The 72,089-nt window shown below is 37.5% G+C and overlaps 1 protein-coding gene across 1 annotated transcript; it reads left to right on the top strand.

Moving 5' to 3' along the window:
* Positions 1–48,980: 48,980 nt before the first annotated feature.
* Positions 48,981–71,489, top strand: nr2e1 (nuclear receptor subfamily 2 group E member 1). The gene is made up of 9 exons (XM_002937163.5): positions 48,981–49,806; positions 59,999–60,144; positions 62,626–62,713; positions 63,145–63,380; positions 64,927–65,073; positions 66,596–66,692; positions 67,094–67,246; positions 68,095–68,200; positions 69,953–71,489. The coding sequence occupies exons 1-9, from the start codon at positions 49,782–49,784 to the stop codon at positions 70,113–70,115; spliced, it is 1,161 nt and encodes a 386-aa protein (XP_002937209.2). The 5' UTR covers positions 48,981–49,781; the 3' UTR covers positions 70,116–71,489.
* Positions 71,490–72,089: the final 600 nt, after the last annotated feature.

Genomic DNA, 72,089 nt, shown 5'->3' with positions numbered 1-72,089 from the left:
AGGCCCAGAGTTTTATATTGCCCCTCGAGAGATATTATATTACAGTTTTTAATATACAGTATATTTTGCACTTATCGCAATGTGATGTAAACGATAAATATTTAATGTAATGTGGTGATGGGATTATTTTATGTTACTTGTAGACATGAAAGCTTTCTATGTTTTTGGGTGCAACATCCTTTGGTTTGTGCATGCACACTTCTTAGAGGGAACATTTGTATCAAATCAGTAGGATAGGGTTTGGTTCTATTGTGACTAGGATCCAAGAATTTTTTTTATCTTATGCGTGTGAGAATATAGTATATTTTTTATGTGCATCCCCTGAGAATTGGGAATTGTGCATCCCCTGAGAATGTTTTGACCCGTTAATGGCTATATGTATGTTTATTGGCCACCCACACATACAGATCAGAATTGCTCATCCACTTACTTGTATTACTGTGCAAATAAACAGAAATCGTAGTCACATGGACAAGTCAGAGTAATTTTTTTATAAATGGCTCACCACAGTAAAAATTCTCCCACTCTCTAATTATTCCTATGGGATTTTTAGAAGTGTGTTTATCAATGGGTAAAAGTTAGAGGTCACCATTTCATAAATACGCTTCTAAAAATCTTATAGGAAGGAATAGAAACTGGGTGAATTTTTATGTGGTGAGCTCTAATCTCAAATTTTTAAATAGTTGATACTTTGGGAGAGTGTAGATCAGGGATCCCCAACCTGTGAGCCACATTCAAATGTAAAAAGACTGGGGAGCAACACAAGCATAAAACTTGTTCCTGGGGTGCCAAATAAGGGCTGTGATTGGCTATTTGGTAGCCCCTATATGGACTGAAAGCCTACAGGATGTTCTGTTTGGCAGTTCATCTGGTTTTTATGCAACAAAAACTTGCCTCCAAGCCAAGAATTCAAGGCCACTGGGAGCAACATTCAAGGTTGGAGAGCAACATGTTGCTCACAAGCCACTGGTAGGGGATCACTGGTGTAGATTAAGGGGCAGGTTTAAAGCCTAATACATAAAACTCCCCCACATTCTATTAATTCATGTGGGATTAAGTCAGAGTATACCAATTGAGAAATACACTTCTAAAAATCCCATAGAACGTGGGTACATTTTTATGTATTAAGCTCTAAATTCACATTTTGATCATTCTGCCCCTAAATGTAGGCTAGAGTATGAAAAAGGAAAGTATACCATAATTTATCTACCCACCTACCACATCCTGTACATAAATCAAACAATTTCTTTCATTAGGAAAGGAATGAAGCTATTTACCAGCATTTTAATAATCTCTGCTTCATCTGTACATTGTAATACTATTTTTTTAATCACAGTCAAAAGATTGACATTGATAGTCTAAAAAAAAGTTATTATTTAAACATATATCCCATCTAGGTCTATTTAAATATCAGAGCTATTATACAAATGCATATAATTTCCATTTTGGACCCCTCTCACCCCAATCTGCAATCAGACACTGATAAAAGACAGCTTCAGTTTGCATCTGATTTTGTTAGAAAGCAATGTTTTCATGTGATTGGCATTCTCTAAGGAGACTAGTTTTTAAATCCCCCCTCCTCCTTAGCGTTCTGTAAAGAGAAATGTTTATGAGTCAATCTTGTATACCTTAAGATACCTAATACCACCGCTGACACCTTTAGCTTCCTATTATTTTCCCAGCAAAAAAAGATATTAATTAAAAGAAATACATGATTAAAAAGTAATGAGTTGAATAAAAAATTAGCTCGGCTTATTTTCTGATTATGTTAATTGTTAAAAACCCTTCAATCACGCAGTTGCAGTCAATGGGATTTAATGTGAAATTAGTGGGCCCTTGATAACTTACAGACCAGAATAATTCTGGTGCTTTAGCCATCAATCCTAATAACAAGTGTGCTAGTGAGAGCTATGATTTGCCTGCGAAGCGCTCTCAGATAAAATACTTTGCCTGCATCTATATTTTCACATAATGGATGCCCTTCTGTGAACTTTACAAAATGCCATATATTTATGCCTTCACAAAAGCGATTTTGGTCATCATTATCGTGTATTAATAGCCTAAAACGTTTATTTTTCTACTTTGGTTTGTTTTCTCCCTTTTTTTTTTCCGTGCAGCAACCTTAACCACAAAGGCAATGGAATGATGCCTTTTATCAGTATTGAAAAGGAATCTTTCTTGCCCCATAAAATGGTTTGCAGGTGCAGTAAAAGAAATAGAATACCATTGTGCAATCTGGTGGATTGTCTTTCCTTTTGACTTGCTGTGGTGTAAGCAAAGACGTTGAAACCTCTCTAATCCTCTTTTGACACTCATCCATAGTGCAAGTGAAGTGATTTTTTTTTTCTAGGAAGAGGTGGTGAGGAATGGGTGGATGGCACAATGTAAAACACTAATTGCCAGCAATGAATACATCTCAGTAACATACAGGTAGAATTATTTCTCTCTGTGGCTGGAATGGAAATATATAAAAAATGTATTTCAAATGAATTTTGATTTTGCATTGTGAAATGATTTAGTCTAAAGAAGTCTGTGTAGTTCAGATTCACATAGTATCTTCATTTGAGTGCATATTTTATCACATAATTGCTCCTGCGAGCCCCTGCCTACTTGAACTACAGGCCAAGTAATACAAGTTGTATTAGAGTTATGCAAAGGTGGTATTTAACTGAATTCATATAATTTAATGTACATATGTCAAGAGAATGTAACATATCTACTTTCTTTATCTCTTTTTTTTTTCTTTCTATCATCCGACTCTTATCTAGCTGTTCTTTCTATCAACTATCAAATGCTTTTTAAATCTGAGCTATTTCTTTTATATCTATTTATCTCTATCTATCTATCTATCTATCTATCTATCTATCATCTATCTATCTATCTATCTTTCATCTGTCTGTCTTTCTGGCTGGCTGTCAATCTGTCTTTCAGTTTGTCTGACTACCTAGCTAGCTACCACAGATACAATGAAGTCAAGATATTTAATTAGTAGGTTTCGTTCAGAACCGACTAAAACACAAACAAAAAATTTTCCATATTATTTTCCACACCCCTCCAAGTCATTGGCAATTATTTTAGGGCACAATGCACTTACTACACCTTTGTGAGTTTATGGATATTCCGGTCTTATTTGCCACACTTTTTTTTTAAAACTTTGCCTGACCACACCACTTAAGCTGTATTTGATTGTCAGCAAAGTAGCAAAGTTGCAGTCAGTCTGTTTTTATTATCTTACGTTGCACTTTTCTGGAGAAAAATACGTTTTTTTACAATTTTCAAACTATACCCACCAATAAATATGTAATTTACTTAGATCACCAATAAAACACACATTGCTGTGCCTAAAATTAATTCCACGGGTTTTGTCTTCTATTTCCATGGACGTCTGGCTGAAGATCAATCTGATAAATAGCAGTGAATAGGGGCTTGCATTTAGAGGGCTTGTCAGTAACATTTAAAAGCCAATAGAGTTTATAATTCTACTCTATCATTTCTTATTGATTAAAGTAATCAAGATAAAAAGCTAGCCGGGCTGAGAGAAGCTCAGCGTATGATTAAACATAAGAGTCAGTTAATTCTGGAGCAGGGGGAATGGTGGCTGCCCTGAAGGGTTCATTTGCATGAGATGTTGAGCCTTGTAACAAGAGGACAAAAATCACTAATTAGGACTGCAGAGTGTCTCGATCTCTTCAAGCGGCATTTCAAGAATAAGGATGATAGAAAAAAAGTGATGGTCTGGCATTTAGTTTAGTTCATTTCAGCTGTTACAGAGTGACTGCATGGCAATAGCATTTAGGAAGCCAAGTGAACATATTATATTTATGTCTTACAAGCATCTCAGGCACAGCTTTGGAAGAAAGTCTCAGGTACATGAAAACTTTTAATGCATAAAGCTTTGGCTGCATACTAACTTAATGAAAAAGATATATAAATTATTATTATCTATTTACCTTATGGACTTAGAGTCTAAGATCCCTGTCACATTTACACACACTAGTCACATTTAACAGGAGCCATTTAACCTGCCTGTATGTTTTGGAACGTGGGAAGGAACCCCCCCACCCTACTAATATGCTAGCATTTATTACCTTGTGCATAAAACATGACCTCTGCCCACTGTCTATTTGGTAACATTTAAAAATAAATGTTGAATACCACATAAATGCATCCACTGTATAAATGTATCTGTTTCATTTTAGTTTAAGCATAGTGAATATAGGCTGAAAAAAGGGCTAATTTGCACCCAGTACCATTAGTAACCACTGTGTTACTGCACTAAGGTACAGTGGTGCTGGAAAGTTTGTGAATCCCTTAAAATTTTCTATATTTTTATATGAGACCTAAAACATCATCTGATAGATGAAGAAACCTTAGTTAAACAAATGAAACAAAAATTATTATATTTGCCCATATATTTATTGAAAAAAATGGTCCAATTTGCGTGTGGCAAAAGTAAGTGAATAGTGCTCTCAGTATTTGGTGTCACCCCCTTGTGCAGCAATAACAGCAACTATTGATCAGTTCTTTACATTGACTCATGGAAGTTGGTGGGTTTCCTCCCATGAACCGCTCACTTTAGGTCTTTCCACAAAATTTCATTTGGATTAGGGTCAGGACTTCAACTTGGCCATTACAGAACATTCACTTTATTCTTCTTTAACTATTCTTTGGTAGAACTACTTGTGTGTTTAGGATTGGTGTCCTGATGCATGACCCGCTGTCTCTTGAGATTCAGTTCACAGACAGATGTCTTGACATTTTCCTTTAGAATTCTCTGGTATAGTTCAGAATTCATTGTTCCATCAATGATGGCAAGCCGTACAGGCCAGATGCAGCAATACAGGCCCAAACCACAACACTCCCACTACCATGTTTCACACAAGGTTCTTATGCTGGAATGCAGTGTTTTTCTTTCTCCAAATATAATGCTCCTCATTTAAGCCAAAAAGTTCTATTTGTCATATGTGCCTAAAGGTGGCCATACATGCACACATATGATTTTGTTAAGTACGAATATCTGCGCGCAAATGGGGTCCTGTTGATTGGGGGTTTGGGGATTAAGCAGGTTCGAAATTTTTACACCAAAATACAATCCTTTCTGCTCACATACAGAGCAGTGGGGACAGGACGCGCAGAAAACTTCTGAGCGCCCTGTCCCCAGTGGTCCATATGGGAGCAAATACTATGTGCAGCTGGGTGTCATTTTCTCAGTTTCTCACTTGCATATGTGTAAAAAACCTTCAGTGGCGTCATCAGGGCCATCTGCGCATGCACAGCAAACAATCATTGGCTTCTGAGCACCAAATGCAAATGTGAGATGACATCACTTCCGGGCCTAAGTGCCCATGATGACGCCATTTCTGGTGATGTCACTGGTCTTAAGGAAAATTTTTCAACAGTATGTTGCGCACACTGCAGCTGTTCCCGAATCACCAGTGTTCTAGGTTGACAGCTCTGCAATTGTATCTAATGCAATTGTGGCCAATATGTCAAAATTAACGCAGTTGCATTTGAACTTTGATACATGACATACATGTGCACCACCTTCAGACTAGGCAGTAGCTACGCAGTTCCCTCAGCACCCTGCTCTATAGGCATATCATCATTCAATTCAGAACAGGAGGCAGAAGGAATGCAGCAGCTGCAAATGCATTTTGACACAATCGCTTGCGTACTTATATGACCTTTAGGGGCCTATTTATTATTCCATGTAAAATGACATTTGCCGAAAAAATAGTGTTAAAAACTTTGTGTAAAATAAATGGAGATGTTTGCTGTCGAACGCCAGATTTTATACTGTTACTTTACATAAGTTCCAGCGGAAGTAAAAAATTACTTTGTTTTTTATGTGGTGAAGCCTGGCGATGTGTCGCGAATTTTGTTGCCGTTTTTTACACTGAATAATAAATCTGCCCCTTAATGTATAAAAGGCCTGCATAAATGTGTTGCTATATAAGGACAAGAAATAATGTTGGTACTTGTGTGAACCATAAAGTAATGTACAAACATGGATAGAGTGTTAGGTACTGTTCAGAGATATTGTCAAGTATCGACAAGTGAACTGGAGATCTAGATTAGCGGCTCATTTAGCACATAGTTGTGGATTGCAACAAATACATATTTAATGCAGTCATATAATTTAAAAGGTACATGTACTGTGGAATTTTCAGGAATGGCATTCATTACTTGATTTATTTTTGTACTTTGATTGCAATACACTCATGACAAATAACCAAAGCATTCCTTCATGAGAAGGCACTGATTTAATGTGGGTTTTGATAGCGGGGGGGGGGGGGGGGTACTCAATGTGTCTTATGGTTTGAATAATCAGCTTTTACAAGTCAGTAGCTAAGGAATATAGATGTAAGGTGCAGATTAGGTAACATGCATAAGAGGTGAAGAGGTTAAGTAGAAGCCCTGGCTGTGATGTGCAATGCAGAGCAACTATCTGCTTTCTAACCCCTACATCTGGCAATCCCTGAGCTGTTAAGCTATGCCCAGCTAGGAACAAGCTGCCCTGCCCTTTTTACGGGTCACACAGCATCACCATTTAGAAAGATCCAGATGGAACTCACAGGAGCTGTGTAGATCCCTTTCTACTTAAGGCATGCCTGTAAAAAAAGTTTGTATTTAGACAAATAATAAAGCAGATGATCATGAGTACAAACTGTGCAGAGCAAATTAAAACTCACAGAAGTTCAAGTACTATCACGTGGCGCAATTCTGTTTTTATTACATATATGTAATATATATATATATATATATGGAATCACCTAACAGAATCCATAATATTTATATATAATATACAGAAAGTGATTAATGCAAAAGAGCAGGTAGAGAATGTGTGCAAAATGATATGTACAAGGCTGCAATTCTTCTGTATGCACCAGACATGCATAGACTCCTCTTAGACCCTCCACAGAAATTTACAGCATCTGTTAGAACTCTGGGTACAACTGGGGAAATACAGTATGAGCAACATAATATGGTGGTTGGAGACACAGGGATATATAGAGATAAATTATTCCGTAAATTATTAAACAAGCCCCACTATGTATCCAAATTCCATTAATAAACTATTAAGAGTCTACTAACTTTCTAGAAACTCTATTTAGTACACAAAAATGTGAATGGAAACTATATAAATTTTAAGTTAAAGAGAATGCATTTAGGTCACTTGTGTCTAATAGAGGCATCATTTTTAGGCAGCCATTTGATGACTTTTTTGTTGGGAAACACAGTCTCCATTTGAACGGTTATAATTTGGCACCATAAAATGTACGCTGCTTTCGTTGTAGGTGCAAACTAAAAAGTTTGAAATAAAATTTAAAATAGGAAAAAAAAACACATATTTTTTGCTAAGAATGAAGTTGTTTCGGTTCCTTAAACCAATCAGCCCAAAGAACACTTGACATCCCCATTGTTTGCTGGGAATCCTTTTCCACGTTGGGCTGGCTTGGCTCAGAAGCGCAGGGATCAGAGCCTTATTTGGGATAATTGTAGGTGTCAGCGTGTAAATGCTTGCAGACTCTTAAAAAGTCTTGCTGTTTCTTCTTTCTATACCCTGCGGCTATTAAACTGGCTGATCCCTGCACATATAAACAGGAAGGTTTGCTGGGAAATCCTTGCACTTGGATAATGTGCATGTGTAAAATTAAGCAAAGTAATGGGGCGGAATAAGGAGTTTATATTCAGGAGGGTAGCGGCGCTGCCAACTGTGTGTTGCATTGGTCTTCTGTGACGTGCATGTAAAAATCTGAAACTTTAATGTTTATTTTTCACATAGCAATATATTGAACATGTGTTTGTAACTATATTAGTTGGAATGTATATGCAAGCAGCACTGTATATATCTATCTATCTATCTATATATATATATATATATATATATACACATACATACATATACATACAAGATTCCAAAATTCCAAAATCTCCTTGTCTCTCTCTCTTTACCTTATCTGCTATATTCAACAGGAATGTCATACTTATAGCACAAGAACTGTTCTTCTATATATATATATATATTTATATATATACAGTATATATATATATATATCTTTCTGCATCTATCTATCTGAGAGCCAAACTGATTAAAACTGCCCGAATTCTTTTACTCAGCAGTATATCTCTAAGCCTTTGGCACATTTCTCTAAAGCTCAGTGAGTGAGATCTTTTTCTCCATTCGCGATCCATACAGAATAAAGTCAGTCTGTATTTAATGGTTATGGTGGATGTAAGGGAGGATTTGGTAAATGAAGAGGCCTTTTGCTCTATGATAGTGCTCCTTACATCGTGTGAGTCTACCAACCCAGCACGACCTCAGATTCCTCTCTGGGAGTCTGACTCGAATCATCAACTAGCTGATTTTCTCAGTACATCGCTGGGAAATGTAGTGAGTGATAATAGAGATTTCTCTTTCATTTTTTACGCTTGACTTGGTTATTGTTGCCTTTCTTTTCCCGTGGTTCCTCCAAAGGATTAGCTCTGACTTCCCTACTATTTGCGGTCAAAGTGGCCCAAGCTCTGGGTGACAATTGATGGGGATGAAGGGATTGCCCATTCTGTGCCTAGAAGCCCTGATTTGTGCCAGAAAAACCCATGAAGACCAAGAAAAGAATAAAAAGCAACTGAGGCTAAATGCATTCATGGGGGAAGGATTCTCCCAAATTGTTTCTAAGTTTTACTTTAATGGAAAGTAACCCTTGCAGATTGCACAGGCTTTGTATTACGGTGCTCTTAGGAAATGATGTTTGCTATGGAGGTAGCTTGGATTACTTATTAGTATGTAGACAGGCACATACAGAATAATTCAACCTTCGACTTGCTCTAATGCAGCAAACACGGTGAACATCAGTTTTGAATCAAAATTCAATACAATAAAATGTACATCAGATTTGCCTTAATATTGTGCAAATAACAGATGCCTAGATCTACTAAAGGCCAAATTGTCAAATATCCTTCCAGTTGCATGTTTTTTTTGTTCTTCTATCCCAAGATAATATTTTGCTGCCCGGTAAACTGACCAAAATATTTTGCATTGCTTGCATATCTCCCAATAGAATAAGCTTAAAGTGGATCTTCAACTAAAAACTGATTAATGCATAATGAAGGAAATATTTTTTTAAACAGCTTTCCAATATACATTTAAAATTTCCTTAATAATCTTAAACTTATTTGCAAATGTAATCACCATAAAAAATCTATAAGCTTTATTTACGACTGCAGGTGCAAGTGAGGGGCACTAAAATGAGCCCAAGTTTGCATACTGACATTATTGCTCGAAGGCAAGTGCAGTGTACGAAGTGTAATTTTGGACAAAATGTGCAGTGTTTTTTTTAGCAATAATGCAGTGGTTATGCCCACAATTCCTGTGTAACTGTACCCATACTTAGATTTGCTTGTGTCCATTTGTGATGCATGTATTGATGGTACCCACAGGGCACCTTCAGGGTGGCGGTAGCTCTGGAGTTCCCCTGCATCGGCAGGTTTGCTCACTAAGGATTGTGTTGGATGTAAGATACAGGCGCAAGAAGCATGATTAGACTGAAGTACCAATGGATGCCATCAGCATTCGGCCGAATAACTGAGGGTGGATTCGGGGATTCGTCCGAACCCAAAAAACTGGATTTGGTGCATGATGCAAGTATGAGCAACAATTGTTTATGATTTTGCAGCTATGTTTGCAAATTGGCCCTTCTGCTTTTATAGTAATCAAACCACTGAACATTTTAATAATTGTACTGTATGTTGGAAAGTTAATTAAATGTTGGAAAGCTAATTGTTTTTTTTTTTATGCAAAAATATTATTTTTAGGTGGAAGACCCCCTTAAAACATATAGGAATCAATTTATTTAATTATTTTGGCATCTTTAGGTTTATTTCAGACATGTCTGTGTTGTCTGGGGATCACCACCAGAAAGAGCAAATCTTAAATATTGCATACCTCCTGCCCACCCCCAAAGACCTATGTAGGTCATGTCTATAAACCCTTCCTTTACCATATGTGCTGAGTGGTGGGGTGGTAATAAATCATTTTTGTTGGACCCCAAAGAACCTGTTACCAAGAAATCCATATGCAAAGCAGTTATTGGCATTAAATGAATAGAGTCCAGTGAGCCTCCCTTGTTCTTATTTTCATGGGGAAGGGTGAATATTATAATAAAGCTGGGGATTTGTTTTGACCACTGACTACCTATGTTCCCTCTAAGTGTGTGCAAAATACAATTTCTTTGCCCACATTGCTGAGAAGGAATTAGAGGGAACATTGCTGACTCCTACCCCTTATCATTGACTCCATCTGCCCCCACTACTAGCTCTAGAGGGTGGGAATAAAAATTATTTTGCATCCCCCAATTCCTGACTACAAACCACCTTTACCTGGTTTAAATTCAAAAAGAAAAGAGTAGACTAGACTGTTAAAGAGGCCCCCAACCATGCACAGGGAGGGCAGTAAGCACACGATCCTGAGCACACGAAGAAGGTATTATCAAAAGTTCTGACAGAAATCCTTACTTTTGAGTAACTATCACTGGGCATCACTAGTTCTTTTCTTTGCATCAAAGTACAAAAAATGTATGCAGATTCAAAACTTTCAAATTCAACCTTCAAAGCTATTTATTCCTCTGCACCTTACTACATTTTTTCTCTTGTGCTGTCATACGTTCCTGGCCAACTCCTTCGCTCCTCTCAGAGCAACAGTTTGGCTGCATCACTCATTAACACTGCTGTTTCCCGCCTTAGGTCTTTCTGCCTTGCTGCTCCTTATATTTGGAACGCCATCCCTGAATTGGTACCCATACTTTCTTGATAGCCTTCCAACAGATTTTCTCCTGCTTGGTTTCCCTCCTAGATAATTAAAATAGTGTTACCTTCTTGTCATGTACAATACCTGCTTTCCTACACTATTAATAACATCCATACTTACTTATGTGCGATTCCACACAAATAAAACAGAGTCAAAACCTACATGGAGCGATTTGAAAAAAAACTTCTATATATGGAGCATAAACATTTGAATTTTAAATATCTAAATCAATATTTTACTAATTCATCTCCAATGTGACCCAGATGTTGAACAAAATAGTCTCATGCTGGTGAAAGCTGGCTGCAGATGGGTTGATTGCTTACATACAATTTAGTCATTTTTGTATGATATCTATGTGGGGTCCCAATGAGTGATATAGCCAATAATACATTGGTTTGATTATTAATAAAGAAATACCTATCCATGCCTCTTAACTCTCAAATGCTACTTTTTCTTACTTGCCTTTCTATTTAGTCCCACTACTACTTATATTCCAGTCACTCATTAAAGGGGACCTGTCACCCTAAGAAATAACTCCAAATTATTTTCGATATTGTTAGTTGAGCAAAATAAACTTTACTTACTCTATATAAATAATATAAATCTTGTTTCTTTCCGTCTTGGAATTACTCAATCAAAGCAAGCAGGCAGGCACCATTTTGTGGACACTGTTATTAAGGCGAGCTTTGTATAATGCCAAAATCTTGTTTATGTGCCAGAATGGGGGACCAGATGCCAAGGCCCTTGCACTGGCTACATAATTAGATGAGGAGGAGGGAGGGGAGAAGTGAGATGTGCAGTGACATCTACGTAGTGCTGATTGGAAAGCTAAAGTTATTGTCTGTCCCGCCTCTATGCCTAAGGCATAGAGGCGGGTCAAGCAATCTATGATTGACAGCTGGGATTTTTAAATGCCTTTATAATGGGTTTGGATGTGTTAATATAAAAATGAATTTGGGTTTCATGTTTAATTTGAAAAGGACTTTTATTATACAGCTTTTTATGTCTGGGTGACAGGTCCACTTTAAAGACTCTGCATGCTGCTGAAATTCCAAACTGGGGAGCTGCTGAACAAAAAGCTAAATAATTCAAAAACCACAAAAAATAAAAAATGAAAATCAATTGAAAATTACAATATCACTGTCTACATCATACTAAAAGTTAAGTTAAAGGTGAACAACTCTTTAATTGTTGTAAGAGATTATTTCCCAACCTAACCAGTGGTGCCAGATCTAGTGGCAGATGAGCTATCTATGTAATCATATAGCTACTGTATCTATGTAATCATCTCATGCAATAATTAAACAAATTTCAATATTGGATAAAATATATTATGAGTTTGCTGACCCTGAGCTGACCCTTGTATCCAGGCCCGGATTTGTGGTGATGCCACAAAGGCGTGCCATGCTGCCCAAGCTGCAATGAAAATTTGCTCCCATATGAAGCAATGGGGACTGGACACGCAGAAACTTTAGCGCATCCTCTCCCCACTGCTCCGTATGTGAATTAAGTTGGTGCTCATGTGCAGGGTGGGGGGGGAAGATGGGCGGGTGGAGAAAGAGGGCGGGCTCGGGGGCCCCTTGTAATCAAATTCTGCCCTGCTTGTATCTACCCAGAAAATACAGGATGACAAACTCCATGGGTGTCCGCTAATAGGGGCAAGGTGAGGCACGTCTTATTAATTTTTGTTTTTGCTTGATGACTTTACCCCCATCCCCCCAAAAAAACTTTCTGCGAATGCCCATGACAATCTCATTTGTGTTTGGAGCAATTGGGTCATAGTCAGGATAGCCGGAAAAAGAAAGATCCCCTAGTTTTAGATAACTGGTAGATCCCCAACCCGTTACTGCTCAGGAAAGCTGAGGTTTTGTTCCCATACACAGACCAATAAGATGCCCACTCAGTACTTATTGAACCTGACAATGCTAAGGTATTGCTACATGGTTGCAGGCAAGGTCAGGAGGCTTGTACTGTCCAAGTCAGCAGTGTTGTCACTAATGGTGTGATAAATGAACAATAAGGTGGCAAAATAGGTGTTAGAAAAGTTGCAAAAATATAAATAAATAAAAAGCTAATTGAATATTATTAATACATGATAGGATCTAAATATCAGTGGTTCTGTTTTATTATTACAGAGAAAAAGGAAATCATTTTAAAGATTAGAATTATTTGCTTAAAAATGGCATCCATGGGACATGGCCTTCCTGTAATTTGGAGCTTTCTGGATACTGGGTTTCCAGATAAAGGATCCCATATACTTTGAAAATTCATTAGTAATATTCTTGCAATATAATTGTAAATAAGATCCCTCCATCATCCTTGATTTATAATATGTGTAAAACTAATCTAACCAGCAGGGTGTATTAAACTTCTTTTTTTATGGTTTTTAGCATAATGAGGGAGTTGCAGTTTATATACTGTATATATATATATATATATACTTTTTAAGCAGTATTAAAGGGATTGTCATGATTTTTATGGTATACTTTTTATTTCTAAATTACACTGTTTACATACCAAATAATTCACGCTTCCATTTAAAATGTTATTCTTGAACCAATGAATGTATATATTTTAGTTGTAATATTGGTGTGTAGGCAGCAATCTCAGTGCACTGTGCCTGAACTGCTACCAATTGTTTCTCCTACTCCCATGTAACTGGAGGAGTCCCAATCTGGACTTGGATTTCTTACTATTAAGTGCTATTCTGATATCTACTGGGAGCTACTATCTTGCTACCTTTCCATTGTTCTGCTGATCGGCTGCTGGGAGTGGGGTGATATCACTCCAATTTGCAGTTTAGCAGTAAAGTGTGAAGTTTATCAGCGCACAAGTCACATGACTCACCCTGGGAAATGAAGAATATGGCTAGCCCCATGTGAAATTTCGAAATTAAATATAAAAAAATCTGTTTGCCCTTTTGAATGTTACTAGATCCCTGTCTCCTGCACACAAGGAGTAGGGGCTTCTTCTTGTGGCTGGTGGGGGCCCAGAAAATGTATCTGAAACATTATGCCACTGGCCCCTGCATTCCAATTTCTGCTAATGTAGTCTGGTATGTTTATGATCAACTTCATTGCTTCTTGAGTAATCACAACATTATATTATATATTATATTTCGTATATTTAGGAATTATTTTGGTTGAAACTTTTGGTGTAACCGAAGTTCTCTTGATAATGTTCTCTTAATTCAATTAGTTGCCTATTTAGGCGGCTGATCAAAAAAATAATATAGGCATGTAGAATTCTAAAGCTTGATTATTTTTAACTTGATTAATTTTCCCTTGGGTAAGTACTGTGCAAATGTTAAATGCATTGTGATCGTGGGATCTGTGATTGCCTGCTGTTATTTCTTGGTATGCATCACGTCCTGAAGCTGTGCACCCATATCCTACATTTTTATTGATGAGCTTTCATGCCTTATAACTATTATATGCTGCCTGCGCCTGGGTACAGACCACATTAACATACCTGCTTACAGGAAAAGTGACATTTGTGTCCCTCAACAACGCATGCATGTTTTGTTTATAGAACAGTTATTTACATGTATTTATGGTGCCCCCTCTATTGCTTTTCAGTGTTTTATGTTAAGTAAATAGTGATGATTGAATCTGCCCAGTTTCACTTTGCAGAAAAAGTTGCAAAACTGCTGAAAAGTTTGCAAACACATTAGCTTGCTACCATGTCACAACTCTATAATTATCACATTTTAATTACCAGATGAATCTTTTAGCATACAACTCTCATTTACACCAAGCCATCTATTTTGGAAGGAGAGGAAAGATAAGTTTTCAAATCCCCAGTTGAAGCATGTTGGAGCTGTCTAATCACCTTCCTGTCCCAAAGCCAATTTAGAAAAAAAAAAAAAAATTAAAAAAATCTGGGAAGTCCTTATACCTTTCATTATTACCAAAAGAGCGTGTATAAAGCTGGCCATAGATTTGAAGGTCCAGTTATTTAGAAAGGTTGCAGTTCCAGATTGTTCAAATGTCGTAAGCAGTCCACAGGGGGGTCTGTGCAGATTAATTAACCATAGACCATATCATCTGCCTAATATAGTCCTCTGACCAATGGAGTTTTCTACCAAGCACTGGTCAATGTCAAGAGTCAAGATGGCAGCCATTATCTTTCCTTGTAAAGGCACCTTAATTGCTAAAATTCATAAAAATTCTACATAAACATTCTATAAATATTGCGATATTATTTCTATTTTATTCATTATCATAGTGTTAAAAATTAATCAATCTGATAAATTACTTTATTTATTCTTCTTATTCTTCTTATTTATTCTTCTATTCTTCTTATAATCATATGGATGATTGAGAGTACCAGCACTACATGCCCAGAGGCATACCATGGTGGGTGAAGGAATGGCTTATTGGCTAAGTGACTGGATTATGATTTAAGACCCAGATCTGATTCCTGGTGTTGACACCTGTGTCAACTGTTTGTGGCCTTGGGCATGTCACTTAACACCTCTGTGCCTTAGATTGTAAATTACACAGGCAGAATATCTTCATGCCTGAATATCTTTGTTTAAAGTGTTGTTGTGTATAATTAGAATCACTATCAAAGGTATAATGAAAAAAAGGAAAAAGAGACATCTGATTATGATGTATTAATATTGTAAAGAGAGGATTTTTAGAAAGTAAAATTTAAAACGGAAATAGATTTTTTGTCATTGTTTGAACAAATTTAACTCAATAAAAAAAATAAATGAGGGGAAAAACTAAGACTTAGACGGGCCGAAAAACGTTTAAATGTACATTATTCTTTCCCCACAGAATAAAATGCAAGAAACATGATCGCCTACTACAAATTCAAAATGCAGGAATTTGACTTTTTCAGCTCTAGTGAATTAAAGGCTGAACAAAAACCCATGTGACAGAGTCTAACCCAAACCGACTGGCTAAGTGTGTGGTTGTAGAAAGAAATGCAGGTCGTTCCCCGGAACTTTGTGACACTAGATTTCTTTTTAATTATTCCCTGTAGATCACACTAATCAGTGCTGTCAGGGCAAAGGCTCCACTTCAACTCTTACTTATTCTGATGCTTCAAATCTCATTACTTTAGCTTTGTGACCAGTAATGTTTCTATGCCCCAGATACAATGGCAGACGCTATATAAAAATATGTGTTTTTTAATATATTTTAAAATTATAATCAGCAATCTTTCATGAATGTGTAAATAATCTGCAATAAGGAAAATGATTGTGAAGAGGTGATTACATAACAATTCCTAGATTTCAATCTCTCGTGGTAATGTTATCAAATGAACCTTCTGGGAAATACATTTAAAGGGGAAAAAAGCAATTTCTGGCTACAAATTTGAATCGATACATAGCAGTATTTATTGTGTGCTGTGGAATATGTCAGGGCTATAGCTATAAAAAATAATAACATTAATAATTGTTGTTTGTAACTACACAGAGAATAATAGCAAAATGCACGGTCTAAGATGGGCAGCTGTTCTTAAAAGTGTATTTAATAATATTAAGATTGGCTTGAACAATATCAAAACGTACAGAAACATTTTAAGATAAATGTCTTTTTTCACTCGGTCAAAGTCTTCTCCTATTTACTTACAAATATCATGAAGCCTCATCTTCCTTGAGCAAGGCAATTTTTCAGAAGTCGCCAATGCTATCATTGCTTTGCACTGAGGGGTCGTCAAGGTAGCCCATTGCTGAACTTAACCTCTTTTCAGTCTAACTCTATACATCCTTGTTAGGGTCCAGCTCTGAACTTCTGAAGAGTATTTTTGTGTGAGTCAGGGTTCATTCACTCAGGCTCTTTTGTAGGACTTTCTTCTTTTCAGCAACCAGTGTGTTACACCAATTAAAGAGCGACGTGCTGCAAATGTAATGGGCCGAGCACTGATTGTTTTTGACAAGCAACAAAACACATAGATCCTCCCCTTTGATTAGGCCGTTGAAGGGGAGGCTCAGGCCGGTCAGTTTACTGAATAGTTCATGAACTGTAATTCTGAAGGGCTCGTGTGAAAGAAAATGTCTCTTTTTTTTTTCCTCTGTCTTCTCTGAAAGAGAGAAGCAAGTAGAGTCCACGAAGAAGGAGGGTACCCATTGACTGGCTTGTCACTTTTGGATCAGCTAGCAGCTAATCATGATATCAAATGTAGGAGATCACTTTTTAGGGACTTCAAATTTAGCATTTTTAAAATGGAAGATTGAAGCTTGAACATGCAATATATGAATACAATATAGCACAGGTATGGGATCTATTGTTAGTATTATCCTTCATTTATACAGTATGGGTACATACACCCAACAGAAATTATACATCATTCATTATACATCAGTCCCTGCCCCATTTAAGATTACAGTTTTTAGGATTTCAAAGATCACATGCACACAACACATTCCATAACAAAATACAGTCCAAAATGCCCCGCAACTGAAATTGCATAGTGTGCTGCAGGTTATCAGTATTGGGTTTTTTAGTATTGACATGGTATGGCAAGCATTAGTGATGTGTGGGTCGAAAAATACTTGACTTGCACCCAACCCTAACCCCCATTTTCTCCAACCCACTCCCATTCTCTGATGTCATTAGAGGGGGCACGGTGAGCATGACTATATAAACCAGCGGTTGTGGAGCAGGTGGCATATGCAGCCTGGCAGCTGCTGCTACCCACACCTGGGGACATTTAAGGTGTTCAGGCTGACCCACACTGCAATAATAAACATAATCCTCCTCATCCTTTTCTGGTTAAAATCCAACATGTGTATGCAGTGACAGGTGAATGCTGTCAATGTCAGTAGCAGGCTGTATTGGTGCTTTCAACCAGCATTTTCCTGCTGGCAGAAAAAAAACACACCATGTGCCACTAAGAAAAATGTAAATCTCTGTTTTTTGCATTTTTCTGTACATATTTGAAATATTTCAGCAAAAATTTAAAATATAGCAATTGCTTCCTTTTAGCCTTAAATAACAAAGGCCACAGAGCTGCAAGATTATCAATATTGCTTTTTAGTATTAGCAAAAATAGGTTACATTCTCCAAAGTTATGACTGGCAAATACTGGCATTAATCATGACCCGAGGAGTCAGTGTTGTAGCTATTCATCATCTTATTTGCTCAGTCAATATTATCAATAAGAAGTAACTTCTTTTCAATCTTTACAGCAAAAAAGTGCCCAAAGGACTATTGTGTATACAGACAGTTATGAGACACTGAACTCATTTACCAGAGAGCTCACAGTGAATACCTTTTCATTTAGCCAGTAAAGATTATGACAACTGTGATTTTCTTTGTGGAAGCCACTGCAATCAAACCTGTGAGAAGACATGAAAAGTTTATCAACAGGAAAAAAAATCCCAATCTGTTGATTGTTGAACTATTGATAAATCTACCCTTAACTTTTGGAGGTACTAGGTGCAACGAGATGAAGCTTATTGGAAAAATACAACGTATTCATATTAGTCTGGAAAACATTGAACCACTAAACAAAACTGTTTTTTTTCTACTTCTGTCCAATCTAATCATTTTAGTTATCTGTACAGGTATGGTGAGTATTTCTTATCTAAATCACCAATAATTTCATTCTCCCACTCCCCCATATTACTTTTGCCAACAAATCATGCTGCAGGGTTGGGATAATGAGAACAAAAACATATTTCCGTCGTATGTGTATAGGATCTATTGATTATACTAAATGCTGGGGGCCTGGGGATAAAGAAAATACATCTGCCATTGACTTCTACATGATCTTGACAAGTTTTAGCTAGCGAATTGTTGAATTCACATTTTTAGCAGTTTTGACACATAGTAAATCTCAAAAAAGATGCGAATTTTAGCTCTAAAAAATCCAAATCAGAAAGAAAATCTGACCGTTAGTAAATGGCCCCTTATAGAACACATTCTTTCCGAAATTTCAAACTTTATGAATAATGGGTTTGTGAATAAAATATCCAATACCTGTATGGGGAAAAATCATGGCAAGTATTCAGAAATGTGCAAGCAGAAAAGAAGTAGTTCTGGCAGATCGCTCCTTAGGACAACACCTGTTAAAAATAATCTATAAAATACCCAGGCTGCTAATTCACTGGAAACTTCATGTATCCTGCATTGTTAAGCCCTCTAAACCTAGGGTCTGAGGAACAAAAGCCACTAGACCCTTCAGTATCTAGGCTACACTATTAGGGGCCCATTTACTTACTCACGAACTGGCCGAATGCGTCCGATTGCGTTTTTTTCGTAATGATCGGTATTTGGCGATTTTTTCGGAAAATTATCGCAACTTTTTCGTTGCCATCCGAATGTTGCGTAAAATCTGGCGATTTTTTCGTAGCGTTAAAACTTGCGCGAAAAGCCGCGCCTTTTTCGTAGCCATTCCGAAAGTTGCACAAAATGTTGCGATTTTTTTGTAGCGTTCGGATTCATTCAAGCTTCAGTATGGTGACTTTTCTTGGGCCAGGTTGGAGCTGCAGGGTGCCATTGAGTCCTATGGGAGGCTTACAAAATCATGCTAAGTCTGAAAGTTTCGCCCGCCGCTTACGAGTGCTCAATACGAAAAAGTCGCGACAAGATACGAGCGAATCGTAATGGCTACGAAAAACTCGCGTTTTTTCGCGAAAATCGTATTGGTAACGAAAAAGTCGCAACAATTTCCGAAAAGTCATAAAGGTGCCGAAAAAATCGCAAAAAATACGAAAAAGACGCAAAATGTTCGTTTTCCAATCGGAATTTTTCCAATTCGGATTCGAATTCGTGTCTTAGTAAATCAGCCCCTTAGGGTAGGGTGCAGATATCACTGAGATTTCGGTGCAACTGATTTTGACGCTTAATTTTTCCATTGTGTAACAATTTCAGACACCAGTGTGGGCAGCTTTGTCGAAGAGTAATCACAAATGGCCAACATACATTCCACTACATACATTATAGCCTGTGTTATTAGTGCTTAATCCCCTTCTTTACTTACATTCTTTACCCCTTTATTCATTAATATAATTGTACATTAATTTTAGCTATGCACTTGAGAGTTTTTTCCTCACTTTTCCCATCTTCCATTTAACCCTTAAAATAACAATGACTGTAACAAATGTATCACAATACAAATGTGAATAACACCCCCTAAAGAGTAAACCTCTTTATAACCAGCTCAGTGACTGACTTATATTAAGCACCTTGTGCAAGTCTGTAGGTGTCTGCTGAGAGATCAATATAAACTGGAGCGCTTGTTGAGCTTTGGAAGTGTATAGTTGATGGACAAGTATAGTTTATTCCCCGTGGAGAAAGGTTTTCAGAACTACTCAGTGAATAGAAGTCACAACCTAGTCTTGGTTTGGCTTGAATCATACAGGAATTTCTTTCTTTCTTACAGAGTAAAATGACAATTTAGTACTCTAGAAACAAAGTTGCATAAAGGATGCCCTGCCTATACTCTTTGTGGTGCAGAAAACCCTGATAGGGCTAACTTTTTTTGAAACAACAATCTTCCAATCAGTCTGACCTTGTGGAAGAAGTGAATGCTCCGAATGACCATTCTTTTCTGTGAAATTCCGCTGTACTGGGAGATTAGCATGTATTACCTAAGTCTGAAAAAGCAAAAAACAAAATAAAAGAAACCAAAGAATTACATGACATCCCAAAGCATGGCTTTGGTCTTGTGACAGACATTATTTCTAAAGTTAGCAAAAGAATGTCCATCAACTAAACAGTGTTGTTGGCTCTTGTTAGACCCCTTTCCAATTTTGTGTCTAATTAAAAAGTGCTCTTCTACTGCTTTTTATGCATAAGCGCCTTAACTGCCTTTTGTGAGAGGGGACTACAGGACCGCCATGCTGCAAAACAGTTACATAATCAACTGTTTGTTTGTTTGTTTATTGATTTATATACTGTACAGTACTCTTATTTAATATGTTATTTATCTCAAGTACCTCTACAGTGACTTAGTAACAATGTACCCATTAGAGATAAGTATTTTATATGAGCAAAACCAAAAACATACTTACACAGTACAGACTTTTACCTGTACAGTTTCCTGAAAATAAGATCTAATTTAGCCAGTGCATGGGGCTATGGTAACCAAATGGTGGGGCTGATCTTACAAGGGGAGTCTGCAGCAGTGGCAGGGAAGGCTCACAACGTCATTTTAGCTGTTTTTTTCCTTCCACTGGACTTACACAACAGTGTAAAATCTGGCGTTCGGATGGTGAAATTTGACATTTATTTTACAAAGATTTTTACACCATTTTTTGCAAACTTTGTTTTACACAGCATAATAAATAGGCCCCCAAGACTCACTAGATACACCCCAGTTACACCTAAAAGCCAAGCTTGAAGGTCTCTCATGCTGAGATTAGAGATGATATTTATGTTGCTGTTCTAGATATTCTTAAAACAATGTTTTTCTTTGCAAGCTTTTTATAACTTAAGGGGGGGGTCTGAACAAAAGTTACATCTTTTTGGGGACTTTCAAATATTCAGCCCTCCACAAGTCCATGATCCCATAACTAGACAAAACACCTTCTTTCCTATCTTTTGTTTCTTGACCTAACCCTAATTTTAGCTGTGGGGATGTCTATATAAAATCTATAAAACAAATATTATCAGTACTAACTTTAATCAAAAGGATATAGAAACAAATGCAATTAGCAGTAACATGTCATTTGGAAACAGTTGGGCAAAGTACACAGCAATAGACAACATACAAGGACAACACAGGGAAAGAATCAGGAGAAAATAAATAAAGCAACATGTTACATATATGGGCAGGGAGCTAACACAGTAGAACAGTATGGGAATTAAGGAAAATATGGACATAAGCTTGAAAAGCAGCATTAAGATTTGAAAGACACAAAGAAAATAGGTTTAAATATTTTGCTGCTGTCATATAAATGAAATTGGTAATTAATAAATGTAAAATTATATTATTGATAGAATTATAAATTGTTGATTTACTGGACATTGTCACGTGAACTAAAAATTAAATGGCCCATTTAGAACATCTCTATGAAAGACCAAAATAACAGAACCATAATTTCAATTTAATTAACTGCAACTATCCTTGGCGGTGCAGGTGCATTGCAGACATGGCCAGTTAAACATGGACACCATAATAATAGGTGCCCTTTAGAGAGTAGAGGGTCTTAATGCAGACATAGACAAGTAGCTAGATGGAGACAGACAAATAAATAGAAAGATAGATAGATAGATAGATAGATAGATAGATAGATAGATAGATAGATAGATACATATAAGATAGATAATTGATAGATAGATAGATAGATAAGCTATATAGCTAGATATCCTAAAAAGCAAAGGCCCTACGAGCAGCCAATGAGAGACAGGAGTAAGTAGTCTTACAGTAAGGTAACTACTGTGAGGTATCTAACAGGCCCAACAACTTACATCAAAAAAAGTTGTGGTTGAGGGGGATGAGTTAACAAATACATACGGCTTCTCCAAGTGCAAAAGTCATAATGTGGAGTAATAATTTGAGTATAATACAGGTCTTGAGGTTGGGGGAGTAGGTTAATGACAGGGTGGGGAATGGGCAGACTAGGTGAGGAAATTTACCAGCTGGGATGGTCAAATACCAGCTGGGTGGTAACCCTACTTTTAACTACAGACCTAAAAACAAACTGATGTTGAGTGGCGGCAGAATTTTGAACTGCAGTGTATATGAGGTTGGCACAAATACTAATCACTAGCAGAGATATTCATCAGGGTACACCTGAAATAAAAACAAAAGCATGCATACCTACAGAAATATCTTTGGGTTCCCATGGAATAATGGGGTAGAAACTAGCATTGCAAAATGTAACATCCTAACATGAAACATTTCCCCTGAGATGCAAAAGGTTTGTTCAGCAAAAGTTCTATTCATTGCACTAAAGTTAAACCATGGGGATTTATAAATATCATAAAGGATATCACCCCAGATAACCTAAAACCTATCCATAAAGTATAAAAGACTTTATTTAGTTTGATCAAGCTCTTAATATTTCAAGTAAAGACATTCTCCCACTTTGGTTCAGTTCTAGAAGGAAAGTTGGGTTCAGGTCAGGGCTCTGTGCAAAACAGTCAAGATCTAAATACAGTATATCTCAGCTAGGCCACTCTGCATTTTTGCTGAAACAGGAAGAACCTTCCCCATAATGCTTCCACAAAGTAAAAATGGTCCTCCTCCACCAAGCTATTCTGTTGGTATTATGCCTTAAGACAGTGGTCCCTAACCAGTGGCTTGGGAGCGACATGTTGCTCACCAATCCCTTGGATGTTGCTCCCAGTGGTCTCAAACAAGGTGCTTATTTTTGAATTCCTGGTTTGGAGGCAAGTTTTAGTTGCATAAAAACTATGTGTACTGCCAAACAGAGCCTCCTGTAGGCTGACAGTACACATAGGGACTACCAATTAACCAATCACAGCCCATATTTGGCACCCCATGAACATTTTTCATGCTTGTGTTGCTCCCCAACTCGTTTTACAGTTGAATGTGGCTCACGAGTATAAAAGGTTGGGGACCCTTGCTTTAAGGAATGTGTTGTTTTCCTGGCACCTGCCAAACCCAGACTTTTCTTTCTGAATATCAGAGAACAAGATTTCATGTCCAATTGCAGTGACCTTTACACCACTCCAGCTAATGCCTGGCATTGGTCTATGCAAATATTTCTTGTGCTGACAGTGCTCTAATCAAGGGCATGTTATTTGTAAATGTAGAGCAGTGATCCCCAACCAGTGATTCATGAGCAACATGTTGTTCACCCTTGGATGTTGCTCCCAGTGGCCTCAAACCAGGTGCTCAATTTTGAATTCCTGGCTTGGAGACAAGTGTTGATTGTATAAAACCCAGTGTAAACCCAAACAGAGCCTTCTATAGGCTGCCAGTCCACATAAGGGCTACCAAATAGCCAATTATAGCTCTTATTTGCACCCACAGGAACTTTTTTCATGCTTGTGTTGCTCCCCAACACTTTTTTCATTTGAATGTGGCTCACGGGAAAAAAACATTGGGGACCCCTGATGTAGAGTGTCCCTGATGTAGAAATGTGCCTGGATACTTTTAGCAATATTATGTATGCCAGTAGTTTGCAGATATCAGAGATACCAATAAAAGTGTATTTTCAGAGGTCTATCTAGAATCATAGAGGTTGTTTTCATTCTTTCTCCATGTCTCTTTTCCCTTTTTTCTTTCTTTTACCATTGCAATTCCCCCAATGCTTCATTTGGGTTTTTGGCACCTTATTTTGGAATTCAGATAGGTCAGTAAGGTTTCATTTTATCAGTGTCGGGTTATGTGTTTAATACCCATCAACACAAAATCTCTTCTTTTATTGATCACTGTTCTTTTTTTCTCTTGCACTCATGTCTGCCAACTGAATTCTGTCAATCTTCCTCCATTCCTGTTTCCTTCTTTTCTTTTCCTCACTCTCCCCATTTCTCTCACCCCTTCTTTCTCAACTCTCCCTCTCTCATTCTCTCCTCCCTCTCCCACTCTCTCAGGTTCAATAAAGATTACATCATGGACAAAGTATGCCCTGAGAATCAAAGCCGTCACAATTGGCAGCTATTTAACTGTAATGTTGCTGAAACACATCCCTCTCCACCCCACCCTCTGAATCCTCCTTACCATTAAGGGTAGCATTATTTAGCAGGGGCAAATCTGATCAAAACTGTCGACCGCCAACTGCAGATTTTCTATGGCTTCAATAAAGGCCACCTTAACGATTTCCCTAATTAATGGATGACATCTTTGGCTAGAGGAGAGGCGATGTATTCTACTCTGCCTTATTCTTTGTTAGCCCACTAATTAACTTTCCTAGGTCACCCAGGTCTCCCAAACCTAAGAGAGGAGAGGGCTATTGTGAAAGCTGCAGTAAACTCACTTTTTCTGCATTGGGTACTTAAAAAGGAGGGAAGATTATAGTCAGGGGAAAAATAACTCTGTTAAAAGTCTTTGTGGCTGCCAAGAAAACATAAGGATTCTCCCTTGGAAAGTAATCAAAATACCTTCCATACTAATATTTCCCCACGTAATAAAACAAATTAGCAAATGCATCAACATTCAGGTACTTTTTTGTTGAGTTTTTTTTTGTGTGCAGATCTACAAACCCAGTGAGTTGTCTAAGGGCTTCTGCATTTTGTCACAGCTATGAAGCTTTGTACTGACTGATCCTTTACAAACGTTTTGCTCAATATTCACACAAGGCAAATCGGGCTGTGACAGGAGCTTATATCACGCAGGAAGAATTGCATAGCAATAAGCTTCATTTTCCTTCCATTCGCTCCAAAGATGTCCTTCAGCTATAAACAGAAAACGTTCTCAAGTTGAAAGCAACAGGGTACACAATGATTTTACTGGAATAATTCGAAACTGAGTTGAAATGCACCAAATTCTCCCTTACACTAAAACTGACTGAGTTTTGTTTCAGGATAAACTATAATATTACTCTAAACCAGGAAGGCCTTCTTTGTAGATCACAAACAGTTTCATTAGAAAATTTTACTAAGGTTCAATGAGGGCATCATTTAGGGTTACCAGATTCAAATTCAGGGACATATCTAATAAATGCATGTTACAGGGCTGCTCTGATTGTATTTAAAGGAACAGTAACACCAAAAATAAAAGTGTATAAAAGTTAATTCCAATATAATACCTACACTAGTAAAACTGGTGTGTTTGCGTCAGAAAGACTACTATAGTTTATATAAACTAAGGTGCTGTGTAGCCATGGGGGCAGCCATTCAAAGGAGAAAAGGCACAGGTTACATAGCAGATAACAGATAAAACACCATTGTTTTCTACAGCGCTTATCTGTTATCTGCTATGTAACCTGTGCCTTTTCTATGTAACCTAGCCACAAAATTTGCTCTTCTTTTTTACAGGAGACCAGTAAATTGTACCTGCTAATTAGTGTAAGAAATCGTGTATTTAGGTGCCATTATTTGTGATATATATAAATATATATAAATATATATATGTGTGTTTGTGGCTCTATTGTGTTATACACTGAGTATGGGGGGAGCTCTACTGATTACTAAACTGATTACTATAAACCAGTTTTTCAAGTTGCACCCAAAGCCAAATCTCCATATCTAAGGGTTTTTCTGTGGATGGTGGGACAGTACGTCTCCGAGAAGCCATAAAACTCAACAGTTACTGAACAATGGGCAAGGTGTGGTTTTATCAACCCCCATCTGATCAGTTGGTATGTGGGGGCAGTGGCTGAAAGGTGTATAAAGGTGGGCTGGACAGTGGTCAAAGGGGCAACCTGGGGGGAGCAACCTGGGAAAGGAACCTGGGTGGAAGGAGCACCTGGGAACTGCATCAGAAGTGACTGGGCAGGATGTGAGACAGACCGGAGAGAGAAGGCCATGGCAAGGAATCAGACCACCATGTTCTTTGTTCATCGGTAGCTATAATGTAGATTTTGTCATTAATCTGTAAATGTAAATAATGTATAAATATTGTTTTTTGTTAACTAATCATTTAAGTGTAACAATCCATTGATTTGCTACTCAATATATTCATTTTAATATACACTTATTGGTGTGGGTTATTTGTCTGCTTCTCAAAAGAACCGAAACCCTAGTAAGAGGGGTGATTAATATTATTATTAATATTATTATTATTATTATATATAGTCAAAATCTTACATTAGTACTTACCCATAGTAGAGCTGGTGAACACTTTGAGATTTTATTACATTACCCCAGTAGAGCCCTGGAGCATATCATTGTTTAACTATTTAAGGCGGTGGGTTAAGTTTAGTCATATCATGCACCACTATATGTCATGTGTCTTCGTATATGGAATAATGTACCGCCTACTGTAAAATTATAAGGATATTAGAAGTAGCCAAGGAGTTCCATAACCTTACAAAATCACAAGTTCACAGACTGAGTTTATTTATAAAGATCTCCAAACCGACTCCTATGATATGATACTCATATTTAAAGCACCAATTATGACCAATGACATCATTAAGAACGGTTATATAGTGAATAATGCATCCCCTATTGTAAAATATAAATATATTATAAGTGACTGAGGAGTTCCATGACCCTAAGAGGGCATGAGGCCGAAGTCCAAGTGCTTTTATACAGGTCATGGAACTCTGAGGTGACTTCTAATATCCTCATATTTTACAACAGGGGGTACATTATTTATTGTAATACACAAGTTTCATTGAGTCATTTGATAGAAATTACATCACTAATTTCCAATTATAACTGATCATATCATTTAGCACCATTTATAAGGATGTAATAATAATATATTTATTTATTTGCAAAAATGTGCTACACTCTTAAAACATATATACACAAACTAGGGATGCACCAAATCCGGGTTTGGGATTTAGCCAAGATTTGGCTTTTTTCAGCAGGATTTGGATTTGGCCGAATCCAAATTTTTCGTCACATAAACATGGATGAACATTTCTCGCCGTCCACTGAGCATGTTTCTCTTTAACCCTACAACATCTTAATTTGAATATGCAGATTAGGATTCAGATTTGGTTCTTTATTTGGCAAAATCTTTCCCAAAGGATTCGGGGGTTCGGCCAATCCCAAAACAGTGGATTTGGTGCATCCCTAACACAAACACATTTATTTAAACATTATCCATGGCAGTGACATTTCATCTTTTGAGATAGTAGTTGTTAATAGGATACATTCCTTAAAAGTGAATACAATTTCATCTGATTCAGCAAAAATCATACCTGTGTTTGCATTTTGTTCCATATAATTTATTTGTCTGGGGCCTCCCGTTAACACAAGCACATAGCACCAACATTTTTGACCACACCCCTTGAGCTATACAAACAATCAACTAGCAAATAGGTAGATTTTACTAGGACTAAAGGCTGAACTTATTCGATGTATTCTTTCATCCGAAGTTACTATGATACAAACTCACCAATCATTTTACTGAAAAGCAGGGGGTAACTATAAAGGAAACAGACCCTGCAACTGCAGGAGGACCAGAAACTCTAAGGGGCTCCATTGGACTGATAAGCATCTGCCGTATATGTTCATGGGAAATGTCTTGTTCCCAAAGTATATGGAGCCCAACGATCCAGCTATGGGGACCAACAATAACTAGTCATTCAGCTGCTGAAAAGTTCATGTAGGAGAGACTCATATCATTCTGTAAAAATATCCCAATATAAACAGTTGTGCTACTGTATAATAAGCAATTCCTAAAAATAGTTCAATTAATTTATGTGCTAATAAGTCGGCCAGTTCATTGGGGTCAGTGGGGTATAAACCCTACACCTCTGCCTTCCTCTGTCACAATGCTTTGCACTGTCATTGCTTGGTAATGTTTCTATGTTTCTACAAAAGTAACATAAGTTACACAAATCGTGTACACTTAGGGGGCTGAATGATCTTGTTGTGCTGTGGGGCAAAATAATTAGCCATTCCATTCCCGGAAAGTTTATTCAATAAATAGATCCCAATATAAACAGCTAATGTTACTCTATACAAAGTAGTTTATATAAATAGTTCAGTTCATTAATGTGCCAATAAGTCAGTCAGTTCATTGGATCGGTGAAATTTAACTTAAAGGGATTCTGGAAAAACATATTTTTTCAAAATGCATCAGTTAATAGTGCTCCTCCAACAGAATCCTGCATTAAAATCCATTTTTCGAAAGAGCAAATAGTTTTTTTTATATTCAATTTTGAAATTTCATGGGCAAACCATATGCTTCATTTCCCAGGGTGCCACAGCCTATCACTCTTCTCTGAAATGTCTTTTGCTTGATACATAAGTTATGTAAGCTTCCATGCAGGCCTGGACTGGGATACAAAATAGGCCCTGTCATTTCAAGTACAAGATGGCTAACCAGCCCCACACAGGCCCACTAAAAAGTGGCATCTTACAGCAGCCCCTCTGGCATTTGCCAGAATCCACAGATTGCCAGCCCAGACCTGCTTTTATGTAAGTTTCTAGGCAAGTCAGGGCAGTTTTTGCAGAATTTACACAATTTACACAACTTCTCTGGCCGAGCCCTCCTTTGGTTTAGGAGTTCACCTAAACACCAGATACCAAACCCAAGGAAAATCATATGAGCACAAAAAACAATGGCTCCCTTGGTTGCTACACTTGGAACCATTACAGACCCCCACTTACCATCACTACATATTCCAGTAGTCTTTCCCTTTCCAACTTCCTTTTGTGTAAATGTATTTTTCTTATAGTTTGAAGGGGTATCAGGGTTGGACCGTTGTGTGCAGGGCCGACCAAGGCTGGTACCCCCACACCCCCCTGAGGGGGCCCCTGCCACCTGCCTAACCCCCCCCCCCTTACATTATACTTATCTGCGGTGCGATTTTGGGTGTGTGATCATTGGGGGAGCGCTGGCCAAATCTGACCCTTTATTAATGACAATATGGCCCAACTGGCCCTCAGGCTGCTTCTCCCCATGCCCCCATACAGACTGGTTTTTAAAGCATAACAGCCTGTGAACCAATTCATAAAAAATGCCTACGTGGTGAAAAAAAGCCTTTCTCTTGTTTTCATAAAATGACTATGTATCTCTGCTGGAATATGTTTACTTCACAAATATTAATTACAATCAATGATTTTAATAAATAGGAAATGAAATGATCCTGAAAATGTGCAAAATAGCCTCTTTTCCTTTTATTTAATTTTATTATTCCTGCCTCTCCACAGGTTGTTGATCTGCTTATTCTCTTGAAAGAATCAAGCCTGCTTACAAATGCCTGCAAATAATCCCATTAATAGGCCATAATGCTGCAGAAAAACCTGAGTGAATAGAAACGAGAGACAATTTAGAGCATCTCTGAGTTAAATGTTAATTCCTGAAGAGAGATAATCAAGTGTGAACTCCAGTTGTCTCTTTATGTACCATGCCTTGTGGAACTAGCGTTCAGCAGGATCCACACTGCAAACAAAATAACTGGAACAACTTGAAAATATTTCAGCTCCTATACACTGGCAGCTAAGTGCAGTGCAAAACCTGCCAGGGAGACATATATATCAACTACATAAAAATTGAATTAAAATGGATTAAAGATAAATGTTATTATGCAGTGAGAAATACAGAGTTTCACTGTGGAAGTCTTGCCTTGAAAATGTGAGTTTGCATCTGTGTTATAGTAATTATCCCAGGGAGGAGCACATTATACAGCTCTTCATTGTTTGCTTTCCCAGGGGATCCCTGTCTAATTATTATATACAATTGACCCGTTTTTAACACGATTCCCTGTGACTTTTGAATTCCTGTGTGAGACAGAAAGCGTGCTACAGAAGAATGAGCTCCCTATAGTCCTAATGCATTTAACATATATGCATTAATGTATGCATACTAACTAATCTATTCCTAAATATCACACATCATTTAATATGTATTGTACAAGCTTAAGAAGCCAGGGTGCAGTGTTAATAAGTGACCCCCAACAGCATTCCCTGACTAAAGTACAGTTAGTGACAACCAATCCTGTATAATTAAACTGATATAGGCATACCCACATATGTATTCCCCTTTGTAAGTTTTTCTTAGCTTGCTTTACTGGAGGAATTATGTTAGACACAACTGAATACTATTCAAGTAAATGTCAATTGGCTGCAAAGTAAACACTCTAGAGTCCTGTTTTTTCTCACAGTGCAGCATTTTCCCCCCAGAATTGCAGCATGATTGAGGTCACAAAGGATTTGTGCCAAAATTGACACAACTGGGCATGCACTTTGAAGTCTGCCTGCCGTCATTTCCGGTGTTTAGCGTGCTAGTGACATATGTGCCCTTTTGGTGCAACTAAACTGCTGCAATTGAGAGAGAACCCTGTAGATACCCCCTGGTCTGGAGGTGGCTTTAGCTTCCAGGTTCCTGGGCACAGAAGCACTCAGTTTAGAATGAAACACAGCAAGGACTGAGCGGTGCTATGCTATACAGAAGTACAAGGAGCGTATTTTTATGCAAGTACCTGTTATAAAAATGGTTTTAATTGCAACTGACTTCAGGGAAAGTTGCTTTTTACTCCCACTGATACACACTTGCAGTCATAACTGTTTGCCATAGAGTATTTGGCATACATAGTGCATTTCCAGCTGCCACTGGAAGAAGGATATTTTAAACACTGCTATACCCCACAATTCAGGGCTGTGACCCATGTCTTGCAATTCTTGCATTATCCTTTTCCTTATCCATTATTCATGTTAAGATCGACAAAACATTTACATACATTCTAAGTTATATATTATTTTTGTTCAAATTTGGGGGTCAGGGGGCATGCACTCCCCCCCCCCCCCCCCCCCACCATCTTCTATGCATGTTTGTGTTGTATATACTGTATGAATGAGATGGCATTTCGCTAGTCTCAGAGAAGCATTTTTACAAACATCACTAAAACAATACAGTCTGTCGCCACTGTGGGTGTACTTAAAATGGGATACCTCTGCTTATAAAAGCAATATAATAGTTCCCTCTCTACAGTATAAAAGTAAATACATGTAAGTTAAGAGCTACATACAGATAGGGCATACTTTGGATGCAGGAGAGGTGTGGTGTTTTAGAACTGTGTATACTTTGTCATATGTTTTTGTCTTAGTTACTGACATCATTTGGATCTGTACAAATCTAAGCTTTAAATTGTGATCCATGTGCTAAAACCTAGGTAAGAAATACAGTTTTGTTTGCATTTGTATGGGGGAATCTAAAGTGACCACAAAGCAAATGGTTTAACTTTTCCCATTCTCTTGTCTATCTTGAGTAAGTAACTAACTTTAGAGCCCATAGAGAGAGTAGAAAACAATGAGATCTTCTAATCCATCAAGTCACCTTCCATAGCTCCAACACGGGCTTCATTTCTTTCCCTCTCTCCCTCTCTCTGCTCTCTCTCCTTCTGCTTTCTCTTGCTGGCTAGGAAAAAATGAGAGAGAAATTGACTTTTGTTTGGAGTTTGTGAAAAGTGGGGCTGTGGTCCCAGTCAATGGGGCTCCCCGCAGTGCGGGCTGAGTGGAGCCATCTCGAATCAGCCAGCCAAGGCCCCAATTAATCCGCTCTTTGTCCCGTCCAAACCACCAGCAGCACATCAACACATTTGGCTATTGTTCAGACCTTCATGCAATGGGATTTACCCTTTCAAACAGCCAGTTTTGTCCAAAACAGTTCGAGCGGAAGTTTCTCACTGACAATTTGCCCCAAATAGATAGATTTGTCAGCACCGACCTTTAGCAAAAGCCAAGTAAAGTTAGCTGTCTACCAGGGAACAGGTGGGAGGGGGGGTGCCAGGTTATGCTATCCTTGTGGGTCGTGGGGAAGTCAGCTTCTGGAATTGACAAGACTAGTCTGAGAAACTAATATCCTTATCACTCTTCTGCCCAAATGGAATCAGTTTAATGGGCCTTTAACTTTTCTGGATTTACCTTGAATCTTGTGGGTTTGCATTGTCAGTGTTTTAGTTTGCAAAATTAACCTTTTAAAAATGCAAATAATATGTACACTATTTATATTTTTTTATTTTGCTGCAATAGAAAAAAACTTTTGTTGCATGGGTTTTCATAAATAATAGATGAGAAGTAACCTGAAAAAAAAAGTAGAAACTTAAAATACAGGACTGCAGACTCTGCACCGGCTAAACCTACTATTTAATTGTATTTAACCCAGGGTTAGCTGTAAGCAGTTATACTGCTGTGTGTCCAGGACTTTACTATTACTGAGTTCACTGTAATAGCAAACAGGCAAATAAATAGTTTAACTATAAAAATACAGCCTCCTGATCAATTTAGCTTCTATAGTCAATGACCCTAGCAACCAGATAGCATATTTAATTTTCAGTTAAAAAAGGGGTAGAATTGAAAAGCTAATAATTATGTTTTCATGTCCCCCATTAAAGGGGTAGTTCACTTTTAGGTGTGTCATAGAATGCTCTATCCCTAGCAAATTTGCATCTGGAAATCAGAAAGATATAGGTTTCCTGTTAAATGTAGTCTGTTTATTCAACCATGCCTTACAAACTTCACCAAATAAAGAGGATCAGCCAAATGAAGAGGATTGTATGGCAAAGACATGGTTTCTCCCTAGTTTTAGACTAAGGGGTATATTTATCATGCTGTGTGAAGTAAAACATTACCGATGATGTTGCTCATAGCAGCCAATCAGATGCATTGCATTGGTTTTCTAACTGTTGAAATCTAATTGCTGATTGGTTGCCGCAACCTACAGAGCATGATAAATATGTTGGGTGTAAGGCAAAAAGATGAATTGCCAAATTATCTGGGTTTATTTTAGAGATGATACTCATAAATTCTGCCATCTAAGGCAGGGTGCTTTAACCCCCTCCCACTACCCTGCAAGGATAAAAGCAGTTTGTCTCTGCCTGCATTGTATATACAGTAGATTTCTCACACAAAAAGTAAGACAGAGCCATGGTGCATGCAGTGGTATATAGTAATATCAAAACATTTATATTTTCAAAGTCTTCCAACCCTGTTGTTGGTTATCAGTGTGTTTCATTTGTAATTACTACATTTGTCTGGATCAGTAACAGAAATATAGATATGTTGGTCCTGCTTCAAAAGGCACCTCATTAATACTAACACATCTTTTGGAATTAGTGGAGAGTTGAGCTCAGAGTTTTAAAATGGTTGGTCCATCAACAACAAGTAGGATCCAGATTTAGCTGAGGTTAAATCTTGACCCACCCCAGGGTCTTATGCTTAAAGAGTTTCAGAGATCACTGTTCATCCCACCCTTAAGAATTATTACCAACCTGTTTTTATTGCCACCTAACCACCCTATACTAAGTGGGTTAACAGGTACATACAATTTCAGGGATTTAACAGCCCCACTCCACAAATCATATGGCTTGTATTTGGCCTCCTTAATATTTTTACACTCAATCCTTCCTCAAGCACCCAGAGAATAGTGGATACAGAACTTCCAAGACCATCACTCTGACCAGCATTCTGACAACCAGCTCCTCAGCTCTTAGGAGCCCAGTGACTCCCCTGGTATGGTCACAGGAAATCACTCCTCCAAGGCCCACAGAACAAACCTGACAGCATGCAGAAGAAGATATATTTAGTGCCTTTATGTTAATACATTATTCACATTTTAATATTTTTTTCTTTAGGTAAAAATCTCAACATGAAAAATATAAAGAGATATCACATTTGTAGATGGATATATTGTTGTACTGGGGTATAAATCTATCAGGCATATAACTAAGGGAGGGTGGGTTATGGTTAATGAAAGCCCAAAGATATAACCTGTGAGTTTATCTTCAATCATCTGTTAGTCCAGTAATATATTGCTATTTGCACCTCCTTCATTTGATATCATAAAAATGGTAGATCTCCCTAAAATGAACAGTGGTAGTCAGTAGTATTATGTGAAAATTTGCAGTTTGTTTTGATTTTTCTGTTTGTTTTTTTGCAGGCCTGGAGTTTGGAGTTTTCAGTATAACATACCCTAGAAACCAAGCAGTGACTTGGACTTCAGTGTAGTATGGGAACATAGTGGCAGATTGCTCACAATATATATATATATATATATGTGTGTGTGTGCGTAACAAAATATGCCATCCCCTTTAAGCAAATCAGCGATTGATTGTCCATATATTGCAATATATACAAACTGGCCAACTATGCCAAAGTCGTCAATGGTCTGGCCAGTCCTACACTCACTTTAATCATTAAAATCATTAAAAATTCTACTGCTTCATTACACATTTTACAAAGGGACTGAGTTTTACCTGCAAGTTGCTTGCTTTCAAGGTTTCACCAAGCAGAAAATAAGGTTTGTCATAGATACAGATACTACAGGGCTGATTATTAAATTCTAATGGCGAATGCTCTGGTTTCTAAGCTGGTTTCTGAGTTGTCATGTAATATGAATCTAAATTTATCTGACATTTATAAAATACATATACTGTGTATTATGAGTCTGTCCCTAAAGTGACATAAGCCCAAAGCAGGTGCTGTGAGCAGAAGAGAGGATGGGGGTGAAAGTGTAAAAGCGCTAAGGGGTCCCAGAGCAGTTTCAGGAGATGCAGCTCAGGCCTGTCCTTATCACCTGCCCTAGAGACAGAGCCCAATGTGGGCTGCACCTCCTGCCACTCTGTACCTGTACCCATGCAAGTTACGGGGCAGGAGAGGGGACGCATATGTGCCACCCCCTACTTGTCCCTCAATAATACGGTGCTGACTCACTTACGCAGTCAGTGCTGCATTCGTGAACATAGTTGCATGGTGCATTATAAATAAGCCACAATATTTTGCATTAATAGTTTTCTACATTTACTACCACAGTTTTTCAGGTATGCCAAACTTATATTATCACAGCTACCATACTACATATTAGCCTGACACAAAGCAATAAATGTATATTGTCATAACACAATTTTTTTTACACACTGTTTATTTAAATGCCTTTTATGTTTGTTTATACGTGGCTAAACAGTAATGTGGTATTTGTTGTTACATAACGGGACAGTTTTTAAATGACATCTTTTTCTAAACTGCTGCCCATTAAATAATTTCAGGGTCAGACTGGGCCACCAGGACACCGGAAAAAACCTGGTGGGCCTCGACCACCCAGACCCGCCATGTCCTCCCCTGACGCACTTCACTTATGCGCATTCAGGGAAGGACGCTGGGATGAGGCCCCTGCGGGGGGTAAGGGGGGCACGTTGGGGGAGGGAGCACGACAGGGGCACCTTGGGAGGTACCCCCCAGTCTGACCCTGAACAATTTAATATCAAAGTAGCTTAGTACAGACATGGTATCAGGCCCCTTATCCGGAAACCCATTATCCAGAAAGTTCCAAACTACGGAAAGGCCATCTTCCATGGACTCCATTTTAATCAAATAATTCACATTTTTAAAAATAATTTCCTTTCCTCTGTAATAATAAAACAGTACCTTGTACTTGATCCCAACTAAGGCATAATTAATCCTTATTGGAGGCAAAACAATCCTATTGGGTTTAATTACTGTTTAATTTTTTTTAGCAGACTTAAGGTAGGAGATCCGAATTATGGAAAGACCCCTTATCCAGAAAACCCCAGGTCCCGAGCATTGTGGATAACAGGTCCCTTACCTGTATCATTTTTACATAAATTCTAAAATAACTGTATTTAACTGGCTGTGAATTAAAGTTAATAAACCCTACACCCATACTGTGTATCACTATACTGTACATACACTCATTATTATTCATCCCCCTGTTTGGATTTTGTTGTGTTACAACCTGAAATTAAAATGGATTTCATTTCTACCATTTGACTTTCAAAATATATGTAAGTACATAGCAAATTTGCACACTGTTTGGGAGTGATGTTATGATGAGTATGCACCTCAATTTTCAAATAGTCCTGCACAATCTCAAAAGGACTAAGATTAGTCTTTGACTGGACCATTGCAGGACATTCACCTTTTTGTTTTAAAACTACTCCATTGTTACTTTTGCCTGTATATTGCTCCACGTATTCTTTCTTCTCTTATAACAAGATGCCTGGATTCTGCTGATGAAAAGCAGGCTTACAGCATAAGGTTCCCACCACCATAAGTCACAGTAAGTATGTTGTTTTTAATGGTGTGGGCAGTGGTAGATCTGCAGCACATATTTTTTTTGACTTTGGGCAGAAAGCTCCTTACTGGTCTCATCTGATCACAAAACATTTTTCCACAATTTAAATGGGTCACTGCCATGCTTTCTGGCAAACCCCAGACTTGCTTTGGATCATTCTGACTAATAGCTTCATTTGTGCCACACTACTTAAGAGGCCAGTGTTATGCCGAGCTATTGATAAGATTTATCTATACTTACAGAGAAGTAAGGCTTTGATAGAATGGATGAAAATATACCTTTATAAATTATTATTGAGTATATACAGTATTATAATGTATATGGTGCTTAATGATGTCATATGTAGACAAAATTAAATGAATGTATTATATGAAATAATGTATTTCTTTATAATAAAATTTAAAGCACCTTGCCTCTTTGGTTACTTCTAATATATACATTTCTATATATCGATGAATATATATATTGTTTGTGTGTGTGTATAGAATTTAATTTAAATCATTCACAATTTGGGAATTAAAGCAATAGTTTAGGATGTACTACAAAAAAAAATTTCTTTAGAGTAAATTGAATTTTTTTTTCCTTTTGGAAAATTCTAGCCATTTAAAAATGATTAGGATGGCCAAACAAATAATAATAAAAATAAATCCCAAACAACAGGGTTAGGAAGATAGAATGCACTTTTCCCCTGTGTAATTTGATTTTGTTCTCTCTGTTTTGGGAACATTTTAGAAATTGTGCCTGCTTTTTCCCCCAAATTAGCCAAATAAAACAGCTCCATACCGTCTTTATCTTCATTTTGTTAAAGGACTTGCCCAGAAAAGGAGCTTCTGAGATCAAAAGTTATGCTCTGTTTGGTTGTAGTTCTAGCACTGTCTGAAGCACAAAAACATAACATCTTATTTCGCTCTCACCCAATTACTGCTTTCAGATGAGCCATGTGAAAATGAACTGGAAAACTGCCTTTACAAAGGGACATTATTTCAGTTTGAAGACGTGACTCCTATTTAAAACATAATCCTGATTACCCTCTTAGTCAATTATTTTGTAACATCCAGGGGTAGAATAGGGCATAAGATAGTTCAATCATCACAGCTGCTTGTTCTGCACAATAGAGAGGGAGTTAAAAAGCCCCAAGCTGCTTATAGACTTTCAGTTCTTTTTGTGAAGTACCCTCTCCACAAACAGTTTCTTGGCTATACCCACTAATGTACTTCCAATTGAAACATCCAATGGTAAACATTAACAAAACGCTGCACAGCAAATTAAAATGAAATGCTCCTCTAACTTCTATTCACTCAAGGGGTATTTCTCATTGTCCTGGCATAAATCATCAAGGTAACTTCAAATAGGTTTGGCCTTTTCTTTATCAGAGCAGTGCAGATGTGTCAGTGGGGTTACAGCGGGTAAGTTAATAACCCTTTTCACATCCATAGGACAGGCTGTTTCCTTTCTGCCCGCTAACATCCCACAGATTCTCTGTGCACTATAAGTTACCCCCGTAATGCATAGGTTACAGAGCAAATAAAGACAGAAATTTTCATTGAGCATTAAAACATTAGCGGTGCAGCATCCTTTTGTAGACCATAATATAAGTTGTAACAGGAGGGAAAAAAACAAAAAATTTTATTTTGCAATGAAATATTCTTTATTAGACAGTTGTTATATGGTGATTTTTGATAAGGGGTTGCCAAAATCAGATTTTTGTTCCAACAATATTCTCAGATATTATTAGGGCAATGTCCTTTGTAAACTAACCTATCCTAGTGAAAGAACAGAAGCAGCTCCTTGTACAACAATAAGTGAATGCTTCCAAACCCTGCTTTCTCCAAAAATGGCAAATAATTGCACCATTGTACAGACTTATACACATCAAATGGTGAAGACTTACATGCTGACATTCATTTTAATACTTGAAATATAATAAGTTAACAGCAGGAGAGTATTAATTAAAAAGTAATGACATTGAATGCTTTGTTGGACCAAGGATTTCAACGTATGGGTCAGTGGCCCCATAAATTCTCTTTATGGGTCTTAATCATCCTGTTTTAATACAGGTATAGGACCCGTTATCCAGAATGCTCGTGACCAAGGGTATTCCGGATAAGGGGTCTTTCCGTAATTTGGATCTCCATACCTTAAGTCTACTAAAAAATCAATAAAACATTAATTAAACCCAATAGGACTGTTCTGCCCCCAATAAGGATATTTTATATCTTAGTTGGGATCAATTACAAGGTACTATTTTATTATTACAGAGAAAAAGGAAATCAGTTTTAAAATTCTAAATTATTTGATTAAAATGGAGTCTATGGGAGACAGGCTTTCCGTAATTCGGAGCTTTCTGGATAATGGGTTTCCGGATAAGGGATCCCATACCTGTAATGTGAAATGTCTTTCTGCAATAAAAAAATATTTGAAATAAGATGCATAGCGCAAAGACCTGCACTCAGCAACAGAATTGAGTGACCATTTATCTCCCCACCCCCAGGATCACGCGCATGCGCATCATTTTCACTTACATATGGAGCACTGGGGACAGGACGTGCTGAAGTTTTTTGCGCATCCTGTTTGATTGAGTCCTAAAGTCAGTGGCATAACTACATATACAGCAGACCCCACAGTCACGGGGGAAGCAGGTGACAGGGGGGCCCTGTTGTATCGTAGTCGTCCCCCTTCCCAGCCCCACATCTAACTTAAACTTTGGCAAAAACTAGAGTAGCGAGTGGGCCAGGAGGGGGGCAGAGGAGGAAGGACTGTTCAAACCAGGGCTCTTCAAAGATTTATTTTCGGGGGGGGGACCCAGCACATGCAAGTTATGCTGTTGCCTTTAGTGCTCAAATATTTGAGCCCAGGGCCTTCTAGTCCAACAGCGCACCTGGCTTTTGCAGAGAATCCTTTACTGGCAAGTAGCATGATTTGCATTATATTAGGTACAGTGGGGAAAGTATAGCAGCACCTATTCATTTGTATAAAGAGCAATTCATAGATTAGAATTGTTCGATACACACACTGAGCTAAACTGTCCTGTACAAGTTTTTCTTTAATTATATTACTTAATGTTGCATATAATATTTAATTCTTACTAGACTGCTATGTGTTACATTAAATCAAATAAAAAGTGGCAATTTGCCGTCTCCACATGCCAGAGTTAATTGCACACAGTGTACAACTGCATGACTTTATAAAATGTTTTCCAGTAAGGCAAGTCTTAACAACTATAAAACACGCTTTATGTGCTATTTACTCATTTTTTAATTTCTGCTAATGAGCTGTTATTATTGTACATATGATATTACCACAAAACATATACCAGTAAAAAATTAACGTTTGCGTTTTATGTTGTTCCTATAGAGTGCATTTTCCTTGCACATAATGTTGATTGCAATTAGCATAATGTTCAGTTACAGTACCAAACATCATATGGGAAAGCAATGCAAAACAATATGAATATGGAATATTTTAATTTGCCTAATGTGTCTTAGTTTCATATCTGTGTCCATAATTTACAGCCAGAAAACTTTTTAATTTAACTCATTCCTGTCCATAACTGAATGCCATCTCATGCACTTTAATGTGTAGGTTTTACATGGACAGGGATCAGTGAGTTTTTGACTGGTCTGTCATATATTCATTCTTTATAAAACTGGATAATCCCATAAAAAATATGATGATGTTATGTTTTGTATGACATTTCACAGCCTTTGCAACACAAAAGAGGTCATTTACTAAAAGGGAAGAAGTCTTTACTGAATGAGCACTAAGGAGAACATTTTTTTTGTGTAAAAAAAACCCTAATCCATAGGGCAGGTGTATCTGAATGACGCACAATCTGGGGCAGGTAGGGTGGGAGATTTGAGATGCCTACATGCCTCCTGACTTTACATTGTTAACTAACCCAGGCAGCGTTGTATTCACTGGGGCAGCCCTGTAATTTGGTGGTTTCTGGATAACAGATCCCATACCTGTATATTCATTACATTATAAAGTACTCACACAGCACATTATTACTTATGTTGTTAAAAAAATACAAAATATATTAAAACCGCTGTCAACATATATTTCACTCCCGATTTATGAGAAATAAATCTTATTAATGCATTGTATCTTCCATATACCGTGATACCTAAAATGTGTATTCTTGCATATTATGGATAGCAGCATGCATTTATGTACCCTGACATTTCTATAATATAACATTTCACTTTTATTTTGTTTTCTCTTTTAGATTTAAAAGCGAGCAGTGCTTCCACCAGGGCGGTATATGGTTAGCATCATTGCCAGGACCCTGGAATTCACTAATTAGTTCAGAATATAACCAGAGGGACCCGATGTTACAGGACGGCAGAAGAAAGAATAGTTGGAGGCTGTTGTGTTAGTGAGTAACTGGTTAATGACAAAAATGGCCATTGCCCAGTAAATAAGAATTCATGAAGGCTTGTAAGAAAGACAGAAAGGACAGAGAATATGAAAGATTGTTGAAACTGTAGCAAATGTGAGGAAGAGGTTGCCTCTTTTTGCTGTTGAATATGTGATTGTAAATTGCCCCAGAAGAGCAATGGAACACCAGATGATTTCAAGCATTTGCCCACCTGTGCATTTGCAAGCACCATGGGGGAACATGATTACTGGTGCACCAGTAGTCTCATTATTATTGATAACACATGTGTATGAAGCACCAACATATTTTACAGCACTGTACAGTAGATGGATGCAGAAACAGAACATACAGACTACATACATACAGAAATACAACCAATAACTGATACAAGAGGAAAAGAAGGCTTTGCTCACCAGAGCTTACAAGCAAATCATGTCATTAGTACATTTGAAATATATCCTGCTCCACCAATTCCCTGCAATTTTAAACATTCACCATTATTTTATTGGCAGTCCTGTAGTGACTTGGAAGTATAATCTATCTTTAAAGGTCTGTGCGACACACAATGGCAGAGAATATTTAGAAGTAAATAGGGAATGGCATTAGTTAGAGACATATCAATATTAACAGCAGAACCAGCTAGGGAGCCTGGAGTATAGAGAAACCCATGAGCTTCCTGACTGATGGGAAGTTTCTAAGTATGTGAGATGTAGGGGACCCTGAAAGCATTTTACTTTGGGGCCCAGTAAGTTCTAGTTGGGCTCCCAGAAAGCAAAAACATGAATACTTGTTTAAGCCAGCGCTTGCATATACATTTAATTATGGGGTTTTAGCGAGTGTTTATGTCCATTAATTTACTCCATTTGCCTCATAACAGGCATTATTTTCATAGTTATATAACATTTTTTTCCTTGAGGGATTGTACTATTATGGGATTCAATGATCCAAAAGTTAAATTCATGGAAAGCTATAAGAAGTTATATTTGCTCTTAGGCTGAATATTTTTAGTATTTATAAAATACTAAATCAGCACTATATTTTTTTCAGCTCATGAAGTGATTCTTCTTTAAATATGGCATCTATTAATAAGTTGGGTTCCATTCAGTAATAAATTCAATTTCATCATCAACTGGAGGTTTTCAAGGTTATTCCTGATTAAAAATCATCAAATGGTAATTAGTACAGGAAGAAATCTGAATACCTGGCTGGGATCATACAGGAAATATATTAGATTCCCCATTCCCCTTTTATGTTCATCTACTGTTTCAAAGCCGTCTTTCCATGCTTATGGGCATAATTTTGCCACCATGAAGTTGACTGTCTCTTAAGGTGGCCATACTCGAACCGATTTCACTCTTTCTGTGATGAAGGATCTAATCAGTATATGATCGTTTGATGATTGGTTTGCCATACATATCATGGCAGAAGCAGTATATACAGGAAACAGGATGTGATGTAAAACATTCTTCATCGGTGGGCATTTGTGGCCGAAAGTTCTTTCACGTGAGGTGAACAACAAATGATGTGTGCAATGGCTTTGTTGCCCCTGTGTGCGCCACACCCTACTCTACCAATAGTTATGGGGACTTTTGCCAGCATTTTGGAAATGGTTGCAACTTGCTGCACTGTCCAAAAAACATGTTTTATTAAAGGTTATGTAATATGTAGCATTCAAATACGAGTGAACACTGCAATAAACAAATTAAGGTTTCACAATCATTTATGTACTTCAGTATATGTTCGCTGACTTCTGCTGGCAATCATGACGTGCAGGGAACAATCGCTCAACAATAAATGTCTGGCACTCACACCAACTGTCGCTGAACGACCAAGAACCCATCTGATCAATTTTTTGCCCGATTAGTGGCCCAACGATCGTTCGCACACCATCAACTATAGGATTAGTTAACGATATTATCGGATCGTTCTGGAATTGGTCATTTAAAAAGTAAGAAATCGGCTCATGTATGGCCACCTTTAGTTTCAGACGGTTAGGATTGTGCACCCACAATGCAGGATATGAAAATTGTCTTAGGAGCTGATAATATTAATATCATTATTATTATTATTATTATCATCATCATTGATTAGGATATTGACTGTTTTTATGAGGCATTAGCAAAGAAGGTTTAGAAACTATTAAAGGGGACCTGTCACCCACGCATAAAAATCCTTTGCAAATTAAACATGAAGCCCAAATTCTTTTTTAATTAAATAATCCATACCTGTATTAAATGTATTTAAAAATCTGAGCTGTCAATCATATATTTCCTGCCCCTCCTCTATGTCTAAATGATAGAGGTTGAATAGGCAATATATGATTGACAGCTCAGATTTTTAATTAATTACTTTTTACTTTTATTAATTACTTTCACTCCATTCAGCAGTTCCTAGATGTCACCTAGATGGTGAATACACAAGATTTTGATGTTATACAAAATGTTTCTTAATATTAGCGCCCATAAAATGGTACCGGCCTGCTTGCTGTGATTGTGAATTCCAAGACTGAGGGAAACAAAATGTAAATAATTTATATAGTGTAAGTGAAGTTTATTTTGCTCAACTAACATGATAGAAAAGGATTTGTAATTATTTCCCACGGTGATGGGGCTCCTTTAAGTTGCATAGTATTCTTGAAAAAGGTTACAAATCTATCAAGCACAACCTTTACTTATTCCTCTTTTTAGGGCTCTGGCACACAGGGAAATTAGTCGCCAGCGACAAATCTCCCTTTTCATGGGCGACTAATCTCCCGGAACTGCCATCCCACCGGCGAAAATGTAAATCGCCGGTGGGATGGCATACGCGGCGCTGCAATTTTCATGCCTTGACAGGCGCCGCATATGCCATCCCACCACCGATTTACATTTTCGCCGGTGGGATGGCAATTCGGGGAGATTAGTCTCCCGCGAAAAGGGAGATTTGTCGCGGGCGACTAATCTCCCCGTGTGCCAGAGCCCTTAAGGATCTGGATGAAGGCAAACATAAACTTGTACCAAGATAACTGCCATATTAAATCTCAGAGGTATAATGTTCTTATCTGGCCTCAGAGGTCAGATATATCACTTTAATGGTTTGAATTACTGGTTTTACAAGCCAAAGCCACTCCCTGTCTTGTGCGAGCTTAAATGTGGAAGTGTCTGTAGCCCTTTAACATGGAGTGCTATTAAAAGTATTGATTGCAAGAGCTTATTTAAGGCAAGGGCACATAGGTAAATAAGTTTTCCAACATTGCCTTATTGGAACAGTTACCTTCAGTAGGCTAGGAACCAGGGTTTGTTGTGCAGATGAGGAGCCCTACTGATGTAACAGCTAATTATTGGTTAGTATGGAACAGAGTTTGTAATAAAGAATAGATTAAGCAAAAGGACATTATGTCCCTGTTTCCAACATTGATTTGATGACTAGGATTTGTGCTGGACATACTTTTTGCCTATTCTTTTAATGAAGAACAACATTGGAAAATGAAACTAAAGCCACATTCAACGCACGTGTTTACCACTGACGAATGGGGCAAAAAGCCTCTGAAACAATTTGTTGTTTCGGCACTTTGCAAATTAACCTTTTGGAGGGACTTTGGTACACCAGCTTTTGTGTAATAGTGTGTCCTTCTGCTACAATTTGATAATACTTAAGAGGCATGTGACCTTGGATGGACTGCACTTACCAGAAAGCATTTGAAAAACATCCTATATAACATTTAGCTTTATTTTCAGAATACATAGTAAGGCAGGAAAATAACGCAGTGAGCTGACTTTAGTACAGAGCAGAGATATAATAACTCATTTACAGTGTTCCTTTGAATTACTACTTGCTTGAAACACAAGCCAAAGCTGGTAGTATACCAACAGGGATTTTATCTAATATCATGCACAGTATATATACACAGTATAGATATATTTTATCTAATATCATGCACCTGCCCATAAAAGGATGGTGCTTTGACTATTTTGCTTTGACTGGTGGAAATTACTCTTAAGTGATACCATTAAGTGCTGCCAGGGCCATCCTCTGCTAAGAAAGCATGTACTATACAGATTATGACTAGTCAGTCTGTGAGTTCTGAATCTGCACTTGCCATTCACAATGTGCTTTTGGCTTGGCACAACCAAGAGCATAATAATGATGTTACCAAAAGCAGTCATTTTGGCCAGCTTATAAATGTGCTATAACTTTATCCAACAGGCTGAATTCAATCATGACAGAGAGGTCAGAATGCTCTACAGGCCTCTGAGAAGGACTGCTCTCATTATATATGAAGAATAACTACAGCATAATTGTGGCACACCAGCTGGAAAGACCCCAAAGTGAATTTATAGCTCTCCCGGCTGTTTTTTCCACCCTCAGTAAACACAGCCCCTGGTATTCTTCACATTTGCTTTGTGCCACAGAGCATTGTGGGAGAGATATAACTTCCCTTCCCAGGTGTTGGGATTGATGAGTCCTTACCTGTGGAAAAGGTGAGGGGAGGAGAGTCCAGGAGAGTCCTTCTCAGTCCAGGAAGTAAGTTTGAGAGAGCTGACAACTAGTTTGAGTGTTTTCTCATTGTTTATTTATAAATTGGCAGCAAGTTACATTTTACTTTAAAATACTTATAACAAGCAGGGATCTTACAATAATTTAATAAACAAGGGTTTAGAATAAAAATAGTTTGGAGGGCCCTGCTCACAAGAGCTTACAATTCAAAGGGTAAGATATAAGAATGCAGGAGAGTAGAAAGTCTCAGTTGTTTAAGAATTTCTTTACTATGATAATGCCATTCTGTTCTTAAAAAGAGATACCTAACATGATGGATCCGAGCATTTCTGGTCCATATTTAATAATATAAGTGCAACTTGGTACCACTGCAGTAACAGGTAGTAACCAATCAGGTATTAGCTTTCCTAATGCTAGTGCAGTTATCTTTATGAAAACAAATGCCTGGCTGGTTGCTGTGGGTTACTGCACAGGAGCAGATTTGCACCCATATTAGTAAATGAGAACCAACTGTCTCTTTTTCAGTTGTGCCTAGCCACAATACCATTGGAATGTTCTTCATTTACAGACAGAGAGGTTTCTTTACAAAGGCTCCCATTTGTTTGCCTGATATTCCAGCAGGAGGGTAACACCACTATACACACTCCAGTGAGAAATACATGACTTAACTTTGCTCTTTTGTGTTTAACGTTCATATTACCTTTTGTTTGCTAAATAAGTGATGCAATTTGATCCATGTCCCTAATCAGTTATCAGCAGTTATGTGGTAAGCAATCTCAGTCCCTCTGAGAATACAATTATCCTTCTCAGCTTCCAGTTTAGCTTCCCTTCCCAGCTTATATGCCATGCTTTATTCTAAAGGATACATGATGTCATAAGCAGCAAGATGTCATATGCAGCCATTGCATGGGCAGCAGTATAGAACCTTATCTGTAAAGAAGATCCCTACCTTGTACTGGGTTTATTGGCTAGGAAATGCCTTATCTATTGAAGGACAGAAATCTCAGCAAGTGGTGGGTTAAATTATTGGCCATTATTAGCAGCATTTGGGGGTTCTAAATGCAGATTTCGAAAATTAAAGTCCTGCAAAAAAATGTGAAACTTTCACTCTGTCCGAAAAGTTGAAACTGCATTGGGGAGATTTCGCGATAGCCGGACATAAATGTAATAATGAGAAGAAATGATGTAGCAACATCTCTTACCACTCCCTTCCGACTTGAGCTGAGAGGATCGGGGGGTTCCAGTTTCATAGCAGATGTAGATAAAGTAAATCATTAGATGAACAGTGGTTTGGAGAATAGAATTGCGTTTGAATTCGAAGCACTTGATGAAAGATGATAGTTATTCATTGTGGATTTTTACATTAGTGCATCGTCAATTTAAGGCATACAGGGACATTTAAAGCTCAATTTCTGCTGTACCTATACGTAATAAAAGTAACTTACAATTACTGGGAAAAAAACTAAACAAAGCAAAGTAAGTTTATTTCGTTTAAGTAAATACTCTTTTAATTCGCCTGGAATATCTTAATAAAAAAAATGTTCCAGTGTAGCTAATGACTTATTTAAATTATTTCTGACGAGATATACCAGGGGATAAACTAATAAACTTTTCTGATGCGTGTTGATTACCCCATAGAGTGATCCTGCGCTATACAGGCGCTAAATATCTCACTAACTTTCCCATCAATGGATTTATTCCACTCTGCAACAGAGATCAGAATGAACCTCGCAGTGATTAGGGGAAATAACAAATTACAGTCGGACTGAGACTTCATTCAAACTGCAATGGCAGCTAATTACTACTCTCCCCCCCCGCAAACTGACACGGTTATTAGGGGATATCAGGTAAATCACACATCTGATGCCACTTTATTCGTTTTGTGGTCTGCAAATGTATCATATAGGTAAAAATAATTATATAATTATCCAATCTACTTTGTGTATGTGCATCTCTCTCTGTATACGCCTATACAGATCCATTATATATGATTAATATATATTCTAAATTCTGTAATCTATATTAATTATATATATATATATATATATATACGGTATATATATATATATATATATATCTATACACATATGATGTCTAAATACAAACAGGTAAGATATTCATCTAGAAATGGATTTTTACCGAGACTTCTTACTACAAAAAAAGAGAGGAACTGCCTGTGTCTTTCGAAAGTCGGTACGTACTTAAATGTATGTACATATTTATCTCTTGGTAAAGTTTGACATATTCTACATGATGATTATAAGGTCTGAATATTAATTTAAGATATTCTCTGACAAATCCCAAAGTGACAAAATGAAAGAGGCAGCCTACAGGAGAGGGACACCTATAATGGCTCTTTCTCTGCTTCTATTACTGGTATCATTGTTTCTGCAGGTGATATGCAGAGGGATTTTCTACAAGTCGGCTCTATCTGTCCTTTCCTTTTCAGATTAAATGTAATGTGCCATAAAGGAGGTCTGTAATAGAAATGTTATATATTCGTCAATTATTGATAAAAATCTTATTTTTAATGGGCACTTCGCCCGGCTGTGTATGCGAATAGAATGCTCTATGCTGATCGCCCGGAGAATCGGTTTGGTTTTATTAGGGTTATTGCAATATTCCGATCAGCTAAATGGAGTAAGCAGAGTATATAGCCCGGTAGGTTAGTACCAACCAACAGCTGAGTGACTCTGTAAGGTGAGGGGGTAACCATGCACATTTGTTAGAATCTAATCTAACAGCAGGTAGGACTATAAGTAAAGTAATTATACATGTGGTAGGATTATGTAGATAGCCCTGTGCATATTATATCTATCCAGCTTAGCCCGGCTCTCTGGGGAAACCTACATGGATCCAGAGAAGGGCAAAGGATTGCAGCAGTCAGCGTCCTGCGGAAGGACATTAGTTTCTGCCATATCCACTACTAACTACCCACCATATCCACTTACTAACTACCCACCATATCCACTCCTAACTACCCACCATATCCACTACTAACTACCCACCATATCCACTACTAACTACCCACCATATCCACTACTAACTACCCACCATATCCACTACTAACTACCCACCATATCCACTCCTAACTACCCACCATATCCACTCCTAACTACCCACTATATCCACTCCTAACTACCCACCATATCCACTCCTAACTACCCCCCAGGGTAACGGTGTGCTGTGTTGCAGTTGAGCTTTGTGTGGGCGCTCAGTCACCGGTGCCGGGCAGGAGAACCCTATTACAGCCACACAGTAGCACAGGGAAACTTACTGACTGGAAGAACAGACTAGGGAGGCGCAGTATTGCCCCGGCTGTAATACACCTGTAGAGTTGGAAGTCCACACTATGGGTCCGGGGTGGATAGGATCAATGAGGCACTTGACCCCATAGAAAAATATTCCCCCCCCCCCCAACTTGGGGAATAACGCATCTGTCATAAAACTGCTTATTAATCAATGTCCCCCTCTACTTCTTGGGCCTCACAGCAATCGCAGGGTCTTTTTCTCTTTTGTTCCACCCCTGGGCGGCAGTTATTGAACAGGGAGGCCAAGGGCAAAATATGCGCAGCTGTATTCTGTGCAACTGACAACTTTTTTTTTTAATATACAGATGTCTTCCTCTGAGAAGCTGTACCCAAAGGTAAGGACCAAGCAGTACAGAAACTGTGGGCAAACACCGCTGCCAGTTAACTCCTGGCACCTGCCCTGGGATCATGTCTAACAGGCTCACCCATTGCAAACATTACCTTTACACACAGGCACCGGTGACAACATTAAAGATGTAATGACCCAGTGAAAGGAACACACTTTATTCGATAGGCGATAACATCCCTTCTCCCTAACAGTTCTGGGAAGATGTGCGCAGTCAGGCTGAGCAACACTCGCTCCCTTCCCAAGAACACATGGCACAAACGCAGGCAGATATACGGTACCTGAGAGTGATGGGAGAGTCTGTAAGATCCTGGGCTGAGTGGCAGAGTGCAGCCAACTAGCCCATCGTGCCCCCCCATTCCCACACCCACCTCCCCTGGGCAATGTGACGTCACCATGCTCCGGGACTGGGGGAGAGCAGGGAAAGCTAATGGGCAATGAGAGAGCAATTCTCCTCCCTTGCGTCCTGTCACTTGCTCCAATCCCTATTTTATTGTAGGGGCTGCTGCTGCCTGCGGCTCAGAGCACAAAGTCACAGGGTGTAATGAACTTGTGAGCACCTTGGCTTCCCTTATCTTTGCCCTGTCACTTTCCTGCTGTAGTGCCCTGACTCCATGTCTCTGGGGCACCTGCATTCTTACCCTCTCACTGGCACTGGGGTGGCGCAATCTCTAAGAAGTCACACAACTTATTTTTAATTTTTTTTTTGGTAATTCCTTGTTGGATAATTTTTATCTCGTACGGTGAATGTCAGAAGGGAAGCGGTTCTGTCGAATATTTAATTCGATCTTGCTAGCGATCATCGGTCGATCTGACTGTGCCCTGCAGGATGCTGTGATTTGCCCGGAGTAGCAAGCTGTGAGCTGTGGAGTTGCACCTGTGCATAGGAGACTTATTGGCCACCGGCGGGAATTTGGGTCACTTTCTGCGGACAAGATGAGCAAACCGACAGGATCAACAAGTGGGTGATGTGCCCCTCTCCCCTAAATGTTTAGTTACAGTGTGACTCTGTCATATACTGTTATTTTGTTGTTTTCCAAAATCCCCAGATTTCTCACCATTAGTTTATATAATACAACAAATATATATTATATTCGGCTTATTATTTTTATTTACTGTTAGCATAGAAATTTGCTTATTATCAAGGAAAAAGTTGCGCCAGCTGTAGGTCTAAAATTACCATTTTGTATGTTAAAAATAGCCCACTGAATTTTACTGTCAGTTCCTTAAGGAAGGAATTATATCAAGCTTAATTCGTTTGTTACGGATTTGTCTCATAACTATGGCCGTGATTTCTGACAGTTACGTTGATAATTGTATACGTTTTAGTTTGCCCTTGGGAATGGATTGCAGCTTCGAGTTAACTGAAATAAATAGAACTGAAGTAAGTCCCAATATCCCGGCTCTGCAGAGTTACCTACTGAACATATGATGCGTGTAAAACTCCATAATACTTCCTGCAAGAAAATAGAAACTTTCAAAGTAGCCATTGAAATAAATCAGCTAGGATCACAGAATCATCTGGGTGTAAATCGGATTTAAATTGAGCCTGCTGCACACAGCTTCTCTAATTATTTCCAATAATCCTGCAAACGAACAAGGCAAGAAAAACACCAGTTTAAAAGTCACATTTTCTCTAATCCCGAATCCAGGCACTTTAGCACTGGAACAATTCTCAGTGTGGCTGATTGTTAATTGCTAAAGTTTCTGCTAATCCTGGGCACAGTTAGGGTGGGCATACTGTGGGGAACACACACATTTACATTTTTTCTTGCTAACTGTTAATAATCAGTCAAATTTCAATACAAACAATATGGACCAGTGTTAGTTCTTCCTAATGAAAACAATAACAATTATACCGAGTTTTCCAAACAAATTCTGAATGAATTAATTGAACTAACAATGTTGGAATATTTTGTAATACAAAACCTAAATCTGTTCCCAACACATACACTCATGTACAGCAGAGCTTTGTTAATACTCAGCAATTCAAAATATTTAGCAATTTTACTCTATCTATCTATCTATCTATCTATCTATCATCTATCTATCTATCTATCTATCTATCTATCTCTATCTATCTATCTATCATCTATCTATCTATCTCTATTATAAAGTGATACATTAAGTTAGTGCAGATATAAGGAAACTGGCTAGCAGCTGGATGATAATGCATGTTAACAAATATGAGGAAACAGAGCATTAGCGTGTTTTTTAGAAATTATACTTAGCCATAACCTCATAAGAAAACAAAACTTCAACTTAGAATCATTTAAGTTATATAACAACTGAGGAGAGCTGTATATAGCGTTTCATGGTTATGTTGTACTTTTTACATGAATACATGGTGTTCACTGGGACTGTGTGTGTTAGCTGGTATTAGGAACTTGTTTCTGTACTTATCTTACAAAGAGAATAAAATACATTTGTAGGCCAGTGTTTTACAAACTGCCTTACTTGTGAGGTTCCATTGCAAATCATGTTTAGTGTTGGCTCCCCATATATGAAAGTAACCTCTGCCACTTCTGCAGTGAACTTTAATATAACAGTGATTTTTGATCACACATAACCCTTGGCATTTTTCAAAGTAATGTTTAAAATAGGTGATGCATGGGTTAACTATGGTAAGTAAGGGAGACCTTGGTGAGAAAGGATTTTCAGGCCACTGGATCATGGGTGTTGAGTCTGCATGGTGAGTACTATGGAAGGTATTGTATAATATCACTGGGAAAATCTGTACCCTCTGCAGGATCTCAGAGTCTCTTTGCACAGTGATTCATTTTAATGTTCCTGAGAATGTTTAATCCCACTGGAGGATATGAAGTGAGTGTTTGTCAGTGTGTATAATGTTCCTGGTATTGGCATATGGCAGATGTGGAGAGTATATTGGGCAAGTTAGTGAGGTATAATGTTCCTGGCAATAACTGTGCCAACTGAAAAACTTAGCACAGCATTTGTGGTATCATTTAGCTGGAGATCTATGTACATACTAAAATATGGAGAGATCCTTTGCTTAGTCAGTATTGTATATGTCTCTGGGAAGATCTAGGCACACTGTGGATCTAAAGTGACTTAGACAGTATTTAATTTTTGCCCACTTAGTATTGCATAACTTCAGTGGGACATTCTAAAAACCCTAAGTCTTTATGAAGAGTACCTTGGAGCAGCAAGCAATTGATTATAATGCTAGGAATATCTGTTCATTCTAGAGAATATGGCAAGGGCATTTCCACTGTGACCATTGTATAACACTGCTGGAGGACCTGTGCAGTGACTGGGAAGCAGCGGGGCAGTTTGTACACAGTGAGGCTGCCCTGAGAGTATAGTTATGTGAACTGATCTCTGCCTGGGTGGTAGGGTTACTCCTGCAGTTCATACACTCTCTTCTTTCAGCAGCCCCTGATGGTAATTACAGTAATCTAAGCTGCCATATATCTTTAAGCAATTATAACACACAAAAAGTCCCTGGGCACCCTGCTGTGGGATGTTAAAAACGGTTTCCCAGTTCAATAAAAATCTGTTTGTGTCTCGCTCTACTGTCAAATCCAGGCTGCCCTGAGGAAGAGGCTTCTGCTCAATCACTGGACTCCTCCAAACCCTCATTAGCCTCCATCCCAGTGACCTTGTGTCAGGCTGTATTGCTGTCATATTCTGGAAATGTCCTGCCCCAAGATCTGCCAGGCTCTCTAGCATGGGGTGCATCTCCCTCTCTTGCCCACCCAATACCAGTTCAGGAATACATTTTTGTGGTGAGCACAGCCATGTAAAGTCTTCTCTCTGATGTCTGTCTGTCTGTCTGTCTATCTATCATCTATCTATCTCTCATCTATCTATCTGTCTTTCCAGATATACCTTTATAGTATCAATCTATTATCTATGAAATCAGGCTAACTGTCTTCTTTATTCTCTATCTTTTTGCTGTAAAACAAAGAAGCTGTAGGCAGCTCATTGACCTGTGAGTGTAAAAGTGTAAAAAATACAGTGTATATATATATATATATATATATATATATAATTTGTATATTCTCAGTCCATTAAACCTATATATAGTGCAGGTAAAACCACTTGTTCAACGGCAATATAGATAAATGTTTTTTTCGGATATAGTGTATTAGCAAATATTAATATAATTAAACACAAAAAAATTGTGTTTACTAAGTAAGCTTCAGTGATATAATAATTTAGCACAACTCCAAAGAATAAAACACTTATTGTGGCAAGGGAAATGTAAAGGTGGCCAAATATGTCAAGATCCACTGCTTTGGCAAGGTTGCCAAACAAGAGACCATATAAGAGAAGCTAAAATGTTGTACATTTTTTGCTGCATATTTATTAGGCTAAAACAGTGCATTGACCTGTGTGTATAAGGCATCCCATTACAAGCTGGCAGCCTATTGCCAATGAGCAGTAAAAGTTGGAGGTTACAGGACACCCCATGCCCTGTGTATGTAAGGCATCACATTGTTAGCCGGCTGCCCATTGCCCATGGCTTTGCAGAAGAGTGCATTGCTGGGCTGGATCAGGAAGGTGGAGTTAGTATCAGAAGAAGCTAAGCCTGCAGGAGGGGGTGCGTGTGCTCCCTGTAGGCATTGTGTGACAGCAGAATTCCCATGCTACTCTTTTTGACGGGTCACTGGTGAATCAATAGGTAGGTGCCAAAGGGACCTTGTAATTACACATTTAGAGGAACAAAACAAGTACATATCTGCTTTAACAGCTCCCCACACAAACATACCTGCAAAGTGCCATAACCTGCACCGAAAGCTGCTTAGACCTGGATATAAACTGCTGTTTGAAATTGTTAGAAAGTTTTCTATCAAATAAATTCACCCCCCCATCCCATTCCCCACCCAAGCTTAATCCCCCTTTCCCCTAGCCCTGCTCTACACAGCAGCTGTCGAGCCTCATTTACTAGGAGATGTGGCAGCTTGTGCTTGTTGGAGGCAGTCAAACAGGTCTCAATGGGAAAATCATTAAGTTAACACTCTTTCTAATGCATTGTTTTAGAGTCCCTGCTGGATATGAATGTCCCATCCTAACCCCACATGTCCCTGGGAAGATGCCTTGTTATCACCCAGCCCCCCTGCCTCCGACACACACTACTTCCAATCCCACATACTTCCTATAGTTTATTGACTCCTTAACCAAATACAAAAACTCATCAAAAAGTACAGCACTCCCCTGCTAAGCAGCTCCCACACAATACCTACCCCCTTGACTGGCTCAGTCATGCTTTGGTCAAACAGTTATAATGTCTGGGATTTTAACTTTATTCACTGGGACTATTTATATTCACATTTATATTCTCTATTCACTGGGACTTTATTAACAGACAGCAACCCATGAGAAATCAAAGGTAATTACTGACTGGTTGCTATGGGTAACGCAATTGGGGTATCTTAGTCAGTAAATGAGCCCCACTGACTGATTCGCTGCTTGCAAAGGGCAAAACTAAGGGGAGCATTGGGGATTAGGATAACAAATCAGGACTCCAATGTATGACTTTATAGTGTTAGGCAACTGTCTGGGAGTCTGGGGCTTGTCTGCCAGCTCATCCTCTAAACTCAGTGTATCTCCAGCAAAGATAACAGTCCACTCTCCTAAGGATGTTTTATTACATAATCTGAAGCAGTGGCCTGCAATATCAGATATTTGCCAGCCTAATCTTATAATGGTAGCATCATTCAGCTACCCATTAAAGGAAGCACTTGAAATTCAGGGCTTCCTACAGTCCCTCTTGCTGGGTCCTGAGAGGGTTAATACTTGTACTTTCCACCCAGAGAATCCTGCCCAATGTCAGTGTGTGTGGCCCTTCCTGAGACCTTAGGGACTATAGCCTTCTCTGATCTAGGACTTGTATTGAAATTTCCCTCTGATCTTTATTCACTGCCCCCAGTGCTTGCCACACTACCAATCAATTTATCTGCAGAGTGAAAAGAAGCTGTTAAATAAACATTGTAGTTATTGACTAGTTGAAGTATAAATACCTTTTGAAAATTCTTATTCATTGCCATTTATAACTATACTTGCAGATGATTGCTAATGCCGAGCAAACATATTTGGGGTGTTACACTTATGTAAGGTCCCAGCTACATATATGTTGTAATATCATTACTGATGCCACAAGTGGCTCTGGAAATGATCACTCTTTAGTCTCCCATATTATTCTCTCTGTGAGACTGAAAAGTATGAATTCAAATCTCCTATTTAGCTCTATAGTAACATGATTTCTATCCTAATCACATGCAAATAGTAAGGCATGAATTGTTAGGGTCACATGGAAAGAATACAGCATAATGTATGACTGTAGCTGCAACTTACTTGCAACTGCATTAGAATTAGGATTTCTGGATAGTGAAAACTGAAAGGAAACAGAAATGCACTAATACCTTTGGAGCTGAATCTGAATGAGCAGAAAAAAAGCTGGTGTTTTATAAATAAAGAGCGGGGCTTTTATTGTCACATACACTAATACCTGGCTTTGGGTGCTGTTCTGGAAAAGCGTCAGTAAGTGTTCCTTGTCTCTACTTCTTTTAAAAATAGCATTTATCATTTTCTTGGCTATAACAGTGATTGTTTTTGCCATATTCACAGTAGCAAATTGGTCATTAGAGGGATTCTGTCATAATTTTTATGGTGTACTTTTTATTTTAAATTACACTGTTTACATAGCAAATAATTCACTCTACCATTGAAACTTTTATTCTTGAACCAACAAATATATTTTTTAGCTGTAATATTGGTATATTATCAATTAGGTGACTCTAAAGCAGTGATTCCCAACCAGTGGCTCGTGAGCAACACGTTGCTCCCCAACCCCTTGGATGTTGCTCCCAGTGGCCTCAAAGCAGGTGCTCATTATTTAATTTGTGGTTAGGAGGTAAGTTTTGGAGGCATAAAAAGCAAGTATAATGTCAAACAGAGCCTTCTGTAGGCTGCCAGTCCACATAGGGGCTATCAAATTGCCAATTATAGCTCTTATTGGCACCCCGAGGAACTTTTATCATGCTTGTGTTGCTCCCAAACACTTTTTTCACTTGAATGTGGCTCACGGGAATAAAAGGTTGGGGATCCCTGCTCTAAAGTCATTATACAAGATGTTTTATAGCATTCTGGTAATGTTCATGGAGATTTCCACTGAAACTAAATCATTAGCAAGGTAATGACTACAGTTTTTGTTTTACTCAGTGTTAAAAAGCAAAACCAAAACTGGATCATAATGGACCTGTATTGAGCACTATAATGTATGATGGGTCCCAGTGATATTTGTCAATATCAGAAATAGCCTGAAGTCTGTAAATTTGAGCAAGCATGTAGTATCGATTTCAGTGTTTGTAGTTATGTCATTCAATAGCCAAAAAACTTAGTCTATAAAGCTCCAGATAACATTCAAGTGCAACATTTGCTATAGCAAATAAAAATAAATGTTCAAATTAATAGTGTATGTTGTCCATGCAAGGTTAATTGTTATTTGCCTAATGAAAGAAAATGTCATTCTAAGCAACATTATGGTTAAAAAAGCTGAAAGTCAATGGGAATAGTCCTCAGCAAAATTCAAGCTATTTGTTCAATTTGAGATTTTCGAGTGTTTTTTTGAGTTTGTAAACTCACAAATTCGAGTTTTTTTTCCGCAATTTTATTCAATCGAGTATTTTGTATTTGCATCTTTTATAAATAAAATATTTGGAAATGTGATTGCTGTTAAAGGACACCTATAACTGGAAAATTGTTTCTCCCACAAGATGTGCTGGTTAAGAAACAACACACTTTAGTATGGGGAAACAATACTATTTTGCCCAAAAATTGCTTATAGTGAGTCGCCAGCACAGAGAGAGAGCTCCCAAACTGCAAACTGATTTTCAAGAAGTGACTTTTTTGATGCAGCCATAATGTAAGGTCACCAAGTATCATGCCCACAGAGCAAGCAATCTGCACATGTATATGCATTTGTGTCTGGAAGTGGGAGCTGCTGTGGGCTTGCCTCAATTTCTCATTACTCACCCACTGCCAAAACACCATCTATATAATATTTTGTCTGCAGCTTTAATTAATAAAAGTGTTAAAAAACACACAGATAAGGAAGCCACTGAAGAAATTCTAAGAAAAATAGAAATATACATAAATAAAAGAAATGAGTTTCAGTCTGATATTGTTTATGCTCGAGCATTTTGAAACAATTTACCTTTGAATTGCTATGCTCTCTTCAACAATAAAAGGCATACACTTTACACTGCTTATTATTTGCCTTGTTCTGTTATATTCATTACAGTAACTAAGTCAGAGTTGAGGACTAGGAGGTTATATTTGTTACTGTCACTTAAGGGTCCCCCTAATGATCCAAAATGACGCCTTACAGCTCCGGTTGACCCATTGGGTGGAATGGTCATATCTTGTTCATTCATTGAGTCAAATGGCCCTGTCTGACCTGTGTGCACTGCATCACCCTCAATTACCACACTGGACAAATGTGTACTTGAACAGTAACCCATGGCAGCCAATTACACTTTTGCTTAGTTTTGCTTTCATCGTTCTACCTGCCTGAACAAAAAGCCAAGGACATATTAAGTACTCACCAAACCTAGGATAGATGCTTTAATGATTGCAAGATTTCCTGCATATGACAGAGTAAGATATATGGATATTCTCAGAAGTATCACTATAGCTGTGCTCAATAGTAAAAAAAAAAATTGCTGCTCACAGCGATCCTATCTAAATTATGCACCCTTCACTACAAACAGGACCCTGTGAACAAGAGTAGTTTGTCAATATTGAAAAAAATGTTCAAACCATGCTACAGGCAAAATTTTCAGCTCTGCAAAAATGTAGAATAATTGACTTTACAATAAATAATAATTTCAAGTTTTCTTTCTGACATTAATTCTGACACTAATATGTGAAAAACAAAATATATGTTTACCTTGTAATATTTATGTGATTGTTCTACGGCTAAAACATTTTATCCCCCAAGAAAAACTTGGAATAAAACATTTTTTCATAAACATATATTGAAACTTCTGGTTAGTCAGTGCCCCGCTGGGTCCCCTATTGCCTCTGTGTACCTCTATATTACATTCTGGGATTCTTCATTTTTGGCATGCACTTTGTTGGGGCATCACTTTAGTGCACCACATTACATCATTCATTGCAGGCTGTAATTATCTGTTTAAATGGAATGACCAAGTGCTATCTGACAAATATCTATATTATTTATATTTGATATATTTTGACACATCTCAGTGATATGTTTTCTTTAAGTGGGGATTGTGGCTGTTATATATAACAGTTATAAATAAGTCTTAAGTCACAATTGAAGTGATACTCCATAGAGCTTAAACATAAATGCAAGCTTTACTGTTTTGCTGACAACATTTAATTGTGCAAATGAAGAATGCTGCCGCTTTACAAAGCGATTTGACAAAATTGGAAAACTGGGCAGCAAACTGGAAAATGAGGTTCAATGTTGACAAGTGCAAAGTTATGCACTTTGGTAGAAATAATATAAACGCAAGCTATCTACTAAATGGTAGTTTGTAATTCCTGGCAATATAATTCGGCAGCTACTAAAGCAAATAAAGTGCTGTCTTGTATAAAAAAGTGCATTGACTCAAGGGATGAGAACATAATTTTGCCCCTTTATAGGTCCCTGGTAAGGCCTCACCTTGAGTATGCAGTGCAGTTTTGGGCTCCAGTCCTTAAGAAGGATATTAATGAGCTGGAGAGAGTGCAGAGACGTGCAACTAAACTGGTAAAGGGGATGGAAGATTTCAGCCATGAGGTTAGACTGTCAAGGCTGGGTTTTCTCTGGAAAAGAGGTGCTTGCGAGGGGACATGATTACTTGTGGAATGCACTTCCTAGTGATGTTGTAATGGCAGATTAGGGTTGAACTTGATGGACTCTTTTTAAACTTGATGGAGTCTTTTTTCAACCCTATGTAACTATATAACCCTGCTGATAATTCAAGGGAGCCATTAGTGGCTTGTGTCCATAGTTAAAACTGACTTTTGCCAAGTTAACTTGAAATTAGTGATGTTATTGTTGGAATTCTAGGGGAAAACATTGCCGTGTTAATAAAAAAAAATATATAGATTTATATAATATTTCTGCTGAGGATTCCAGTCTATCAACCCGCTTACATGATTCACCTTACCAGCAGAGGGCACTCATTTCAAACTGAGCTCATCGGTGATCTGCCAGTAATTAATTTGGAATTCCATGTAGATGGTGTAAGATATTATGTTAGAACTCATACATTAGGGATACTTTCAGACAGGATACTTTTGTGAAATAGTTCAATTGTGATAAATGCCTTCTGTAAGTTCCATCTGTTTGAATGGGAATGCACAGTGGCACTGCCAGGAGGTGATAACTTATTAAGCAGCTGCAGGAGGGGAAGCAAGTTTTAACTGCTGCGCCTCACCCTGAGAGGAGCACTGTCACCCATACTTTGACAGTAACATGGGCTTTATACCATTGCTCTAACAGTTTGTCAGCGACAGAGGTGATTAGTAAGGAAAGCAAATAAACACCATTAACAAAAATCAAAAGTAAATGAGGTTTACTTTATGTTTTACATTTCTTTTTTTCAGTCTTCTGTCTTTACTAGATGCTGTCATCACACAATTTTCTGGTTTCCTAAAGCCATTTCCCTTTTTACATGAGTATTATGTTATATTCAGTCACATAAGTGGTCTGGCTTTCATTGATTCAGATATAAAAGTTTAAGGGTTGCCTTTGAGATCTGTTATTATCTCACAAATAGAATTCTGATTGCCACAAAGCAAGAGAGGATTGTAATGTTTATGCCAGAAAGGAAGTATGGATGCACTGGCATGTTTTCTAACTGAAAATAGTCCTGCATCTTCAATGCCTGATATCCAAGAGGACTGTCTTGTATAAGGCCCAATGGGTCCTCTGTCTTTTTAAATGATTTTTGGGTCATGGGCAGTATTTAGAAGTATACAAATGTAGGAAATATTTAGGGACAAGTTTGTTTATTAACCAGTCAATGTAGTACAGTATATATATATATATATATATAGGCAACACCCCTTTTGCTTTACAGCCTTTAGTTGCATTAAAATGTATGTATTTCTTTATAGATCTAAAAAGATGAGGCTTTTGTGTCTCATTTGTCCCTTTTGTCTCCCTGTAGGTCGGATCCTGGACATACCATGCAAAGTATGCGGAGATCGTAGCTCAGGTAAACACTATGGAGTGTACGCCTGTGATGGATGCTCAGGGTTTTTTAAAAGAAGCATCAGAAGGAACAGAAGCTATGTCTGCAAATCTGGAAATCAGGTCAGTATTTCCCTGGCAAGTTTTTACGTCTAAACTTGTATTTCTTTATCTGCATTCTGGATCAAACTGAGAAACAAAACACTGATAAAATGACCACCCCTCTACTTGCGAAATGACTTAATTCTGAATGTGTCTGCATCTTTGTGTTGCATATAGAATTCAGCATACAATTAAAGCAATTGCAATATAATAAGATCTCCTATATGGGTATGATGATGGCATACTATATACCATTTGATCCTTTTACTTTTCTACAAGGCACTGATACCCTTTTATGTACAATCCAAGTTACAGATTGTTTTCAATTCATTTCATTCAAGTGATCTGTACAAATAGCAGCCAATCAGCTCCTCTGTGTGTCTATATGAACACTGGTCCCATAGGTTATGTTATTATGCTGTTTATTGTAATATGTAGTTGTGGTCCGGTACACTTGTATTGCCTCTAATTAAAATATAAACTATAAAAGCAACATGCAATATCTCTAGCTTTACTAATGCAGTGTGTTACATATAACATTGGTACCCTCTCACCAACCTCATAGATATCAACTGCCCTGCAGTTAAAAAAATTAACATTTTTCACTTTATGTTTAGTGCTATACATAAACAGTCCATATTGCATATGTTTTCATTCTGAGGCTCCCTTTGCATGGAATCTTATATACAAGCACTGCTCTGACAGCCTGATGGCTATCTACGGTGAGCACCACTATACCCTGACCCACTGTTATTCACCATTCATTGATATAATACTTGGAGCTGCACTTTCATTTGCTTGATTGTGTAGGAGGTATTCCATTCTCAATGCAAAACGCACAATGGGTTAGTGAAAAAAAATTTAACATGATATCATTTCTGTGCTGAATTCTTAACCCCTTGCAGTGTAAAAAGGGTTTGGCAGGCAGCGGCCTTCTTCAGAAACAAATAAGGGTTGGCTGCTAAATCAATAAAATCAATAATGTGATCTGATTGGTAGACTAATCTTCCCATTTCATTTTTTCTTATTGCTACAGCATAGTGTTAAACTTTAATGGTTAAAATAGACTTTTGTTAAATGAATGCCATTTAACATCAAGATACTCATCTTGGTTTTTTTCTTTTCAACATACATTAGAGCATCTATTTTACATTTTTCAGGAGGCCATAAAGAAATGTGCAAAATCTGGGAAAATGTAAAATCAGGGAAATGCATTATGCTTTATATATCGGTGGGACCATAAAAATACAATGTAAAATAAGGTTGGTGTACATATATTTGAGGTTTCACTGTAATTATTTGAAGTCATATAAAGGAGTTTAATGTGATTTCAGCTGTGCAGAAGAGGGTTCTGTAGCAGTTTTTTAAGTTCACCTATGTCTAACAGTGACATTTTAAGACTAGACTATATGAAATAGCTCTGTAGGACACCATTATAATTTACAGAGCTTATCTGTTATCTGCTATTTAACCAGTGCTATCTATCCCTATTTCAATTGCCCTCATTGCTACATAGCAGCCTGTTTATATATAAAATAGTAGCATTTCTGAAGCAAACACCAGTGCAGGGCAACAGTACATTATATTTGACTTACTTTACAACACACTCATTTTTTTGGAGATACTGTGCCTTTAAAACTGCTGCTAAGTTGTTATTTATGCCTTTTTTTCCAGTCGCTCATGTAATTTATACTGATAGTGGGTTTTTTTCTGTTGGACCTTTGACCATTGTGTTCTGAACACTCTTTTAAAAAGATAAGTCAGTAGAGATTTGTTTTCCAAATGTTCTCATCTCATCTCTTTATTAAACCTTATCCAATGTTACCAAGGACAATGCAATTTGATATGTGTCCCAAGATCTTGCCTGACTGTTTATGGGCTAAGCATCAAGAGACCTGTTTATATAGACCAATCCTTTCTGCAATTTGTAATTACCATTTTCTAATGTAGGAATAATTTCATTGTATGGGGTTTAAGCTTAAACATTATGGGGCCCAATTGTTTTAAGAATTGCTGGTCAACGGAAAGTCTCACTTGGGACAAAAGATATATATATTAAGGCTGAACAATAGTTGCAAACTTTAAAGAAAGCAAGTAGAGATAAAAAAATATATATTTTCAAATAAGCCCCTAAATGTAAGAGACCAGTCTTGTAGCTGATTTATATTTTTTAAGTGCTATTGGTAATTCAGGTATGATTTGTAACCTTATAAAATGTATCCAGTGGTCAGGCACTTTGATTTGACACATGTTGCTATGTAAAGAAACACATGGCATAGATAACTTAAAAGGGGTTAACTACTAGAATTATTTCTTATTTTTCCCATTTGTGGTAAATGTACTTGAGAGTGTAGCTATTACAAATAGAAAAGCACATTATCAACAGCAAATATTGCTTAAGAACTGAAAAAAGATAAGGGTATTTTACATCTGAGCCCACAATGAAGTGTATTACAGTTGCATCTGTCTGGAGCGGAAAGTAACAAGAATTTCTGGTTACAGGGGGGTTGTCTAGTAGACAAGACGCACAGGAATCAGTGCCGAGCGTGTCGTCTGAAGAAATGCCTAGAAGTCAACATGAACAAAGATGGTAATTTCTCTGAACTACTTGTTCCTGTTTATGAAAAAATATGTAATCCTTTCCCTTATATAGACAATCATCTTTTGTCATTCATATTAGAAAAAAAGGGGAAAAATCCAATTACAATATTTTCTTAGCAATCAGCAAGACAGTCACTGTGTATTTTTTTTAGATAAGCAAAATCAAAAGTGTTATGCTTAAGAACAGAAGCATATATTATTATGTTAAAAAAAGCGAGAGATTGACGTGCCTGAAATAAAATATAGATTAATGTAGTTATTTAGAAAAGGAAAATCTTAACGAAGGGATGTTCTCTCAAGGACACAGTATGAGGGAAGATTTTCATGATTTTAACCTTTTAATGAAATGAGGACAGCTTTCTACATCAATTTACCAAATGAGATGGAATAGTTCTCAGATGATTACTGGGTTGATTTCAGCTGTTCAACATGAGAGAGGACCAAGAACATCCACCATAAGGAAGCAAGTTGCTCTGTACTTCAGAGGACACAAGGAAATAAATGGAAGCACGCCACACTTTCCATCAGCAGCACTGCCAGCCCCAACCTTCTTCACCACAGTTAGCCAATTGGAACCACATAACCTGGAGCTGACAGCTATCTCCACTACCCCAGAAAGACAGACCTTGGTAGGACTTGCACAGCCAACCCCAAAGGTAAGCTTGAACTACTCAACTGCTGGTCATTACACTTATTTTCTGACTTTCTGTCAGGCATTCATATGTCATATGGCATTCATATAGCCCCCATGCTATGGCAGAAACATACTTATTATGCTATGTCATGAAACAACCTTTCTAATGCTAAAATGAAACTTTCATTACATGTTAACATGCATGTAGATGTTTGTAGCTATCTTTTTCATATGTATTTAAAAGTTTGCAACTGCTGTGATATTACTTGATTTGGTTTTTAGTTTTATTCATTATCTATACACAGGAATACCACCATTTTAAAAAAAGACAGTCCTTTTACTAGGTATAGCCTCTTCATAGATAGGTTCTTCTAAGTGTGCACAACTGAGGAATTTGTGTATAATAAAAAGCTGCCCTTACTTTTCTTTAGAAATGACTTAGGCAATTTTAGTAAATAAAAGAAAATTAAGAAAATGGTCATTATCAGCTAAAATGTACTGGTTGGATAATTTTCAGCTAAACTTAATTTATCTGCATATTTTGCTTTTAATGGGCACTTGTGATTTGATAATTTTAGACTTGGCTGTGAACTAATGCAAAGTAAGGTGAATTTCATGGTCAAGTTAGGCATTCATATAGCAACAATTATTTATCAGATAAACCCGATGCCCACCTGCTGCTGCCCTGCTTCCATGAACCCAGATTGCAGCGAACTATAAGGTACGCATGCTGGGAAAGAAAGGAGCTGGCGGTGGGTGAGCAGGCATGCAGGGGACCCCTGGGGTAACAGCCCGGGGGCCTTGCACACCCCAGTCTGACCCTGTATATGATACAGTCCTCGGCTGGGATTCAGAATAAACCCTAAACTGCCCCCCACCAGCCCACTATAATAGTGACTTTCTATGGCATTTTACAGCAGCCCATCTGGCATTTGCCAGAATCCATAGATTGCCAGTAGGGGCCTCATCTGATAGCACTCTGCAGATATGGATATTTGTAACGACATTTATTACATTCCTGCTTGGTATCCTTTTTCTTTAAATATATGCAATTACTGTTTAGGGTAATTTATTCAAACTACAATGCATTTTAGTATATAAAGCACATGTACAGGCATGGTATTTCTTATCCAGAAACTCGATAACTAGAAAATGCATAATTATGGGAAGGCCATCTCCTATAATGATATGATCAATTTTAAGAAAATAAGTATATTTTCATTTAAATATCCCTTATCCTTTTAATAATAAAACAGTATCTTGTACTTGCTGGTACCAAAGTTACATTTTTTAACAGACATCAGGTACAGTTATACAAAATACAGAAAAAGTCCTGGAACACCCCAGAACCCACACTTGTCTGTGTGAATATAAGTTTACTCAGATTTTAACAATGAACTCATTACATTTTGAGATAAAAAAAGTATTGTTTATGTTGCAGAGAGAAATTAGTAGCTGACTAGAAACTGTTTTTGTTGTTTACTAGTATTTGATTTTTTGTACTTTACAATGAACTTTATACTAGATACCTGTAAAGCAGAATAACATACAGTTGCTCTGCCTTTTAGTACCCTCATGAAGTGAATGGAGCACCCCTTTATCTGTATGAGGTCGCCACAGAGTCAGTCTGTGAATCAGCTGCACGGCTTCTATTCATGAGCATTAAGTGGGCAAAGAGTGTACCTGCATTCTCTACACTGTCGCTACAAGACCAGGTAAGTTAAAGCCCAGCAGACGTAATGGAAAAAAATTCATGACTTGGAAGTAGGCAAACTCAAGAGATCATTTGATCTTTATCTGTTGAAATAGCAAAAGTAATAAGAATGGAATATTTCAATCAAGCATTTCCAGCTTAGTTCAAATGGCAAACACAGTTTGGTAGTCTAATATTTAAATATTGGTTTGGGACATTTTATTTAAGATTAAAGGGAAAATATATAATATAGATCTCTGTAAAATATTTTGCAGCTCATATGTTAAACCCCACATTATCTAAATAAACCAATTTCATAAAAATATAAAGTTTTAGTAGTCAGTGCCATTGGGTAATCCTAAATAGAAAATATCAATTTTAAGTACTAAGGGATGCCCCCTGGGATCATAAGATTCACTGAGCATACAAACAAACCAAGGTAAGGTCACATCAGCCAATTAATGGACAGATTTCTATCTTTTACTCCCACACTTCTTCCTGTTACAGATGCATTATTTTCTGTCAGGTGATCCCTGAGGGAGCATATATATATATATATATATATATATATATATATAGAAAAAGGCTGAGGCACACACTTATAGGGATAACAACCTGGGTGCAAATCAGATAAACAATGTAAATATGTAAAAAATGCTGATGCACACCAGGAAAATGTAATCAAAAAAAGATACTTATTTTATTTAGATCGACGTTTCGGTCCTCACCCGGGACTTGATCTTGATAAAGGTCCCGGGGTGAGGACCGAAACGTCGATCTAAATAAAATAAGTATCTTTTTTTATATGTATATATATATATATTCAAAGTAACTGTTCATTAAGTATTCATTCTGGTAGTATAATTATACCATTATGGTTTTGTGGCCTGTTTTTTGTGTTTTTTAATTAATTACAAAACTTTCCAGATCCAGTTTGATTCTCAGATTCAAGAAAGAGAAATGTTCATTAGCTAGGCAAATAAACTTAGCAGCACTCTTTCAATAATTATACTGAACACTAACAACTTTTGAAATGTACACTAAAAAGTTTTGTAATAATTGTAATAAAGCAAAACTATAGGGAGATACTAGTTTTGGAAAAACACTTACAATCAATATTACTTGGTTTAGTAATATTTCAGATTCAAAATGATATGATAATATCGAAGGTTACACCTACTCCATAACTCACAGATCGGGAAAAATGTCCCATCTTTTGCTGTGTAAAAGATATGCACACAAAAATATCATTCTAAGACAAGAGACCCTAAAATGGTTCTTCTATTCCCCTTACCTCCCATTCTCTATTCTGTAAACTAGAAGATTTATATTTTAAAACCAATTAAGTACAATGAAGTTTGCTTGATCTAAACAGCACAATATGTTACAGACCCTTTTATTTACAAGTATCATTGACAAACCATGATTGAGATAAAATATTCAGATAGATAGGCTTCTAAAGAGCTAGCATAGCAACTGCGAGATAATGGGAATATGCATGGTTGATGTGCTTGTAAACCTATCATTCATATATTGTGTGGCAGCTGATGCTTCTGGAGGACGCGTGGAGAGAGCTGTTTGTTCTTGGAATAGCACAATGGGCGATCCCAGTTGATGCTAGCACACTTCTGGCTGTATCTGGTAAGGGCTGCTCAATTTAATGACTTTGTTGTAGAAATTAACATTAAAATGCATTACTGGGAGTTAGAACAAAATGGCAAGAATAACAAATCCCATTGAAACAATAGACTATACCTGTCATTTATAAATCTATATTTAAATGCAAATAGTGTTGTCTTGTTGTATTCATAACTGCTTGTATCGTTATTGAAATGCAAATTACTGTGTTTGTTATCATCCAAAAAAAAAAGAGAGTATTTTATAATAACTTTCATAAAACAAAATCTACACCAAAATCGTTTATCTCAGGCTGACAGCTTGATAGATGTTAATTGGTACAGATTTGTCAGAGATTAAAACAAAGCGACTGGAGGGGGAGGGGGAACAGAAGCAGATTTATCATGAACCTGTTTTATTTTCAGGAATGAACAGTGATAACACAGAATCTCAAAAGCTGAATAAGATCATCTCGGAGATCCAGGCTTTGCAAGAAGTGGTTTCTAGATTTCGACAGCTCCGGCTAGACGCTACTGAATTTGCTTGTCTCAAATGCATCGTCACTTTTAAGGCTGGTGGTATGTAGCAATATTCCTGCTTCAAAATAGGAATGTTTGATGCTAAATCATAAAAAGAACTTCATGGGCTTGGGGCATATAGAGGCTACCATAGGTTAAGGCTTTAAATTACAGATGGGCCATCTTCTCCCATAGACTCCATTTTAAGAAAATAACTATAACTTTTGAATGATTTTCTTTTTCTCTGTAATAATAAAACAGTCGCTTGTACATGATGGTAACTAAACTGCATAAATCCATTACATTGTCAAAATAAGATATAGTGATTCAAATGATAAAAAAAAGCCATTACCGTTACTGGAATTAAAAATAATGTGTCAAAACCTTTCTGTATAAAACCTGGAGAATCTTCTTTTCATTAGATGCAATGCCTCAGGTTCGAACTGCCAGTGTAGCGCCTGTATAAAAATATTAATTAGCAGTCAAATAGCTTGACCATTATAGCATTACCTTGCCCATATATAGTCCAAATGTCTCATTAACAAATTGAATGATGTCCATTCAACTAAGATATTGGTCACTCAGGCTCATGTACTGAAAATCATACCAAACATTTCATTATGTGAATGACCAGCTTTAAACTTATATAGCAATGCACAATAGATTAAATGTTTTCTTTTTTAGTTTAGGAAAGCAGACTTCCAAGGTCTATTCTAGTAACAGGCTAATCAGCAATAATTGCTTTATGCATAGCACGCAACCTTAATATAGAACATTTTCTTTGGCATATGATACCGGTTGGAAGGTACCAGAAGTATCCACTTGCACCTTACTGTTCTTTCTGGTACAATATAGAACGTTTTCTACCAGGTTCTACAGCTATGTATTTGTTTTTTTTCTCCTTAAAGTGCCTCCGCACAGTGGTTCTGAACTAAGGAGTTTCCGCAATGCTGCTGCTATCGCAGCCTTACAGGATGAAGCACAGCTCACACTCAACAGCTACATACACACCAGGTATAATGATTTGTGTGATATCTGGATGTCAAACCTGAAACTGCCTTACTTATTTAAAGTTTGAGTCTTGTTGTCATGTATGAGCCGAGATGTAAATGAGCCAAATGGGTTTCAAATGTTGCCATTGGGCTTTATGAAGCATAGCAAAAATAAATAAATTAAAAAGATATGAGATCTAATTTTTTTTTGTATTTCTTACTGAGGGTTGTCCCTAACTATATTGAAATGGTGACATGTTTTTCACAAATGTCTTGAAGGGATTCTAGTACTTAGATACATATGGCCTCCACTATCTGAAGGGCAGTATACCTATAAATTAACTGTTTGTATGAGTTGACAGTTATAGACAGTTCTGAGACAATTTGCAACTTCTCTATTTCTTAGTATTTTTTTTTTTTAATTATTTAGCTTTTAATTCAGCAATTTTTCAATTTGCAATTTCACCAGCTATCTTGTTGCTAGGGTCCAGTTTACCCATACACAGTCAAGAACATAAAGTAATGAAGATACGCAATAGATTTCCTGTATTCGGCATTCCATGGACTTAGCTAGGTGGGGCTTTAAAGGAATTCACTTCTTCATCTCGTCCGTGCTTGAAGGACATGTACACCCAACATTTTCCTACTATGTATATAAGCTGGGCACACCTCCCCCACCCACACATTATTTGTACTGCATATATCCACCAACACACATTCCTAAAACAAATAGCAGCTTTCACCCAGTGGCCATTTTCCCTTTGACATCATCAGTGACATTTACATCAGCTAACAGCATGTGTCTGTAAAGTTCATGCAATAAAGAATGCATTGGTTAAGCTAAGCTCAGTAGAGCAGGTTAGGAAAAAACGTTTCTCCAGCACAGCTAGAGCAGAGTTGCTGGAAATCAGCAGTGCCATTTCTTCATTGGATGCTAGAGTGGAGGGTGTGTTTAGTAACCTGAGTTGAGAAGAACTGTGCATGCTCAGTTAGCCAACAGGCAAAGCAAATTCCTAATGGAGGGGGCTGAGCGAGTTATAGGAGGAGGTTAAGTGATTAAGGGGATGCAGCAGCCTTACTATTAACATTTTAACAACCGGAGTGTTGGGTATTTAAAGATATCAAAAAGGCTGTTTACTGATTTTTGGTACAGTATTTTTGTAGAGGGTTTACATTTCCTTTAATGAGTATGTGTACTATAGTACTCAAATGACCTGCACATTAAATTGGCCCTATAATAGAGCCTTCCACCACCAGTCCTACAACTGTTTCTGAACAGTTGTAGGTCTGCATCCTCTATAATAAAAGTTCTCATTCAGGCACCACTAGAGTTTCCCAAAGTTGTTAATAGGTCTCCCATTATGGATGGTAAGGAGAACTACCATAGGATTGGGTCAATGCTTATATTGCTATTCCAGATAGTTGCAACCACAGCCTGAAAGCCAGCTAGAATAAGATTTTGGATGGCTCATTAAAGGTTGCGCTATATATTTTTGTAAATAACCTGCTTTTTGGGTAAGGGCAGGCACGGACTGGTAATCTGTGAATTCTGGCAAATGCCAGAATGGTTGAGACAAACCTTTATGGCTTGTTAAAAATATGGCAGATATGGTATCAGTGTGTTTAGACCAAAGATTAGGTTATCAAATTCAGGTCTGGTTGTATTCATACAAGTATATGTAAGCTGTGTGTATCCAGGATTATTGTATCCATGGTATGGCAGCCTCCCACCCAATGAATAACTAATATGTTGTTTTAAAATTATTTTTTGCAGATACCCTACACAACCATGTCGGTTTGGCAAACTCCTATTGCTTTTGCCAGCATTACGCTCCATAAACCCATCTACGATAGAAGAAGTTTTTTTCAAGAAAACAATTGGCAATGTTCCAATAACGCGGCTACTTTCAGATATGTACAAATCCAGTGACATCTAACCTTAGGAGAATATCCTGAAAATAAAGACTATTGCAAATGACTGTTTAAGCAGATATATGAACATTCCTTCAGAAGGCCATGACCAGAAAGAATAATATTTTTAGCAAAAAGCCATCATATTGATGAACAAGCTATCCAACTACATTTTACAATGCACAAGAACTTGACTTCAAGAAGTGATCCATTTCAAACACTGAGAAGGTGGCTAAGTTACTCACTTCTAAGTTAAAAGTGCTGAGGCTAAAGTGCCATTGTACATATGCATACTACATCTCGTCAAAATGAATCAACTAAATGTCTTCATCTTCTAAAAGATGGGAAAAAAAGAACTGAAAAGAAACAGAAGGCAAGATTTGCTATGGTGGTAATTGCCTGGTTTCAAGACTGCTAGAAAGATAACAAATTCTTGGGAATATGGCTGCTTTTATTTAGACTTACTCGAATTCCCGACCTTTGTTATATTACATTTGTGACCACCTAAAGTTGCACAGTTGGCATTTCCACAGTAGGAACATTCTTCAGTTAATCCTCATATGTAGCATAGTCCTATATGGGCATTGCATATGCGCTGGTGCCATAAAAATCACTTGTCTGGAGTGACTTGTTGGTCACTGGAAAGTTCCAGCCATTAATTTAGTACCTCAAAGGCTATCAATGTGCCACAAAGATTAATACTTTGCACTTCAGAGTGTTTGAAAGAGTTTCAATAAATTACTTTCCCATAAATCCACTCAATTTGCTGCAACCTCAAGCAATACTGTGACAAAACATGCACAATCCATTTACTTAACCTTAGTAACAATGTGAGCAAGTACTTAACCAATGATTATTTCAGTTCCAATCACTGCTTTAATTTATGTTTTGTAAGTTAGAATTATGTCAAAAATCCTATGTTTTACTAAGACACAAAAGCCTTTCTGGAGATGGAACACAAGAGAACCAAAAGTGAAGGGAGGAAATATAGTCTGCATAGGGTATGAAAACCAAAGGCAATAGTGTCCAAATCACTACCATATAATAAGCAAATTAATTCTTGCATTAAAAAGTCTTCTAAGAACTGATTAGAGGTTAATAAAAAATAATTTGTTTAGTTATTCTGGGCTCTATGAAATATCACAACAAAAAAAAAAAACATTGTTATCATTACACAACATGTAGAAAGGGACCATCCAGTAACAGTATAAAGACATAGCTGCTTTACTTTCAGAGTTTTGGTGTAATATTAGGTTCTAGCACTGAGGAATAAAATCAGCACTTCAACTATCATAGACAAGTAAAGATTTTTCTTGTACAAAGTGTCGACTAATTTGTGAAGATAAAAGTTGTACTCAATTTCTTTACAAAGAAAAATAAACTATATTGAATTTAAGCTTTTCCCTTTTGTTCTACAATGTGAAAACAATGCACACCAAAGTGTATAAAGAGCTTTGTGGCAACAATTTTGTAGACTAGACAGGATAATTACAAGCAGCCTGTATTAAAAAAAATGAGTTAAGTATACTAATGAATGAATGCTCTACAAGGTGTTCAGACTGAATGGGTGTGCATATCAATTCCACTGTGATGACTGCCCTGAAGAACAAGTAGGCATCAGGGAACCATACACAAAGCCTGTTCTGTAACATAGTTTTGTAGCATAGGGTTCAAGTCTAAACCCTTATAACACATGCTTTTGTCTTCTGGCAAGTTTCTCTCAAACTATTTCTTAAATGGGTGATTCACCTTAATCTTAACTTTTAGTATGTTATAGAGTGACCCATTACTAGCATGTTGCAATACGTCTTCATTTTTTTTTTTATATAGTTTTTGAATTAATTGCCTTTTTCATCTACATCTTTCAAATGAGGGTCACTGACCTGGCTGATCTAGAGACAAGTGCGATTTCCCCCCTTTCACTAAAAAAAGTTTTTTTTCACCTTCCTTTTGGCCCTACTGGATGCTAAAAAAAAAAAAAAAAAAAAAAAAGACATCGG

The sequence above is a fragment of the Xenopus tropicalis genome, chromosome 5, assembly GCF_000004195.4.
Source record: "Xenopus tropicalis strain Nigerian chromosome 5, UCB_Xtro_10.0, whole genome shotgun sequence".
Taxonomy (NCBI): domain Eukaryota; kingdom Metazoa; phylum Chordata; class Amphibia; order Anura; family Pipidae; genus Xenopus; species Xenopus tropicalis.
Note: the sequence above shows the minus strand (reverse complement) of the source record. Positions and strands in the feature narration are given on the sequence as shown.

Coding starts and splice junctions, on each gene's coding strand:
- nr2e1 (XM_002937163.5), top strand. CDS start 49,782: ATGAGCAAACCGACAGGATCAACAA. Junction 65,074..66,595: donor CACTGTCGCTACAAGACCAG/GTAAGTTAAAGC, acceptor ATTGTGTGGCAG/CTGATGCTTCTGGAGGACGC. Junction 67,247..68,094: donor CGTCACTTTTAAGGCTGGTG/GTATGTAGCAAT, acceptor TTCTCCTTAAAG/TGCCTCCGCACAGTGGTTCT.